Source organism: Schistocerca piceifrons, chromosome 4 (genome assembly GCF_021461385.2).
Source record: "Schistocerca piceifrons isolate TAMUIC-IGC-003096 chromosome 4, iqSchPice1.1, whole genome shotgun sequence".
Taxonomy (NCBI): domain Eukaryota; kingdom Metazoa; phylum Arthropoda; class Insecta; order Orthoptera; family Acrididae; genus Schistocerca; species Schistocerca piceifrons.
Genome location: NC_060141.1, coordinates 316,259,358 through 316,331,446, shown reverse-complemented (window position 1 = coordinate 316,331,446; position 72,089 = coordinate 316,259,358). Strand labels below are relative to the sequence as shown.

Below are 72,089 nucleotides of genomic sequence, written 5' to 3'. Positions count from 1 at the left end.
TTTTTCAGGAAATTTCAAGACTTCTCTCTAGTGAGACGCCGAAAAACTATTTTAAGAATCTACCTCATTGAAGAAAAAGTGTTAAATGTGTGAACATGTTTCATTGTTTTACATTCTTAGAAACTCAAATTTGAGTACTCTAATACTTCCTTAAGATAGAAACCGCATTAAAATAAAATAATTAGCTCAATGAATACGAACTCTGTCAACAAAAAATAAAATCCATCGTTTTTTACGCTTCTAAATGTTCATCAGTTTAAAAAAGTTGTCGTTGTTGTTATTATTACATTGTACTTGTTACAAAAGAGTCAATACTGTATTTAATGTGCATACTTTATGTTAACCACAACTGAATCAGAATTAATAATTAAATGCTCACAAAAGATGGTTTCAGAGATTAAAAATTGTTTTTCTCCTTAATGATAAAAAGTGACATTCATCGTCGCCCCCCCATGTCTTCAAGTATAAATTTTAAAAATCGGGTATTGAAACTTTTGTACATCGTTGTAACTTTTGGAGTGCAGCTCGACTTTGTACACGACAAGAGTAATATGCACTGGTTTACTGGTAGAGCAATCAAATTGGAATACATGGAAATACAGATCAAATGTCCATGTATATGGACTGGAGCACTTGACGCTTCTGAAGATAGGTTAGTTAAACCTGTAGAACATGTGGAAGATACTACTGTTCAAGTAAACAAGACATATAAGAATGCACTAAATAATTATCTTAAGACTGACAGCAATGCTTTAATTGTATCGACTACCAACATGACAGAGGAAACATTACAGGAAATAATCCATCTTAACGCATCTCGAGAAGTATGGGCAGAATTGCATAAATTATTTGTTAAGCTTTCGAAATGTGGTGCTACAGAAGAATGCTGAAGATTAAATGGGTAGGTCACATAACTAATGAGAAGGTATTGTATAGGATTGGGGAGAAGAGACGTTTGTGGCACAACTTGACTAGAAGAAGGGATCGGTTGGTAGGACATGTTCTGAGGCATCGAGGGGTCACCAGTTTAGTATTGGAGGGCAGTGTGGAGGGTAAAAATCGTAGAGGGAGACCAAGAGATGAATACACGAAGCAGATTCAGAAGGATGTAGGTTGCAGTAGCTACTGGGAGATGAAGAAGCTTGCACAGGATAGAGTAACATGGAGAGCTGCATCAAACCAGTCTCAGGACTGAAGACCACAACAACAACAACAACATTTTAAGGTGTTTCTGAAAATAAAGTTTATGACCTTTGTTAACGATTTTCTGATTATGTGAAAAATTAAAGTGATAATGTACCAACTGATACATCAAGCTGAAAAATCTGTGGAATGATCTGAAGCAAGAATAGGCCAAAGATGTAGAAAATTCTCCAATATTACGCAATTTATTTTCAGTATGTAAAATTTTAAGCACGTTACCAGATGAATTTCCATTTAAATCAAGTTGGGTGCTTATATCAAACAGTGATAGGACTGCTGAACACCTGACAACTCAGAGTTATGCATATGAGAAAGCTTTGTGGAGTAAGTTAGGAGATTCTACGTCTTAAGGGGCTCTTATAAGCAACTCAATGAAACATTCTTCTAAACAACCACAGTGGAAAAAGAAAGTTGTTACTGTAAGAAGCCAAATCATGTGTTCAAGAAATACCGACAGTGGATTGTGGATGGTCGACTACAAAAGTCTCAGAAAAGTGATGTGTCAGAAGCTGCTGAAACTTCAAATACGAACATGGTTCTCTTCACTGAAACGTCAGTTGTTATGTCATCTGAGTGTGATAATGGTTGCTAGTTCTTAGATAATGGTGCAATAAGTAATATCACAAATATTGACAATTTGTTCAAGACTTTTGAACCATTTTCTACGACACATACAATTACATTAGCAAATGGTGATACAGTTGAGGCTGTTACAATAGAAATGAAAGCGGCAGTGAATGGAAAGTGGCACAAAATCACTTAGTGCAATGTATGGTACTTACCAAAACTTAGCAGCACAAGACAAAAATTCAAAAAGTACATTTTTATCCACAACAGGAAGGTGTTGTTTTAAAATCGGTGAGGTCACAAAACTAGTGGGCAATCGTGATCGTTATGGAGGACTGTTTAAATTAGTGGTGAGAAGCATTCCTGCTGAAGTAAATAAAAATTAGTCGAAAAAAATTACTACGACTGTACCACGAAAGATATGGACATCAAAATAAGCGACGTGTTAATCTCCAAGATCTTACATATAAACGCATGACTGGACTCTGATCTCTATGAAGACTGTATTTAGCATATCTCCTTCCATTTAGCACCTATGAGAGAGCATCTGGACTGGGAGAGCTGCTTCACACAAATGTCTATTGTCCTTCTGAAAAGTCTAGTTCTAGGTACCACTATGTGTTCAAAGATGATTACAGTAAATTACGAGCTGTTTACTTTATCAAGGAAAAATCATAAGTTCCTAATAAACTGAGACAGTTTATAACTGAGGAAAAGACTGTAATAATGGAGAAGAGTTCAACAACAGATAGACAAGGGGGGATTTTACAAAAGGAGGGCATATTCGAACGTTTTACAATACCATTCACTCCACAGCAAAACGACTGCAGTGAAATAGGAAATCATACTCTTACTGAAACAGCGAGGGCTATGACACGTGCTCATAGAAACATTCCTCAGTCGTTTTGGGCTGAAATGATAAATTCTGCAGCATATGTTCTGAAGCGAATGGGATCTTCCAGCATTTTAGGGACTTCTCTAGATGAAATATGATATTGAAAGAAGCCTGGCATGACGCATCTACATGTAATAAGGTCTAAATATTATGTTCACGTTCCAAAACAGTTACTGGTGAAAATTGATCAAAAAGCAGCATAAGGGATTCTGATTGGCTATGACCAAGACAATGGTTATCCGATTCGTGTCAGTTGGTGAGATTACAGGATATTTTTGGAGGGAAAATTATGCAAAAGAAAAGTCCAGTAGTTCCTGTGGATCTTGATCGCCCTCATCAGAACTCTCAAGAGACATCAGACGAAATTAAGAGCAATGTGAAATTTAGTTTTCCAAGAGAAAATAAGTTTGATAATTATGATGATTTATGGGATGGAACAGAAGAGAAATTAGAACAAACTGAGTTCGATGATTATGATGATTTATGGGCTGAAGAGAGATTAGGTCAATCTGATTATGGAAGATTTAGGCAACAACTGCATGAACGTTTAACGCTAAAACGCGTCCAAGAATACTTCAAGACTACATAACCTAGTTAATGACCGTTAAGGAACCAGAATCTTATTGTGACGCTATAAATTCAAGTCAACTAGATGACTGGAAAGCAGCAATGGATTAAGAAATACCTCCTGGAAAAAGGGCAACTCCACATATGTAGATGTATACCAAAGACTTATGCTAATGGACTGGGTGACAGGATCAAAGCAAGACTGATTATCAAACGAATTTATTAATAGACAGGGATTGATTATGAACAAACCTTCAGCCCTGTGGTATGATGTCAACTATTCGAAAATTACTCAGCATTGCAGCCAAAGAGAAGATGAACAATGGACAAACAGATGTGACTACTGCCTTCTTTTATGGTGACCTGAAGGAAACGATACTTATGACACAACCTGAAGGTTATAATGATGGTTCTAAAAACTTATGTCGATTAATGAAAAGCTTATATGGCCTGATACAGGCACCCCACTGCTGGGATGAGATGGAATTATGATTAAAGAGAAACAATGTTTCTTAGAAGGTTTTCTTCATACTTTATGTTGATGAAAGAATGACTGTGGCAAATAATGACAGCGAACCTAAAGAATTTATTGAAGATCTTGAAAGTGAATTCAAAATAAAATCAAAGCCAGCATCATGTTTCTTAGGCTTGGAAACTGACAGAAAGGGAGACGAGTCAATTCAAGTCCATCAGACTCACTACATCAGAAGGTTATGGATCGCTTTGGCATGGAAGAGAACCTATCAACACTAAATGTCCTTATGCACAAGCTGTTTGATTCTTGATGTACCTAATGTGTGAGACAAGACCAGACATAAATTATGCTGTTGGAGTAGTATCTAGATTTCCTGAAAATCCAACAGAGTATGATGTAATATGAGTAAAACAAATTTTTCGATATTTGAGAGGCATATGTGACTATGAACATATTTACAAAAGCAGTGAAGACAAAGGCATTCTTGAATGTTATATTGATACCGATCAAGGAGGTGATTTAGGGAGTAGACAATCTATCTCAGGTGTTCCCTGCCTGTACTTCAGTGCACCTGTCACGTGGATGAGTCAGTGACAAACTTCTGTTGCAATCTCTACTTCAAAAGCTGAAATTGTAGCCGCTAGTGAAGCAGCACGAGGAATGGTCTGGATGGGGAGACTTTTAACTGAACTTTTCCAGCTAAAGTATTCGAAACGTTGCCCACAAGTGGACAATGAAGCTGCTGTTCGGCTCGCACAGAATACTGAATTTCACCAACGGATAAAAACGTATTCGTCTCAGGCCCTTCTTTGTTCGAGAATTACAGTTGGTGAAATTACCATTTCAAGAGCGATACAGAAATTCAACTTGAGGGTTTATTAACAAAACCATTATTTCCTGTGTGACTAAGACAGTTGTGAAAAATATCAGAGTGTGTAACTTATTTAATAAGGGAGAGTGTTAAAGCTTTGTCGTGAGAACAGTTTTATTCAATAACTTCATTGACATTTAAATATCTCTGTCTTACAAAACATGGAATGTTTTGTGTTCTTTGCCACAATGGAAATTTATTATCGTTGTGAAGTATTATTCTGTCTACTTCTAAAAGCCAATGTGTTTTTTTTATGCAAGGAAAACTTGTGTCATCCCTAAATAACCGAACAGAAAAAGCTATGGGGCCGTGAAATAATCACATGCGATAACCCTTGACTGGAAATGTTACAACCCTGATAGAGCCAGATTGATTACAACAAGTACTAAACATGTCCATGTTTTTAAGCAATGCAGTAAGGTATAAGCAGAATAATTAGCTCTTGAGAAAAATGTACTAACAGTCATGTATTAGATGTTAATACATGAAGCAAATTCATATCGAAATAAATATTTGCTATCATTTGAAAAAGGCTATGTTAAGAAATGTAGAAAAGACTTAAAGGGTTTCATACTTTTCTCCAGTTAACCTCAAATAATCCAAGTTAATTATACAAAGATGGAAAGACAAGCAATGAGACTTAACCATGACAAACAAAACAGTTATCAAGTAGAAATGACTGCACTGAGTAACATGCTTGCCCATCTGATATACTGTAAACCAAAGATTGTTCTCATGAAACATTAAGTTGAGTAAAAATAATCATTTGATGAAACTTATAGATTAGAAAAAATTGTAATTAGTTATGTAAGTTAAGTTTGACACCTTCTGTCTGAGTGGGGAAATCTGTAACATGTATTCTTCAAATTAACATGTTCCACTATTATCTCTTAGGCCGATAAAAGATGTATGTGAGTATTAAAAAGAAATTTTAAGTAGTTAGTCACTGTGGGATAGCCAAATATGAGCGCCCTTTGCCATGTGTGTGGTGATTTGTGGAAAGAAGAGTGAACTCCAATCATTGGCTAGGCATGGCAATGATAGTGCATCTCCATCTCCTATAGAGGCCTGCTTATGCTTTAATGTCACGTCTTGGCAGTGTCTTGGAGCTCAAGGATAAAAGAGGCGCTGGTGACAATGACAGAAGAAGAGATAGTCTGTAATCTTTTAACTGTTCTGTCATTACAAGTAGGAATGAGAGCTTCCGTTAGTAACCTAACTATTAGGTACTTACAAAGGCTCATGGCGTATTTTCATGGGTTAAGGTGACAGCAGGAAGAGCTGTTCAAATACTTTCGATTAACTATCTGTGAGGTATATTTCGATTTGTGTAAGTAATGACTGGTACATAGATTGTTTCTCCTAAGAGTCGTCAGTTTCGTGTTTGCATTGTGTAGCTGAAATCAGCTGGAACAAATAGTGGTCATCACATTTTCATGCGACATCCGGTGTCAATGGAAAGCATCAGCTTGTTTCCCATTAAAAACGCAATGATTTTACAAGTGGAATTTTACATGCCTATCCGATAGACTGGTCCCAAGTGCAATATTCGTTTTATCGATATGTTCTAACAGGGACAGTAGAAACTCGAAGAATAACCAGTACTCCAACAATGACAGCACCCCCTGGCCCACATCGATTGCTACTGCCAAGCATAAAGAGCTATTGAATCGCTGCTGGATTGCTGTCTGTTCTTCGTGTTTTGCTGATCGATCCTCTTAACAAATATCTGTAAAACAACTGTCGCTGTAGTCTAACCTGGGTCCCCCGATTGGATGGGCATGAAACTTTCGCTTTAAAAATCAATTTGTTTGTAATGGGAAACAAACTGATTCTTCATAATGGCACTGGACGTCACGTCAAAGACATGATGAACGCTATTTCTTTTGCCTGACTTAAGCTACACAAAGCGAATACGAAATTGCAAATACTTGCTAAAACATCAGAGGAAACGCTCCTGACGTCTCTTAGGAGAGAGACCCTCTAGAGCTAAGTAATAGCCTACAGTTACTGCATCAATACCAGCACAACTATGGTATGGTCAAGGACAAATGATAAGTTCTCCATTAAGGGTGAAACTCTGTCTTGTAATCATAAATTTGATCATATTGCCATTAAAGACTTTAATAAAAATCAAGCATTTATTTGTAAAGTTCAAATTTACTGCACAAATCTGCCGTATTAGAATCTAGAAGTTGATGAAGTTCTGAATACCTGTATTCTGAAAGAGGGCTGTTTTGTATCCATATTGCTGAGCTACTTCTGTTATCTCAGTTTTTAATTAGTCTTTGTCACATAATTACAATGGATGTAACAACTCTAAAAATCGACATTGTGGCCCAGTACTTGGTGATACATTTCATTATTTACATGCATCTGGGTAATCAGAGTATTGTCATGGCATGTCTGCAAAGCCTAGGAAGTGTTGAAGAAAGAAAGGTAATTTTCTCCAAAAATCGTAATAATGAATTGAATTTTTAATCATATGTTACTTACATTTGATCCTGTAAGTAAAGGGTATCGTTGGACAACGCTTCCTATAATTGCAAATACTGCATGTGTAGATACAAAATAATGCAAATGTCCAATGTCATTTAAGATTACAGAGGAAAATATCAAGAGATGAATTTGCTAATACTAATTCTGTTGCCCTCATACTGTGGATAAAAAATAAAACCAAGAGCTCAAAATAATGTAGAGTTAAACTTGAATTTCATTCCCTATGATGTTGGTAATCATTTAAATACCTTCACTCCTTTTGGTACAGGAATAATTATTGTTGCTGGTGTGAAGTATGCTTGTGTATCTATATCTAGAAGTAATATGAATATGTGACATGTACATGCAATTAATCCTATTACTCCAGTTGATAGTATACTATAGATTATACCTAATGCTCTGAATTACATGACACTTGTACTTTCTTTATATACAACATGTGAAATAATACCAAATCCAATTAGAATTTAAATGCAGACTTTTGACTGACCATTGAATCAGAATAATTATTGGTGTAGGATGGGATTGCCTCCTTCTGCATGGTCAAAGAATGGAGTACTTAGGTTTTGGTCAGTTAGTAGTATAGTAATAGCGCCTGCTAAAACTGGAAGTCATAACACAAGAAGAAGAAATGTAATGGCAGATGATGATACAAATTATGGTGTTTGATCTAACATTTTCTTTCTAAGCATACATCAGTTGCTGGTATATTGAGGTGTGTTGCTCCTAGAATAGAAGAGACTCCTGCTGTCTGTAATGAGAAAATAGCTACATCTAGAGTGATTCCACCATGAGGAGTAGCTGCTGCAAGTGGTGATAAACTGTTCAGTCTATGCAGCACCATTATCTACTGTAGAGAATGTACGAAGAAATTGAAATAGAAGTAATAAACTTATAAAATTTTTCCAAGGGAATTCTATATCTTGTGCTCTAATTATTAATGGTACAAATCAATTGTCAAATCCACCGAATATAATGGGTATTACTATAGAAATAATTATTACATCTGTTGGGGCTGTAATGATAACATTATTACTGGTTGTCTCCAGTTAGAGATCTGGGTCATCCTAAAGAATTGGATGCGTAGTCTTATTGATATACACACAATTCCAGCTCACGCTCCAAATATGAAGTGGAAAGTAGCAATGGCGTGTTGTTGAGAATAATCATTCTTTCAGTAAGATGGCTGAATTATACTTGATAGACTGTAAGTCTACTTATGAGAATTTTTCTCTCTTACCAGAAAGTTGGTCGTATATTCGACCAGAGATGTCGACAGTTCTTCACAATTGTTAAATATGTATGGAAACAGGATACACACGCTGATTTTTTTCGCCTCCCCCTCTATGTTCATTTCCTCCTCTCCCCTCTCTTTATCTCCTCCTCCTCTTCTCTATCTGTCCCTTACTTCCTCCCCCTTCTCTGTCTATACCACTCTTCCCTTATCTGTCTCCACAGGCTCTTCCCTCCTCTCTCTGCCCATCTCCATTTTCCCCTTCTCTAAGTCGATTTACCATCACCACCCACCACTCTATGACCATTTCCTCTTCTAACTCTCGCTGCCCTTGTGACTCGTTTATTGTCATAGCCAACAAAATCTTGATAAGGAATTGAAATTGCGTAAAATAAATGGTTAAATCGGTTGTGATCATTGGTACATAGGGAATGAAAAATCTCTCTAGCTGCTCCATCTGTGAGGGTAGTAGCTTCAATGATAGTATTGCACATAGTTTTAATCTGCAAGTGGGTAGAATTATAATGTTTGGAACGATTCTGATGTCATAGTAGCATTCTAATCTTACATCCACAGCCATAAATACAAATTTCCTGTTTCTTGTTAAAAATGCCTGTGGACATGAAAACAAAAGTGCATATGTTTTCACAAACAATTTTTATTCGAAGTTACATACAAAGAGAAGGAATATATATGTGAAAACCAATTTGTCTAACGCTTTAGATTCCCCACTGTCATAGTTAAAATTGACTGCAAGATAGAAAATGAGACTGTACATTTGTACAGCACAGACAGCGGAGTATTTTCTTTTTTTGCAGAAAACCTGTACATTGTTGTTTTAAAAAAATATTTAGCCTAGCCAGTCTGAATGTTTATTAGAGTATCCTGTAAAATTTGAAGTAAGTCAGTCAAGAACATTTTGAGATATTTGTTAATAATGTTGCCCATATATAGGATGTTCAAAAAAAGTGTCGAATACATTGAGAATAACTCCAATAAACATGCTGTGTTGTCAACCCTAGGGTCATCTCATCGTGTTTTATCTTCTTCCAAACACAGATTCACTTATATGTTTACTGTTATTACTCTCTTTGTACGTACAAATGCTTTATCACATTTACATTTTCTCTGTTCCACAGCTTCTTGCCACTGGAAGCCTACTACTTCACAAATGAAATGGCAGATATGATATTCTGCTGTGGTTTACCAAATGGATGTAGCCTGTGCCCTCTACACTGAAAAGTACCCACAGCTTAGAGTGCCCTCTGATAAGCTGTTCAGCTGACTTTTCCAGCATCTGAGGGACAGAGGATCCCTTGCTCCTCAGAAGACTGACAGTGGAAGGTCCCACTGAGTCGCACACCTGACATTTTGGTGTGGATGCTACATTCAGTAGAAGAAACGCCTCAGACTAGTGTCTGACGATCAACAGCAGCAGAAGGCATCTCACTCTCTTATCTGGCTGGGGTGGGGGGGTGGGGGGGTGGAGGGGGAGTTAAGTTCATGAAGATTTGCTGTACCCATATAATCTAGAACACATTCCGGTCCCAAGTCCACTGGACCATTATGGCAGACGGCTGTTCTGTCAATGGCTGTTGCAAAAGTGTGCCGCAGATTCACTATTCACAACTAAAATTTCATGTACCAATGAGGCAGGGTTCACAAGAGATGGTTTTGTGAATTTCCATATTTAGTGTATGTGGGCAGATGTACGTGTCTGAGCATTTCAGGAAAGATGCCATCAGCACCAATTCTCAATCAACCTATGGACATGCATACTGGGAATAGATTAATAGGGGCATATGTGATACCAGAAAGGTTAGTTGGTGCACATTGTCTGGACTTTCTTATTAAGATATTGCCTACATTTTTGGAGGCTCTGCCATTACAGCACGACTACAAATGCGGTTCATGCATGATGGTGCATCAGCACACATTCATCGCAATGTGCATGAACATCTATTGCAGACATTTCAGGACCTCTGGATTGGTTGGGGGGAGGGAGGGAGGGACACCTTGACCTGCTCATATCCCAGACCTCAGTCCCCTAGACATTTGGTTGAAGGAACTATCTAAGCGACGCCAATCAATGATGTTTTGGACACTACAATGTCGCATCTTCATTGTATGCCAACAGGTAAACCAACAACAACTGGGTGTAGTTCAAAGGGTGTGTCATTCCTTACACTGGAGGGCAGAGGGGTGCATTGCCATGAATGGACGCCATGTTGAACACCTCCTGCAAACATGTCTTTATCCCAGAAAGTGTGCATTTCTGGATCTGTGTTTACTGGACTCATCTCAGATAGTATGCATTTCCAGACTCATGTTTATTACAGTTATTTTTCTTGTTTCGGTGAGTACTATAACGTCTGAAAGTATTCGATATTTTTGAAATATATATATATATATAGTCTATGCTTTTCCAGAGGTAATTTTGGAAATATAACAAAACCATATGCTATCTATACAGGAACTACAGTTGGATGTTGGGATGAAGCATTTAGACTAAAAATCAAAGCTAGCAGCAATCATATACAAGGTTCTCCTACTAGCTTCCCAAAAACATTTTACTTGAAAGGACTGAAGAAAGGTTACATCCCACATTTGTTAAGAACATAAGAAAATGATAACTACATAGGACCAATTCCTGAAGCGCAATGTTATTGTGTTGAAACTATGATACCAAAAGACAGAGAAATAATTCTCACATAGCATAGTCAAAAAGATAAATAAAATTGTGTATTCAACATGAGGAAAGAAGGTAATGAATACTGTAATTCTGATGCCGATATATTGAGATGTTGTTTAGGACTAAGAAAGAGTTCCTAGACATAGCTAAAACAGATCGTTTCAATTATCTAACAATTGCTGGAGTTTATATTGCTATATCCAGATCTAAATATTGGCCTGGATAGAAAAACTGCTGTATTTGATACAGAATATAAATAAAATTTTAGCAAAGTGTCTATCACTTGGCAGAACAGTTTAAACAATAACAAAAATATTCAACACGTTCTTAATGGTGGTGAAGTAGCCATAGCTGGAGTGAAAGTAGATGGTTTTGATAAAGAAACCGATACTGCTTACCATCACTGTTTTTGGAATGTTTGCAAAATGTTTTAATGCTGAAAAACAAAAAAAGAGAATCAATGGACGACATGTATCAAAAGACATTAACAAGAAGTTCAATAATACAAAATGCTGGATACAATTTTGTAGAGATGTGGGAATGCGATTCGATTTACTCAACAAAATATAAAGAACTTAAGAAATTCAAACAGTTTTCTGAAATTGTTAAGCTTTTGTAACCAAAAGACGCTTTTTCTCATGCTAGAACTAGTACAATAAAATTAACAGTTAAAGCAGATAGTGTTAACATAAAAATAAAAAAAATATTCGTGTGTTGTCTTTACCCAACTGTACAATATTGTGATTATTATCCTGAACGATATCAAACAGAAATATGTGGACAAGATATTATACTAAAATTTTGTGGGTTTATAAAATGTAAAGTATTGGCACATAGAGGATTGGTAGCGATGCAAGGGTTACCAGATGTGTCATAAAAGGCTGTAAGTACCTCAACTGATAGTATTTTTCAGTACAAGTACTTCGTTCATTCCAGGCAAGTATCAACTCGTGACGTCATCGTTCAGACATGAGTTGACAGTAATCTGAATCCGTTTCAGCAGACTAATAGTTTCTTTCACAGGATAAAATTTTATTGATTATGAAATACAAGTTCTTGAAGCTTATTTAGAATAGGAAATGTTAATTAGTAATTGCATGCCGTAATTTATCTGTATAATATAAAGGTGTTTTGATTTTTGTATGCATGTAAAAATTGTGACTTTATGTGTGGCCTTTACTCTTAGACGAGTTACCACTTAGACTGCTAAAAGTGTGCATATACCATTTACTGACATGTGCGGTGAATTTCATTTTGTGATTTTGAGGCGAATAGAGACAAATCCTGTTTCATTTAGACTTTACGTGAGATAGACATATCACAATATTACATAAAGTAGTTTAGTCCATCAGGGAAAACTGAAACCTGTGCATTCAATTTGTAACATGTTGCACACTGGCACATGATTGCGCTTTCCATTGGATCGAGTGTAATAATTGCAAACATGCTTGGACTTAATGCCTGAAGTTTGAAATTACTTTTCAAGGCAAGTATTGATTTTTGGTAAAAACGAAAAGAAAATTAGTTCAAAATATCGAGGTTCTCTTTTAATTGGGACAGACATCACCTTGTTGATTGTGTTGCTTAGCAACACTGTAATGCAAATTAATTCATTCATTAAATCGATTTACGACATAAGTCCCATTGCACATAAAAACTGTTACATGGAATTTCCTGATTGAGTGAGAGTATAATAGAGTTCTTCTCCAGAAATTCCAATAAACCAACAGTTTCAAAAGTTAAATTACCAACTGTTGTGTAACTTCATTGATATTGCATTTCATGACAAACACTATTCCTGTTGCTAAATGACCAATAATTGCAAGTAGATTTTGAGCACTCACCAACACTGCCAAGCAGCAATTCACATCACAACCAGTAATAAATGCCAATATATATGAATAGGCGTTCCTTCATTAAAACAATCAGCTTCCAATACTAGGAAAAACTGTGCCACGTGGAAATATTAAAATCTTGTGGAAGAGTATTAAGGTTTCAAGAATGATATTATCACTCTGCAGCGGAGTGTGCACTGATATGAAACTTCCTGGCAGATTATAACTGTGTGCCAGACCGTGTATTAAGGTTTAGCTCAACACTTTTATCACACATTATTATTTCACATTAACTGGACAGATTATTGGTAGGAAACGAATTCACTCACAACAGATTGTCCCACGCCACTACTAAACTTTCATTGTGACTCTCCACAGGAGATTTCAAGAACCTGGGATCAAGAAACATGAAAAGAAGAGACTCAGTATATTTGGCCCAACGTGGGGTTCGAAAAGGATATACTAACAACTTCAGGCTCAAGGCAAGAACTTCGACCCATTGGAAAGTATAAGTACTCACAGCTACTGTGAGATAATTTGAGTGAGGAAAATTTTGGTAAAGGAGCGCCAAATGTAATAAATGTAGGACAGCAGTCATATAATTTAAGTGATAGTAATATCATTGATATGGAGGTGACAGTAGAAACAAACCTGAGTACAATTAGATATAGGAATATGCGAGAGTCTATAAATACCATAGTTGCACAGGAAAGTGTGAATCTTACATCAAATGGTACTGAGCTTAAAGATGATATTATTATTAAATTCATGTCGAGTATGCAACGTCAGTTAACTGAGAATATGTGACGTTTAGATGATAATTTTGATACTAAATTTAACTCCCAAACTCAGAAATTCAACACTCAAATGGGTTTACTTCAAGAAAATATGGATTCATTAAATGAAAAATTTGACAACAAGTTCAAGTCACTTGAAAACCAAATCGTTTCACTTAAAGATGATAAGAGACAATTAAACGAGAAATTCGATAACTTAAAAGTAGAGTAGGAAGAACGATTAAATACTAAAATTAGTCAAATAGAAATAAAATTTTCCATGGATGTGACTAACCTACACACCGAATTTATGAGTAAAATTAATGAGATGGGGAATAAATGTGAAACTATTTCAAAGGGGCATAGTGATTTTTCAGATAAAATCTGTAACTGTGAAAGTACGAGGGCATTTTAAAAGTAAAGATACAATGGCTCACAGTCGTTAAGTAGAACATTTATTTAGAAAATGTCAGTTACATCTTATTAACTGGATTATTTGTTATTTATCGACATAATCACCCCCGTTATCCAAACATTTGTTAAGTTGGTGCACAAGCTTTTGTATGCCACAGTCATATAAGGTTGCCGGCTGTTGTCGGAACCACATTTCAACTTCATCTTTGATCTCTTCTTCGTCATGGAGTGATTTTCCACCAAGATGTGACTTCAGGTAACGGAAGACATGGAAGTCGGTGGGCGCAAGGGCCGGGCTGTATGGCGGGTGGTCCGTCCCATTTGAATTGTTTGAGAAGTGTTTTGGTTATGAGACCAGTGTGAGGTCGAGCGTTGTCATGAAGCAAGTGGACTACACTTGTCAGCATTCCCCTGCGTTTGTTTTGAATTGCCCTTCAAAGACGTTTCAAAGTCTGGCAATATGCAGCAGCATTAATTATTGTTCCAGGAGGCATTAATTCCAAAAGAAGAATGCCTTGTCTGTCCCAAAAAACGGATGCCATGATTTTCTTCGCTGAAATAGACGTTTTGCATTTCTTGGCTTTCGGTGAATTCGAATGGCGGCATTGCATTGATTGTTGCTTGGATTCAGGTGTGTGGTGATTAACCCACGTCTCATCACCTGTCACAACGTGATCAAGGAACTCATCACGTGCTTCAGCATAGCGTGTGAGGAAGTCGAGTGCAAAGCCCATCCTTTTCTTTTTGTGTTCTTCTGATAAAAGTTTTGGAACCCAGCGCGCACATAATTTCCTGTACCCTAACTTGACAGTCACAATGTCATGAAGAGTTGTCATTGACATGTCCGGTATGATCTGAAGCAATTCTTTCAATATGAGTCGTCTATCTGCACGAATTGCTTCCTCCATTGTCCGAAGAAGGGCATCAGAGATCACAGATGGCGACCTGTTCTTTGTTGGTCATGAACATCGGTCCTACCTTCAGAGAAATGACGACACCATTTCGTTACAGTTTGTCGATTCATAATGATCTCATAAACAGAAACACTTTCTTTGTGAATATCCGCTGGTCGCTGACCTTTTGCATGAAGAAAACGTATGACGCAGCGCACTTCGCATTTGGTGGGATTTCGAATCGGCGCAGCCATTTTAAACACGACCTACTCCAACCGGAAGCAACGTTCAACTGCCGAACGACCGCAAGGAGAAAGCTAACGGTTCAAGGTTTTCACCAGTGTTGCCAACTTGATCGCCAAAACTCTTCTGTTCCTCTGGCATACGGTGTATCTTTACTTTTCGAAATACCCTCGTAGTTACTTGAAGACTAATCTGCAAATTGAGGATCTGTGTAAAAAGATGAGTTAATTCAGAAATTCTGTGTCCCCACTTCCTGACATCCCTTGATATGAGGAGTTCGATTGAATATCGAAAATATACTGCTTTTATTTTTCTGGGGAGAAGTTACCCATTCACTGTTATGCAATTTGGACTGAATATTAGTGGAGGTATATTAATATCGGTGTTAGACACTGTCCTTGGACGAGATTTGCTCAATAGAGTTACCTTTTATGTGGAAGACACATTGATCGCTACCGAACATGGGAGGATCATCTCGATCTGCTTGAAAAAGTATTTACGAAATTCTTAGAATATGGAGTAACATTAAATTTAATGAAATCGAAATTCGCCAAAAGTCAGCTGAAATTCATAGGACACATAATTACGCCGCATGGTATTGTACCAAGTCCTAAGAAAATGAGTGCTATCAAAGATTGTTCCTATCCTAATGTAAAAAAGAATTAAAATTTTTCATGGGATTAGTCTAATTTTCCCGCCGATTTCTGCCTAATCAATTAATCATCCAAGAATGTTTATTAAAGTAATTACGAAAGAACATCATGTAAAAATTGTGAATGTATGTGCGGCTTTTATTCTTGAACGAGTTATCACTTAGACTGATAAAAGTGCACGTGTACCATTTGCTACCTGTGTGGTGAATTTCATTTTCTGATTTTGAGCCAAATACAGACAAATCCTGTTTCATTTAGACTTTACGTGAGACAGACACATCATGTTATTGCAAAAAGTAGTTTAGCCCATCAGGGAAAATTGAAACCTTCACGCTCGATTTAAACCATGTTGCACACTGGCAAATGTGCTTGGACTTAATGGACAAATTTTGAAATTACTTTTCAAGACAAGTATTGATCTTTGGTAAAAACGAACCGAAAATTGGTTCAGAATATCGAGTTTTTGTTTTAATTGGGACACATATCATCTTGTTGATTGTGGTGCTTAGCAACACTGTAATACAAATCAATTCATTCAATAGAACGATTTGCAATGTAATAAGTCCCTTTATACATACCAATTGTTACACGGAATTTGCTGATCGAAAGAGAGTATAAGAGTGTTCTTTTCCAGAATGCCAGTAAACCAGCGGTTTCAAATGTTAACTTACCAACTGTTGTGTAACTTAATTGACATTGCATTTCACTGACGAACACTATTCTTATTGGTAAATGAACATTAATTGCAAGTAGGTTTTGAATACTCACCAGCACTGCCAAGCAGCAGTTCACATCACAACGAGTAATAAATGCCAATATAACTGAATGGGCATTACTGCATTAAAACAAAGCAATCAGCTTCCAATTCTAGGATAAACTGTACCAGGTGGAATTATTAAAATCTTGTGTAAGTGTAATAACGTATATCTGAACACTTCAATCATACATTATTATTTCACATTAACTGGGCAGATTATTAGTTGGAAATGAATTCACCCACAATAGACTTTCTCACACTACTACTAAACTTGTATTGTGACTCTCCACAGGAGATTTCAAGAACCTGGGATCAAGAAACAAGAAAAGAAGATACATTGGTATAATTGTATCATCCAGTTTTATCAATACAAGTAAATGTTAATAAAAGTGACAAACTGTCGTTTCCTCTGTGTGTTAATTGTGCACAAGAGGAAATAAATAAATGAGATCAATGAGGATGAAAGAAGTTCTATTGGATATTTGGCTATTTATGAAGTAAATAAAGTTACAGGACAAGGATAGAAGTTTTTAGATGTTATGAGGCCTGGGATTTTAGAAGTAAAAGCAATAATTACATTTCAAGCGAAAAAAATAAATTGAAAGCTATCTGGGGTGTTATTAGAGAATAAACCGGCACAGAACCGTTTTCATCTAAGAATATCTCTCTGGAAATTGGAAAGATACTGCCTTTCAGATCCCAAAGAGGTAGCTGATAAGTTTAATATGTATTTTACTAATACAGCAAATCAGTTAATCCAAAATCAGTATGTAGATGTGCTTACCAAATTAATTAAATGCTAGTCTTAGATACATGTTCCTTCAAGCACTCACGAGACAGAGATGAAACAAATAATAAGGTTGCTCAGAAACAAATATTCATGTGGGCTAGATTGTGTGTCAGATTATGTATTTAAAAAGTCTTCTGATTATTTAATAAAACCACTGACATATTTATAAATCACATCGTTATCAATGGAACCTTCCCAGCAACTTAAAAACAGCTAAAGTAAGCCTGCTTTTCAGAAAAGGTACGCTGAAAGTGTAAATAACTGTCATGCAAGATCCCAGCTGTGTGTTTCCTGCAAAATATGTGAAAGAATTTACCACAACAGGCTTCAAAGATACATTACAAAAGAATCATTACAGTCAGCAAATCAGCACAGAGTCAGCAAATTGAAACCTACATTAATGGATATATATGAATGTTTAGAAGCTCTTTGTAAATCACTGTATAACAGAACGTGCTACTGGTATTTTTCTAGATCTCTCAATAGCATTTGACATAACTGACCATGAATTTCCTATTCACAGATTAGCTCAAAAAGATATCAGAAGGATCTAGAATCAGTGGATAAGATATTACCTAGAAGATAGCCAACAAATATCTAGTGCTTCTGAAGCATGGTAACATTAAAGGAAATGTCCTTACAACAACACCACATTTATCCTAGGACCTCCTTTTATTGATGATTTTAATGACTTTATTAAAGTGAAGAAATAAATCTTATTTGTTGACAACATCAAATTTTAATAACAGCTGCTGAGAAAATTTCTATGAAAGTAGCAATAGATCCTTCAGTCTCCATAGCTATTAGCTGATTTTTTTAAAAAAGAAAAATCACAATAACACAAAAGGAAAAAACTGTCTTTATGAGTTTCCACACGTCTTCACTGATACAAGAATTTGATAGAATAATGTATCTTGACAACCAATGACTGAAATCAGTTACTGAACCTAAGGTTCCAGGGATAGACAACTTTAAATCGAAATTGTCATGGGAAAGAACATGAAGAAAAGCTTTCAAAGGCTTGTTATGGTCTTCGCATCTTACGCCACAATGCAAGCAAGTCAACAGTGAATCTTGTATGATATGGATACTTTCATTTATTACTCCAGTATCGGCTAATTTTTTCGGAGAATTCAGCCACCAGCCACCAGCTGTCTGAAACCTAAAGAAACTGGAAACATGCAGACCACATTTCAGAAAGTAGGAAACAATGAGCCTGCCAAGCCCTTATATATATTAATGTATTCTGTTTGCGAATGAGTCTCTTTTAACCAGAACTGAACATCTGTGACAAAATACGCATAATCCACAGTCACAGCACAAGAAACATAAGTAATATCCACATGTTTCAGTATAGAACAGTAATCACTGAAGTGTTTCACTGATAAGAGTTAAATAGATTAGATTAGATTAGACTAGCACTTGTTCCATAGGTCACGAATACGACACTTCATAATGATGTGGAATGTGTCAGGTTAACAAAAGATGTCAATACAAGATATTACATTACACAAAATATTACATGACACTTAATTTTTTTTGGGGGGGGGGTTGGGGAAATTACCCACTTACTATATCCAAAAATTCATCTAATGAGTAGAAGCAGTTGCCATTCAGAAATTCTTTTAATTTCCTTTTAAATGCTATATGGCCATCTGTCAGACGTTTGATGCTATCAGGTAAGTGACCAAAGACTTTAGTGGCAGCATAATTTACCCCCTTCTGAGCCAAATTAGATTCAATCTTGAGTAGTGAAGACAATCCTTTCTCCTAGTGTTGTAGCCATGTAACAACTATTACTTTTGAATTCGTTTGGACTGTTAATAACAAATTTCATAATTGAACATATATATATTGTGAGGCTACAGTGGAGATCCCAAGCTCTTTAAATAATTGTCTGCAGGCTGATCTTGGATGAGCTCCAGCAATTATTCTGATTACACACTTTGGTGCAATGAACACTCTTTTATTCAATGATGAGTTACCCCAGAATATGATGCCATACAAAAGCAGAGAATGAAAATAGGCATGGTAAGCTAATTTACTGAGATGTATATCGCCAAAATTTGCAATGACCCTAATAGCTTAATAGCTGAACTCAAACGTTTCAGCAAATCTTCAGTGTATTTGTCCAGTTCAAGCCCTCATCAATGCAGAAACTTAGAAATTTTGAATATTCTCCTTAGCTAGGCCCACCGATTTCTGATCGAAGTCTATATTTATCAATCCTGTCATTCCATTTACTGTGTGGAACTGTATATGTTGTGTTTTGTCAAAGTTTAATGAGATCCCATTTGGAGAGAACCACTTAATGATTTTCTGAAAAACATCATGTACAATTTCACCAGTTAATTCTTGTCTGTTGGGTGTGATAGCTATACTTGTATCATCGGCAAAAAGTACCAGCTTTCCATCTTTGTGAATATAGAATGGCTTGTTGTTTGTCAAGTTTCCATTCTCTTTGATGGTAATGCCATCATCCTGTACTCTTGGTTGCCCTGTCTCCCTTGTAATAATATTCCAAATTGTTATGATTTTGTTATCAGAGGTTTTAATCTCGGACATTACGCACATGCTCCTGGACTTTTTAATAACCTTTCTTAATGTAGAAGTTTTTATAATATTTGGCTGTTTCCGGGTCATTACACTTTCTTGTTGTTAGATACAGTTCCCTTTTGTGGTTACAAGATATACTATTCCTTTAGTAAGCCAAGGTTTTCTACATGGTTTCTTATAATTAGATTTAACTGTTTTCTTGGGGAAACAGTTTTGAAATTCTCTTACAAGTGTATTATGAAAAAAGTTATATTTTAAATTAGCATCAGGTTCCTTGTACACCTCATCCCAGTGTAATTGCTGATGATTATCTCTGAAATTTCCTATTGTTGAGTCATTAATCGTTAAGCAGCCTACCTAGTTAGTTAAAGGTTTAAGTAATATTTGATGGAATAGTGTTATCACTCAGAAAAAATTGTTAAATTATGAAAAGCCTCCTTGTAAACTGAACATGTAATTATGGCTAAATTCAAATTGTGTTGGTTTTGTTTCTTGTAATTTATGATTGTTATTTGTAGGCTGAATTTTTTGTTGTTCTCTCTCTCTGTCTGCTTCTTAATTTGACTTGTCCTACATTCAGTATACTATTTAATTGTGTAATGAACCAATGGGCCAAATAAATGAAGTGAAATAAAGATTTAAGTGTTCATTTTTTTGTTGTTGTTGTTAAATTGTACGCTGTATTATTAGTAGGAGCATATTGTGCCATATATTTTTCTTCCCTTGATTTCTCTACCCAGTTATTAAAATAGTTTGTTACGTTATATATACTTGTCGTGTATGTATATATCTAAATGTATTTACTTATTATCTAACAGTATAAGTAGTACATATCATAGTATATTCTGCCGTACTGTCGTATTTTATTCTGTTGGTTTCTCTGTCCCATATTAATGTTGTTACCATTTTATGAATAGCTGTGACTTTATTATGCATTTAATTCTATTTACTTTTTAATGTATAGTGACGACACCTATATCACGTGTATGGTCAGTGGTTGGTAACTAAATACGAATGGGTATACACGAAGTCGTTAATGGGTATGTTGGCAATACTGGTCGAGGGCATTTGTTACAAGCGGAAAGAGCATGTTTCGAATTTTGTAGCAGAAAAAGAGGGATTGTTAAGTTTAGGTAGGTACTAGGTAGAGAACGTCTTGGAAATGGAGACAGACGTAGGACTGTACGAAGTAGAGCCTAATCGGAATGCTGAAGCTTATCGCAACTTGCAGCAAGAACCTGTTACAGGCATTGCAAAATATTTAGATATCATCGAAATTGCTGAAGGTATGTTTATTTCAGTGATGTGTGTGTGTGTGTGTGTGTGTGTGTGTGTGTGTGTGTGTGTGTGTTTTTTTTTTTTTTAGTTACTGATTTGTTTGTTCTGCAGATGGATCTACGTTACTTGGATGTTCAGAATTAACGGGGCGGTTTTGGTGTGGCTCGCTGTGGTATTTTGAGGATGCAGAACTTACGCCAGATGTGTATAAATGTCTAGCAGGCGTGGATCGTGAGACGGGTGTATGCGATGGGAAGTTCCTGCAAGATAAGTATAAAGTAAGTATTCAGCAGAAGTATTTAATTTTTCGGGAAACGAGTGACATTCACCCATGTTAGGCCGAAGTTTGCACAGTTCTGCGCTTTGAAGGAGCTTTTGTTAGGTTTATTGATATATGATGTGGCCTGATTTGTAATACTAAACAATATTGTCAGTGGTTTTTGCATGTACTCAGTAAGTATATATGCTTCTACATTTCAACAAATGTTGATTTAACATTTCTTGTCTTAGATTGTTGTTGGCGAAGACTCCGGTGTTATTCAAGTACTCGCCTTGATTGAGTCCGAGGATAAAGATTCATTTCATTTTACATGCCTCGGGTCTGCTTGCGAGCATGATGATAGTGTTAGCTCCCTTTCAACATTTAACGATAAGAAGAAGGTTGTTTCAGGAAGTTTTGATTGCAGGTAATATATCTCACATGTTTTGCCACAGTTAATTATAAGAATGCATTATTACTGTGGGTAAATTTTAATTTTAAAATGTTTATCATATTTAGTGTAAAGGTATGGGATATTGAGGCACTAGCTCCAGAACATACGTACAGACCTGCTCACGCACATCATGTGACGTCAGTGACAACTAGTCCTATGGACAGATGCCTTCTGGCATCAACTTCTCTTGATGGTACAGCACTATTGTGGGACACGAGGAAATCCCAACCATCTTCAGGTAGAAATATACTGTTAAATGAGATGTAAATTATTCTTGCTTCAGTTTAGACTAACGTATGTTTAATGTTGCAGTTTTATTGAGAGATATAGGGTTCACTTCAGTAGACTGGAGGCCACAAAAATCTGAGTTTGTTGTTGTTGGTTCCATAACTGGTGATATTTTTACTGTCGATGTCCGGCACCCGAAGCAACCTCTGGATACATTGACTGTATTTAGCAGACCTGTCTATAAACTTAGGTTTTCCAATTGGTAAGTAAACACTTCAGTTACAATTTTTATTTTTGGCGTATTCTACATATTTCATCAGTGACTTAAGTAGCAATAATTAAAGTGCGGTATACTCATCTTGTAGTGTGCAATGAGTAATAGTTTAGTTGCGCTGTGTTGGTGATCAAATTATTCGGGATGAAAAAGTTTTATTAACAGGTACACAAAGCAATCGGAAGAAGTAAAGATATAGAAATATCAGATGCCCTAATAAGATACTATCCACCGACACACGGACATAACAAGATAATTGGCACAAGAAGCCATACCACTTAACACTCCCTATCTTGTTTGCTGAAAACATGTCTGCCAAGTGACCCGACTTGGTACAGGATACAAGAATAAACGATCATTGATCTTTTCACCAATTTCTCTGTGGTTAGTTAGTTCTTTTGTGGCGATCATTATTTTTTAACAATGGCATTGTGCCCTGGTATTCAATAAAGAGTTGAGGTGGCTGTTCCACATTGATACAGAGCTCCTGCCAGAATGTGCAAAGCCACATTATTTCAGCAGCTGCATTAGATACAGCAACATACTCTTCTGTTGTAGAAATGACAACACTTTTTTTTTTTGTCTGCAATATATCTGGGTAATAGGTCCTCTGTTTAATGTGGTGACGTAACTCGGCCAAATATCAATATCTCCTGTAAACTGAGAATCTGAGTACGCACAGTGCTAGAGATTGCTCTCTGTGTTTAATTGTTTAATACTGTAGTATCTTGTACCTTGACAATATTTTTGGATGAGTTTAATCCTCTAAATACTGCGTGTATCACATTCTCATAAGGTACTGTGCATGGACTTGGTGCTGCATATCCAAAATGGTACATTTGTACATTTTTGTAAGTATAAATACGCGTATAATGTCACTACAATCTAAGGACATTAAAAGTCACAGAAAAATAGTACTTATTTTAACTTTGGTGCCAATTTAAAGGATAAAGATAAATTAATATGTAGCTATGCACTTTATTGAAAGCAAAAGTATTGCTTAATTATAATGCATAATATTGAATAATTACAGTATAAAATGTATACATGTATTTCTCATATTAACTGAAATTAATTACAAGGTACAACATACATAAAAATGAAAACGCTGAATATCAAATGCTGTCCACTTCAATTTCCCCAGCTCCACTTTGATGACAACAGTCGAAAACTACTTGACATGTTGATTCTTGCATACAAAATGTTTTCATGTTGAACATGTACAGTAGTCTTTATTCTTGTGTGGGCCCCCATTACTGGCACGGACCTATCCCTCTTTTTTTTTTTTTTTTTTTTTTTTTTTTTTTTTTTTTTTTTTTTTTTTTTTTTTTTTTCAATAAACTGTTTTGTCGATTTAGTATTAGTTGGTTCTCGGTAGTGAGGTGGAAGCATGCGCACGCACGCACATATATGTAGTGTTCAAGGAGTCTGAAAGCCATCTTTTTCAGGAAGTCCTGTTTGCTACATGTTTGATGTACATTACTGCACATCCACAATGTGTGTGCAATTATTTCTACCGTGTTCAATTATCTGAAGAATGTTGCGTTTTTCTTGAAGTCTAGTAAAATGAACGCTTTGTGTCAACTTTATCCACGCCCTCCCTCGGTATGGTTATAATCCGTTATTGGGGTAGGTTTTCCCGTTTCTGTGTCTGTTTCCTCACTATCGTGCATTGTAGATAACAGGCGGACACATTTTTCTTCTTCTTTGGGATATTCATTGTACTGAGAAACTGTGCCAATGGATAGCTAGTATAGTAGTTGGCGATAGTTACATTTCTAAGACACTCAAGATAAGCTGAACCAGTTGCTTAACTATGTCGAATTGTTTGTTTGATGTAAAGCAAGAACATTCCCTTTGTTTGTTACAGTATATCTCAAAGCTGTGCGCATAAAATCTTCTACTATCGCACATGGCATACAATTTCAGGCTATACTTTGCGTGCTTGGCAGACATCTATTGGCTGACACTACACTGACCTTGAAAGGGAAGCAGAATTTCATCAGTCGTCACAAATTCTGATAGCGAGTAATTGATTTTGCAGTTACTTCTTTAAAAGTCCCTGTACACCTCCCTAATGGCTGCTAGTTTATCTTCTTCTTCTTTTTTTTTTGTTTGCCCTCTCATCAGACCGGAGTCTTCCCATTAGAAACATACATCTGTTGTAGGAAACACAACTCGGCAAACCATCATCCCTGCACCATTATGTTTCCAAGCTCTTCAGGAATTGGTGCAGTTACTTTGGTTTAGAGCGATAAAGAATAGAAGTCCAAAAAGAGCTTTCATTTCTGAAGAGGAAATAAACAAAGAATCTCTCCCCCTTGTATATTGAATTGTACATCTCCGTTCTGAAACACACACGTTTTGTGTAACCAACAGTTTTGTCAATCATATTCATAGGTATCCGACAATGGAAACTCCAGGTAGAAGTATCAACCATATAGGAAAAGAAAGATCGCTACTTACTGTAAAAGACACACAAAGTTGGACAAGCGCAATTAAGACACTTAACATAAAGCTTTCGGCCCCAGCCGTAATTAGTAAAGAGACACAAAGTTCACACACAAGAAGACTCATGTAATGCACACATGACCGCCAACTCCATCTCGGGCCAGAATGCAACGTGGGATTCAAGCACAATCTGGAGGGGCAGGAAAGGGTAGTAGTGTATGGGTGCGGAGAGAGATGAACACTGTCTGGTGGAGTGTGCAGGGACTAGACTGCCAACATGCGTATCAGGAGGTTGTGGGGCATGGAGATGGGAAGAGGAGGAGAGGAATGGGGAAAGATGGGCAGATGTGTTGGCAGATGGCTGCAAATATAGTCTGAGGTGAGTGGGGAGGAGACAATAGGACAAATGTGGTGGAAATTGTTGGAGGGTGTGGTAACAGTATGTTACTGTAGGTAAAGGCCGGCATAATTACAGGAGTAGAGAATGTATTTTAAGGATAAATCCCATTGCAAAGTTCAGAGAAGCCGGTGGCGGAGAGAAGGATCCAGATGGCTCGGGTAGTGAAATAGTAGTTGAAATGAAGTGTATGATGATCAGCTGCTTGCTGTGCCACAGGGTGGTCTACTTCGCTCTTGGCCATAGTTTGGCAGTGGCTGTTCATCCTGGTAGACAGCTGGTTGGTAATCATATGAATAAAAAAAGCTGTGCAGTGATTGTAGCGAGGCTGGTGAATGACAGGGTCACTATTGCAGGTGCTCAGGCCCCTGATGGGATAGGATAAACTTGTGATAGGACTGGAATAGGAAGTGCAGGGTGGGTGGATTGAGCTGCATCTGGGTGTTCCACAGGGATGTGATAAATGTGGCAGGGGGTTGGGATTTGGAGTGGTATAGGGATGTACCTTTCTGTTAAATTATTCTGCCTGCCTTTTGTCACAGGAGTTCAAACCAGTAACAAACGAACCATATTTTGCCCGATGTCCAACTAAAACTTCGGCAGTCATGTAAGAATGCAAGAGTCTTGGTTTGGTAACATGGAATAAAATATTCTCAGCCTTCCAGCCACATAGTCATTAAAATTCTACAAGCTTTTGACAGGTGCTCTGTGGCTATTGTCAAGTGATAAGACTGCCAGTTTGATACTACTCTGCCCTTTTATACATTAGCTATCAGCTGTGATGTGCTCGTGGGATTGCGATATGTGGACACACAATGACTTGGTGTTCGATGTGTCTGCTTCAACTTCACAATCACTGGATAGCACACCATGCTGAGTTACAGACCACTCTCTATTAAGGGTGTTATCAGTGAGTTTTATTTTGACAGCTTCTATAATTAGTGTATCGGCAGTTGTTAGTGTGAGCCTGTACAGATGTTTCATCAGATTTGATCCAATGACTGTTTTCTGAAGCACGCTCAGCTAAATCTCGCATAGCAGATCCCATTTCATTTTTTTGTAGTTTATATGTGATAGGTGTTCATAATATTGGAGGTGTGCACTTGATACATTGACTGGCATGAAAAATGCAGCACTTCACTTTTTTACAAAAACAAATTTATTTTAAATTTGACACTTTTATGGAAATTGTGGAAGGTGTAGTTCTCAACACTTCTGCAGTGTAACACTTAGATCTTCCACCAAAACATCTTTTGCAGCTTGTACGGGGCTATTAATGGCACGTTTACTCCAGAAAGCTGATTATGACAATCGCAGAAAGATCCTACAAAAATGTGTGACTGAAAGGGGAACAGTTCAGTGTACAATAAGAGTGGGAATGCACTATTCGCCTACTTTCAGTAATGTCTTCCAGGTTGCGCGGGAAACAATTAAGGCTAGTGCAATAAACAATCAACACTTCATCATTTGCTTGCAAAGCAATGCCAGTAATATACTCTGTCTCAAAAAATTTGTTGAAGTAATTTGCTTTGATTAAACAGATCATTACGTGAAGATTAGGTGTCGTTTATTGGGTGGTGTTTTTTTTGTGCTGGTCAGTATATAATGTATATTTTCTGAATTTACTGTGCAGTTTGTTTTTATAATGGAAAAATGCATTTTATTTCCTGTGAACACTAACTTCAGATTTTTAAAAGTCAGTGTGTAACGTCTGTTTTGCATTCACATTTAATGGCTTTGCAAACTCTCAACCAAATTATCACTTTCTACCCTAGTATAGATTCCAGGCCATGCTACTGAACGGTGTCACTACAACCAAGATTTTGTGAAAGGGACGGGAACACTGTCACTCTCTAGCCCAGTTAAAAATATACTAACAGAACTTCTACTGCAAAATTAAAAAGTGAATAAGCATTTTTGACAATGAAGCAACACAAGTAGGGCTTGTAGGTCTATCTCACATTTAACAGAGGCAGCACTTTCACTTTGAGCTTTAACCTGGGTTATAGAAGTATATAGTAGTCTGTAGTTTGCAGAATGGCTGCTGAAAATTTTTGTCAAGTCAGTACTCGTTATATAGAGGGAAGTAGATTACGCGTGTTAGTGGGAATAGCCTTATGAAGACAGACATGGTTGAAATAACATAAGACGTCAGAAAATATTTAGCATGAAATATTTTCAGAGTTGTAGACGGTGATGTGGTAAGAGAGATGTCTTGTTTCACATTCTCACACCATTCAGCACAACAGTGTCAGATATGTAAACACCACTCGAGGATTAGGCCTTGTGTCTGTTCTGTCTGGCTGACTGCTGCCTACAGGGTGGTAAAAGGAGTGAAAAAGTTGGAAACATACTTTGTTTGTCATGTGGTGGCTATTGTCATTGTAATTTCATTACAGTAATGCTTGATATTTCTTCTCCTGTCGTCATGTTACTGTAATGAAGATATACCATATTTTCATTTAAGGCTGCATCTTTTATTTGCAAGGGTGAATTGATAAGATAGTAAGCCATATAGCAAATAATTTCAAAATAAAAATTTGAGCTCAGTGTTTCTAATTCTTATTTGTTCAAATAAGAAATTAATTACAGCTTTGCAAAAAAATTATTTACAGCAAAAATAATCTTCAGATGACAAAAATTTCACTGTTATTTTAAGATTAGCATGAAGAAAAGCTGACTTGTGGCCACACCTGGAAAAAAGGAGGGGGGGAGGTAGGGAGGGAATTGGCAAAGAATCTGATCACTTGCACTTCACCCATTGCAACAGCCAAATGGATGAACAGATGCATTGGACTGTTGTAAATGCCGTTGTTTGATGTGGTCTTACACATTTCCATTTCAAGTACCTTTGAAAATTTTGCAGTGGCATTATGAGGACTTCTTGCAGGTTCACCCTTTTCCAAATTGAGCTCTAAAAAATTCACTATTTTCCCCCCCGTGACTAATTTTCACATTGTTGTTATTCGACCTTTACCCTAAATGTACCAAAATGATATTGCATGAGTATTTTTTACTTGCAGTAAGCACTTACCATGCACTCTTCATGTGCAGAATTTTGCTCACAGTATTTGACAGGCTGTATTTGCTGTATGCCAGCTGTCCCCACCCTTGTGTTGCTGTGGCTCAGTCTGGTTAAACGGAAAAGAGAAAGTATATATGCAAAAGGGGAAGCATAATATGTATAGGAAGTGTATTATGGAAAGGATAGATTGCTACTAACAGTATAGTGGAGAATGCTGAGTTGCAGATAGGCACAACGAAGAGACTCCTAAATAAGTAAGCTTTCTGCCAAAAAAGGCCTTCTGAATTAGACCCCACACACACTTATGCAAATGCAAGTCAAACACATGACCACTGCAAACAACTGTGCATGGTGGGAGAAGTAATCTGGAAGGTAGGGGTAAGGGGGGAGGGATAGGAGGGTAGGGGTGAGGACAGTAAAGTCCTGTTTGTGGGAGCATACAGGGATAAGGTGGAGAGATACGCAGCCAGGTTCCGTCAGAAGGTTAGACGGTGGGGAGGAGTGGGGACGGGGGTGATTGAAAAAGGAAAGAAGTAGACTGTGGATGTGGGTGCATTGGTGGAAAAGAAGGGTGTTTAATGGGAACACAATGGGGATTGGTGGGTGGAGGACAATGACCAACAAAGGTTGAGGCCACAGTTTCAGAGGCCATTCACGCAGACAGCTTGTTGGTTGTCACGCCCACGTAGAATGCAGCTTGGCCTTAAGATTGCATGAATGGTTTCACAGTCAACTCTGCCTATTACGGGACAGGTGTGGTGGTGGTGGTGGTGGTGGTGGTGGTGGAAGGATGTATGGGACAGGTCTTGCTTCCAAGTCTATTACAGGGACATGAGCCATGAGGCAAGGGTTTGGGAACAGGGGTTCTGTAGGGATGTGAGAGTATATTGTGTAGGTTTGGTAGGTGGCAGAATACCACTCTGGGGGGAAGGGTGGGAAGGATAGAGGGTAGAACATTTTCATCTTTGGGCATAATGAGACAATTGATTCAGTTGCTGCTGAGTTTAGACTACATCTCACACCCACAGCCTTTTAACTTCTCTCCTTTCCCACGCTCACCTACCCCAACCTGCCCTCCATCTAACCTCCTGACTGCACCTAGCTGCCCTACCCTCTCTGCACCTTGTTCTTGTATGCTCCTCTTCTGTCCCTCCCACCTCCCCACCCCATCACCCCTCCCCACCCATCACCCCTCCCCACCCATCACCCCTCCCCACCCATCACCCCTCCCCACCCATCACCCCTCCCCACCCATCACCCCTCCCCACCCATCACCCCTCCCCACCCATCACCCCTCCCCACCCATCACCCCTCCCCACCCATCACCCCTCCCCACCCATCACCCCTCCCCACCCATCACCCCTCCCCACCCCCAAGATTTTTCCTCCCATTGGACAGTTTTTTGCATTGAGGTGTGTGTGTGTGTGTGTGTGTGTGTGTGTGTGTGTGTGTGTGTGTGTGTGAGCTTACTTATTTGGCACTCTTTCTGTTGTGCTTGTATGTGACTCAGCATGCTCCACTATATGATGAGTAGCAGTCTATCCTTCTCATAATATTGTCATTATTCCATCCTGGATTTTCATTGTTTGATGTATGGGAATTGGATATATGTCCTGATCTCCTCCTGCCCCTCTTTGTCCATTTCCTCCTTACCGCTTTCTGTGCCTATTTTGTCCCACCCCCTCTGTCCATCACATATTGCCCTCCTCTCTGACCTTGAACGTTCTTTATTGTTTTGCAAATTCAGCTTCTGTAGTAATATTCTCATAAATTCTCATCATAAACCTATAAAGCCATACATAAAGTTTCCCCTTTTGCAAGCAATGTTATACACACGTCCGTACATTTATTACAGTAATTTGTAGAAATTTGAAATAAATCGAGGGAGTACTTTTGAGGTTTTGCTAACACTGTTTCTACTTTATGAACTACATATTTATTTACACTCTCTCTCTCTCTCTCTCTCTCTCTCTCTCTCTCTCTGCAAAGATGCTGTAACTTACCAAACGAGAAAGCGCTGGTAGATACACAATTAAAAAAAAAAAACCACACACGCGCGCACAAATTTCAAGCTTTCGCAACCCAATGTTGCTTCATCAGGAAAGAGAGAAGGAGAGGCAAAGACGAAAGGATGTGGGTTTTAAGGGAAAGGGTAAGGAGTCATTCCAATCCTGGGAGCGGAAGGACCTTAGGGGGGAAAGAAGGACAGGTATATACTCGCTCTCCTCCCCCCCCTCCCCCCCCTCCACACACACAAATGCACACGCGCGTGCGTGCACAGGCAGACTTTTGGAGAGTTAAGATTTTAAACAGATGAACAATAGCATTTTTATTTATGTAGATGTAAATATTTTTATTTACTCAGTCTTCAATCTCCAAAAGTTCTTCAGCTTCCTGTGAAATTTTGACATAATGTTGCATTTGAATATGCGAGTGTTTTTTATATACCTACAGGAGCGCCATATGCAGGATGATTCATGAAGATACGCAAATGTTTTAATATGTTATTCTACAAGGAAAACTAAAGAAAAACGTTCATACAAACATAGGTCCACAAATGTTTAGTTAGGGCTAGTAAAAGATTTTGCCTGAAATTTAGCAACTTCGCTAATATGAAGCCCTCGCAAAACTGTAAGAGGTTAAAGTAAAGCACAATTTCGATTTATTTTGTTGTTATTGGTCTGGTGAATCAAATGAAACATGTCCCAGATATGTATCTGCAGTAGTTTTCCAGAACATCCAGAGAAGCAAAGATTATTGTACAAGTAAATTAGTTTATTTTCCATTAAGAATGTGGAAACATTTGTCATTGTTGGCAACCGTTAGTGAGTTGTTAGTCATTACCTAACCTTGAAACAAGGTAGTTTTCTGTATTGTTCAGGGAAGGAACATAACACAACAGTGTATTTAAGTGAAACCACATAGTATCTGTTGTAGTTCAACATAAATTAATAAAAGCAATTATCTATCATACAGTTTCAGTCAACGTTATTACCATCATTTTTCCAAAATTCTCTAACTTCTGTTGAAAACTTTGTGTAATTGTCTGGAATTAAAAACAAATTGGGCCAAGTAGTTAATAAATTAAAAATTTTACGAAATTACTTCTTTGCTTTTCTGGATATTCTGGAAAACTACTGCAAATACATGTCTGGGGCATGTTTTATTAGTCACCAGACCAATAACAACTAAATAAATTGAAATTGGTTTTCTTTAACCTCTTACACTTTTGCGATGGTTTCATATTAATGAAGTTGATAATTTTCAGGCAAAATCTTTTGTTAGCCATTACTCTGTAACTAAAATTTGGCGACCTATGTTTATATGAGCTTTTTTCTTTAGTTTTATTTGCAGAGTAACGTATTAAAAATTTGCATATCTTCATGAATCACTCTGTTGTTGTGGTCTTCAGTCCAGAGACTGGTTTGATGCAGCTCTCCATGCTACTCTATCCTGTGCAAGCTTCATCTCCCAGTACCTGCTGCAACCTACATCCTTCTGAATCTGCTTAGTGTATTCATCTCTTGGTCTCCCTCTACGATTTTTACCCTCCATGGTGCCCTCCAATGGTAAATTTGTGATCCCTTGATGCCTCAGAACGTGTCCTACCAACGGGTTCCTTCTTCTTGTCAAGTTGTGCCACAAACTCCTCTTCTCCCCAATTCTATTCAATACCTCCTCATTAGTTATGTGATCTACCCATCTAATCTTCAGCATTCTTCTGTAGCACCACATTTCGAAAGCTTCTATTCTCTTCTTGTCCAAACTAGTTATCGTCCATGTTTCACTTCCATACATGGCTACACTCCATATAAATACTTTCAGAAACGACTTCCTGACACTTAAATCTATACTCGATGTTAACAAATTTCTCTTCTTCAGAAACGATTTCCTTGCCATTGCCAGTCTACATTTTACATCCTCTCTACTTCGACCATCATCAGTTATTTTACTCCCTAAATAGCAAAACTCCTTTACTACTTTAAGTGTCTCATTTCCTAATCTAATTCCCTCAGAATCACCTGATTTAATTTGACTACATTCCATTATCCTCGTTTTGCTTTTGTTGATGTTCATCTTATACCCTCCTATCAAGACACTGTTCATTCCGTTCAACTGCTCTTCCAAGTCCTTTGCTGTCTGACAGAATTACAATGTCATCGGCGAACCTGAAAGTTTTTATTTCTCCTCCATGGATTTTAATACCTACTCCGAATTTTTCTTTTGTTTCCTTTATTGCTTGCGCAATATACAGATTGAATAACATTGGGGATAGGCTACAACCCTGTCTCACTCCCTTCCCAACCACTGCTTCCCTTTCATACCCCTAGACTCTTATAACTGCCATCTGGTTTCTGTACAAATTGTAAATAGCCTTTCGCTCCCTGTATTTTACCCCTGCCACCTTCAGAATTTGAAAGAGAGTATTCCAGTTAACATTGTCAAAAGCTTTCTCTAAGTCTACAAATGCTAGAAACGTAGGTTTGCCTTTTCTTAATCTTTCTTCTAAGATAAGTCGTAAGGTCAGTATTACCTCACGTGTTTCAACATTTCTACGGAATCCAAACTGATCTTCCTCGAGGTCGGCTTCTACCAGTTTTTCCATTCGTCTGTAAAGAATTCGCGTTAGTATTTTGCAGCTGTGATTTATTAAACTAATACACTCTGTATGTATAACAATTTTATTCTTGTATTTTATTTATATGATATGGTGCTCCAGTAGGTGTCAGAGACCTCGTGAATATTAGAATGCAACTTGTTAAAATTTCAAAGGAATTGATGAAGAACTTTCGGAGCTACAGTTTTGAGCAAATGAACATTAACATTTTTATGTAATAGATTTAATATTTAAAAGATCTCTAGAATCTTTATTTGCTAGTTTTATATATTTGCCCCTTTCACAATAAATATATTTCACTATGTTCAAATCTACGTGTGAACAGTAATGTATTCTACACTGTACTGTTGTCTGAAGTTATGGCATATTGCTATACATAACAGCTAATGTAATAGCATTGTCAAATGAATCTTTGTATTTCTTTTGTCATGAGGTATCTATATAGGGAATGCAGTAAATCTGCAAGGCTTTTTTGACTGTGTGAAGTCTCAACTATGTTATCTCAATCTTAGCTAAGCCCTCTGCGTGTTGATGCCCCCCCCCGCCCCCTACTCCCATTCTAAAATTTGTTTACAATGTGTGATGTTTCAGAATTTCTGTGAAATGTGCTTCTGATATCTTAAACTAGCTGACACTGAAGTTGCGTTGCTTGAAAGTTTGAACAAAGAAATCTCATCAACAGTTGATAGTCCAGGATGGAATAACAATGTGAAAAGGATAGATGGCTACTTACCACATAGAGGAACCATCAAGTTACAGACAAGCACAATGAAGAGACTGCTAAACATGGAAGCTTTTCAAAAGCTTAAAAGTTCAGCTGCCGCAGACAGGCACAATGTCTGTGACTCAATGCCTCTATGTTGTGAGTAGCAATCTATTCTTTTCATGTTGTTCTCACTAAGAGTTGATGCTTAAACTTTCATGCTTTCATGGTAATCTGCGGAAAATGTTGAAGAGTTGGTAAAAATACAGTTCTTTAATTTGGAAGCCAGAATAAGGTGTGTGTGTGTGTGTGTGTGTGTGTGTGTGTGTGTGTGTGTGTAAAATATTCTTGGTCTGTGTTTTATGAAGACGGCAATATAACAACTTACTTAGTTTAGTCAGTGTCTTATAATATATAAAGTGAAATGAGCAAAATAAGTATCACGAGTCGCACGCTCGGTGCAGTAGAGAACAGATGTACTAATGCTGTCGCTCCACTGTGACGACTCACGGATGCGACCTGGCACACATCTTCCGAAGGGTGGGGTGGTGGGTCACTGCTTGGTTGAGCCTGCTTCCGAACAGGCTTTATCTGGCCATTCGCATATGATGACAGAAGAGTTGGATGTGGCAGACCGTTGTCAGGTGGAGCCTTCTCTCTTGCCTGCTACACTGACACTGCCTGCATTGGACTTAACAGATGGAAGACTTGTCCAGTGATGAAGACCCACTGGTGCACAACCCAGCACTAAGCACGCTTCCAACTGCAGAGTGCAAGCATCGCAAAACTGCCAGCGTGCTGTTCCGCCTCGATGGCGAGCGGCGCAAGAGGTCAGATGTGGTGCAGACAGGCATCCAAAAGAAGGCATCCAAGAAGAAGAGATAGACCACTGTCTCAACTACAGGCAGCAAAAAGGGCACCATAGCTGACAACAGCATGGCGGGGCTTTCCTTTTCTAGTCAAAGCGAGCAGCAAGGCCAGCTACTCCCCCTCCCCATGGTCTACATAAACTGCCAACCGTTTCAACATGTTGATGGAAGAAGATATGACAGAGCAGCAGGGGAGTGATACCGATGCCTAAGGCGGCCACCCTACACAGAAGATTCTGCCAACTCCCACCCAGCAACAACAGTCAGCCGGACAGGTGGTTGCTTCTCATTGTACTACAAGTGGAGGAGGACTACTGAGGATTCCTGCAGCTCCTGAATAAGTGGACTGTGTTGACGACATAGTAAGGGCTGCGCGAGAAAACCTGGTGAGACTTCAGGTTGTAAAGTCAGCAGACTACCGGATGTGCTGGCAGAGGCATCAGTGTGAGTGATCCACTGGTACTTGTGTGCCTCGCTTCCAGAAAAACTTTTGAAGGTCATATGCAAGGGCTTCCCCAATTCAACAGGCCCTGAATTCCTGAAGAAGGAGCTGACTGACATGAAATTTGATGTGTGTAAAGTAACATGCATCAAATCCTGTGTCACATACGAGGGGATGTTATTGCTGTCGGTCATCACAGCCGACACACTTGAGAACAGACATTTCTTAAAGCTCAAGTGGGCGGCCAACCCAAAGGTCAGTGGATCATTGAAGCAGAAGGGGATGGTGAAGTGTTTCTGCTGCCAATAGGTGGGGCATGAGACTTGCCACTGCTCCTTTCCAGGGGCATGTGCAAAATGTGCCAAGAACCATGCCAGCGGGCACTGCTCATATCCAGACGCGCACACCCAAGAGTGCAAACTGCAGCGGTCCGCACACGGTGAGTTACAGAGGCTGTGAAGTTAAAATAGCCGCAGTAACACGCCAATGCAGCAAGCTGCCGCCCAAGCAGACAGCCGGATAGTCTTTCCACTGTTCGTGTCCAGGCATGCAGGCAATGACAAGGCAGGCCCATGTAAAGATGACACTGACCAGCGAGAACAACGCCTGTGGCCCATAAGCAAATGGCAATCTGAGAAGGCGCATCTGTGTCGTGAAGTGTGTCTGGGAGGGCACACCAGATCAGCGAGCCGACCCACCAAGGAGGACGGCATGCAGAGCAGAAGCAGGCAACATGGTGGAAAGCAGGAGGAGTGGCAACACTATGACCACACCTCAGCTGCACCCAGCCGCCATGCAGCACCCAGTGCGAACAAGTGACCTAGCTGCAGTTGTCGTCTCACACTCTGCAGTGCTCAAAAAAAGGTGACACGTCTAGCTGAGACACTGCAGAGAGTATTTGAGGCCCTGCTGCCAACCGTGGCCACGCTGACTGCAATGCAAACACAGCCTAAGCTGCTCACAGCGTTGTCCGTGCCTGAAGTATTTAAGCCTGGGCCTCTCGAGTGCCCATGACAGCTGACTGCCTCAGTCAGTATAGAAGCCAAAATTTTGAAGAGGGCTAACCTCAGCTGGTGACAACGAAAACAGAAGAAACGTACCAGTGACCAAAAGAAATAGTAGGGGAGGCATAGCAGCCATGACTGCTGGTATCCCACTGCAACCAGGCGGTGACAGTGATCCCTGAAGAAGTTGCCAGTGTGCAGAAATGTGGAAATACAACAGGTTATGTCATGTGGGTGTTGAAATTAGAAAATTTGAGATCTCTCTGATATTGTGGATGGAACTGAATTGCTTGAAGAATGCGAAACAGCATAAAAAGACAAAGGCATAGCATTATATGTGGAGGGCAATTGACAAAAACATCAGGCCACATGTCTTGTGAAACTTCCAAGGTTATGTCCAATAAACTTTAAGCAATACACAAAAGCGATTTTTCTCAAAGATCTTGGCTGTTACTTAAATAATTTTATAGTTCTAAACATGATAAAACTAGACTAGTAATATAATGGCATTGCAGAATAGGACATTTGAACTGAATTGTCTGAAAGGCAGAAAAGATGTTGGAAACTATAATCCTACTCGGAGTACTGTTGTGACAAATTCGGCAGTGTCTGCTATAACCTCGGCCAGCAGTTCCCCGGTATGTGTTGGCAGTGTTACGTTGTGTGTTGTGCATAGCAAGTGCAGTGCAGAAATTGGTATGGTGCTCAAATGCTAGGAACACAGTGTTGGGTCTCACAAGGGAAGGGTCCAATAACACATGTTGAAACCTACCCTGAAATCTTCTACAAAATTTTAGTTGCTAAGAGGCACTGCAAGTATTAAAAAAATATCTGAAAATTTCCAAATTTGTAGTATGCCAGGCGGTGGTAGAAATGTACACCCCTGCTGGTGCTGCAGCTCTCTCTCTCTCTCTCTCTCTCTCTCTCTCTCTCTTTCTCGAGGTCGGCAGTACATTTGTATAACATCTATTACGAATTATCAGTTGCTTTTTGCAGCATTGGTAAGTATTGACCATACAGATAAAGTTGAATTAAAATTTATTGTGCTTTCATAAGGCATGCCTGCTAATAGTACCTCTTTATTTTCCCTTCCAATTTCACCGTAGTATGGAATCAAATTAATGTTCTCAATTTAGGAGTGGTGAAATATGAAAAACATGGTTTACAACTGAAATCGCCTACTTCTTTTGAGGATGTACATATGATATGTGTCATTTGTTAGTTGATTTCCTTGACATTCATTCGAATGATATCGACATTTTGTTTGAAATTGTGTATACGGTAGAAATGGCAAATAACTGTGAAGATTCCAATAATTGTGGCTCAGATGTCGGCTGTGCCAGTAACATTTCTGAATAAAAATACCTTCCAAGCCTTAAAAAAAATACAGTAACAGCTTTCAGTGACAAAGAAAAGGCAGTGAAATACTGGTTAAACGAAGGAGGGGAAAAAACGCTTGATGTTACGCAGTGTGCAAAGGCGTTTTTGTTTTGTAAAATCGGCGCATGGACTGTAAAAATGGAAGAATGAATTACATGAAATAAGAAATATGTGCCAAACGGAAACCCGAAACAATATGGATGAAAAACTGTTTGAAAGATTTAGAACTGTTCGTGAGAGGCTATGGACTGTTGCCAATGGAGATATAAGACTGGGCCCTCAGAATTGCTTGTGGCATGAACATTGCTAATTCTCGGGCTTCATTGACCTGGCTTCACAGGTTCAAGAAATTGTACAGAATAGGAAGTAACAAAATTACCAAGTTTGTCATGTAAACATGTAGAACAGCTGTCAGTGACAAACAATCCTATAGATAAATTCATAGCCGATATTAAGACAAAACTTACTGTTACCCCCCCAACTGCTGTTTACAATGCTGATCAGTCAACTTTCATGAAAGAACTGTGTGCACACCATACTTCTATCATTTCAGGGTGAAAAGACAGTCGGTTGTCCAATCAATGAATGCAATGATACATTCATGTAGGATAATGCCAGTGATAAGTATGAGTGGTTTTCAGTTTCCGCAAATGTCTGTCTGCAAGAACTGCAGGGTAAATTACGACCAAAAATTTTAAAAAAATGGACTGTTCAGTTGCAAATATATTGTAATCAACTTATCAAAATCTGGAAAAGTGGGAAGGAATAATTTCCAACATTTACGTTGGAACGTATTCCGACCAGCTGCAGACTCTAATTCATTTCTTTTGTTGGAATCGTGGTCTGGACATGACACGTCTGTTTTTGTGGAGGATCTAATTCATTTCTTTTGTTGGAATCGTGGTCTGGACATGACACGTCTGTTTTTGTGGAGGACAATGAAAAATCTGTAGGTGTAATGTGGATTCTGCCTGGAACTACTAGTGCGATAAAGCACTTTTTCGACAGTGGAAAGCATTTTTCAGGAAATTCGGGCAACATATTTTCTGACATGTCTCTCTCATTTCGGGTTTATCAGTGGAACAGTATTCTTAATCTCCAGTCATTTGCACATTACCAGTTTTCTTCACCACGCCTAACGAATTTATTTGATCAAGTATGCCTGGTATGCAGCGCAATATGCAGAACAATGGTTGGGATCATTTCTGACTACATCCCAGTTCTGTATAAGTAAAACTAGTGGTTACTGCGAAGTGTCTGACTGCATCAATTTTTCCTTTGTCCAATGTGCCTGGTGGAAGAAAACTGTTTTTGTCATTTAATAGACACTTCCCATTTTTGTGATGACTTCAGGATAGTCAAATGTACAACATTCAAACATCATTATAAGAAATGTCGTACAGGAATTGTTATAAAATGTAGTACTGCAAGACGAATTTAATTTCAACAAATTAAGTCCTCATGGATGGAAGTCATCTGTGACATTAAACATAGCCATGATTTTATTTTCTCTGCTAGCCACCTTCATCAGAATTACATGCACAAGAATTGTGCTGTCGATATGAAGTTATTAAATGTTTGTATGGTTGAAGCCAGATTTTCACAGGAGCAAATGAGCATAAGCAAAAGAGAATTCCACCAAACAGCGTTCATAGGCAATGTTCGCTACCTCGTGTTATCTTCCGTTCCTGCTAGTATAACGATTCTACCCATATATAAACGCATGATAGTGAATTTTCTGCAAATGCTCATGCAGGTGTTCACTTCCATTCGCTCCATTGTAAACCGGCTTTAGATTATTGAAAATAGTGTCCGTGAACTCCGGTGCTGCGTGAATGATTTGCCAATTTGCACCCTAAGTGGGCAGGGCTGTACAAACTGCTGTTCTTCGCATGGTAAAAATGTGTAACTTCAACATTTTTTACAAAATACATGCTGTGCCTCTTAGCAGCTAAAATTTTGGCAGTGCATTTCTTTCATTGTCTTCTTCCTGTGTAAAAAAATTCAGGGTAGGTTTCGGCATGTCTTATTTGACCATTCCCGTGTCAGTGCAACTGTGCTGTTTTTTGTTTTTGTATTATATAGGTTCCTTATGAGAAATTTGCACTTACCCACACACTTACTTTGTCAAATTTTTCGAGTTTTTGTTCGGGATTGCTGTGGTAATCAAATTGGTTGTATTGTGATTTTCAAGGCAGCGAATAATTTCAGCATCCAACTAAATTGTTCCCTCCAGAACATTACCTGTTTTATGGTAATAGAGCATGTAAAGGCAAATGTCAGCCATCCAGATGGAGCCTAAAATTGACAAGTGATGACCCAGGTGCATTCTTGAGTGGAAAACTATGAAAAGAGTACAAGATCAGTTTATTCATTTAACATATAGTGAAATGTGTGAAGAACTGAATGTTTCCTGTCTGGCTGTCGGCCAACCTCCATTCTGGCCTTGTAACCTAGTCCTATGGTTTGTGCAGGAGTTACTGCAGGCACAACAATTTACATTTGCAGTGAGCCAATTGGATAATCACTATGCAGCTGAAGTGTAGGACATTATCACTGTGCTACCACAGGAAAAATCATATGCTAAGCTAAAATCGGAGCTGATACAGCAAGTTGCAGCTTGACAAGAGCACCAGACATTTCAGGTCCTCATAAAAAGAGGACCTAGATCATCTAAAACCCTCATGGTATTTACAGCACCTTCACAGTAAGGTGGATACTAATCATGGTTGCAGATTTTTCTGTGCACTCTGTGAAGCTGCAGGCTACTGCTGCAAGTTAAGGCAATAATAGCAACTTGGAATGATATCTCATTGGATGTAGTATAGGAACTGGCTGATAGCATGCAAGAAGTAATTGTTCCAGCACAGGTTAGTGCAGCGCTATAGTACCACGGCACCACAGATGCCTGTAGCGCATGCCGATTATGATTCCCTTGTGACCAAAGTCAAGCTACTGTGTGCCCAGCTCAGCAAGTTATTGTCACCAAACAGTTCAGAAGACTACTGCTGCAGGCACTGTAGCCGACTTCTAGGAGTCGGCCTACCAGCAGTACCGAATCATCTTGTTGAGAACAGCTGGTGTGTTGGTACCATTAGTGGTTCAGAGAGCAAGCATGGAAATGTACCACACCATGTAGCTATTTTAAATGCCCACAGAAGGCAGTCCTAGAGGTAGGTGGTGGCCCATCATCATCAAAGTGCCTGTTTATTACTGATTGCAGCTCTGGTTTGAAGTTTCTCATTGATACTGAATCTGACTTGAGCATTCTCCCACGATTTCAGAGACATTGCTGCGGACCATCCACAGCACTCTTAACGGCAGCAAACAGCTCAGCCATAGCTACGAATGGGATGGAGTTTGGAAATGAATCTAGGACTACGAGCGCATGGAACTCCATTGGCTCTTATCTTTTGGCTCACTACAACCTTCTGCCTGATGTGGTAAATGCTCGGCTGGTTGACAGTATCACCAGACTTGCTGCTACCAGATTCCACCGCAGTACCACTTGACAAGGTGTGAAGGTAGTCTGTGCACAAGGGTGAGTACATCATCCTGCTTACCCTTTACCCAAACATAACCAGGCCGCCAAGCACTTCCGAAACAGATATTGCACATACAACACCTGGACTGCCCGTCTCGTGCAGGATGAGACTTCTGGTGCCCGATAGGCTTGGCCATAGCAGAAGTAGAATTTAGCACCTTGGCGCATGAAGGCATTATCAGACCATCAGCAGTTCATGGTCCTCAGCTTTGCACCTTGTGCCTGAAAAGAATGGGGTTTGGTGCCCTTGCGGAGAGTACCATGCACTAAATGCAAGAATGGTACCTGATCAGATATCTCGTGCCACTGCTACAAGATTACAACCACACTCTGCATGGCACAACCCTCTGTAGTTTTCTTTTTACACGTCAAGTTCCATGGGATCAAATTGAGGAGCAAACCTCAAAGGTCATGGAACATGTCGGTACATAAAATTACGACATAAAAGTAATAACAGATAAAAATTAATGTTTATGAACCCGAAAAAAGTCAGTCCATAGGATTAAGTAAACGCAGTCAACAATAAAATAAGAATCAGCTTAATTTTTCAAGGAACCCCTTCACAGAGTAGGAGTTACCCATGAGGAAACTCTTAGTTTAGATTTGAAAGTGCATGGATTACTGCTAAGATATTTGAATTAAAGTGGTAGCCCATTGAAAATGGATGCAGCAATATATTGCATGCGTTTCTGCACAAGAGTTAAGGAAGTCGATCCAAATGCAGGTTTTTCTGCAGAGTGTTAACTGAGTGTAAGCTGCTTATTCTTGGGAATAAGCCAATATTGTTAACAAGAAATGACAATAAGGAATATATATATATATATATTGAGAGGCCAATGTCAAAATCCCCTGACTCATGAACAGGGATCGTCCAGAGGTTCGCGAACTTGCACCACTTATTGCCTGAACAGCCTGTTTGAGCCAAAAGTATCCTTTTAGAATGGGAAGAGTAACCCCAAAATAAAATACGGTATGACATAAACGAATGCAAATAACCAAAGTAGACTAATTTTTGTGTCAAACAATCACTCACTTCAGATACAGTTAGAGTAGTAAAAATGGTAGTATTAAGTCTTTAAACAAGATCCTGAACGTGGGCTTTCCATGACAGCTTACTGTCTATCTGAACACCTAAAAATTTGAACTCTTGTTTCACTAATCAATTGCCCGTTCTGTGAAATTAAAATGTCAGGTTTTGTTGAATTGTATTAGAAACTGTAAAAACTGAGTCTTACTGTGATTTAGCATTAGTTTATTTTCTGCTAGCCATTAACTTAAGTCATAAACTGCACTATTTGAAACTGAGCCAATGTTGCACACAACATCTTTTACTATAGAAATATTTTAGAGTTACCCATAATATTAGAGGGTATATCATTTATATGAATAAGGAATAGAAGTGGCCTAAACACTGATCCCTGGAGCAGCCCCCACTTGGCAGTACCCAACTCAGACCCAACATCACAGCTGTTCGCACCATTGTGAATAATGACCTTCTGCTGACTGTTGCTAAAGTAAGAGGTGAACCAATTGTGAGCTACTCCCTGTATCCTGTAATGGTCCAACTTCTGGAGCAATATTTTGTGATCAACAAAACCAAATGCCTTAGTTAAATCAAAAAATATACCAAGTGATCGAAACTTTTTGTTTAACCCAGCCAGTACCTCACAAAGAAGAGAATATAGCATTTTCAGGTGTTTGACAACTTCTAAAGCCACACTGTACATTTGATAGCAAATCGCGTGATATAAAATGATCAATTATCCTTACATACACAGCCTTTTGAATAACTTTTGCAAACACTGATTGCATAGAAATAGGTCTAAAATTGTCCACATTGTCCCTTTCTCCCTTTTTATAAAGTGGATTTACTACTGAGTACTTTAATTGTTCAGGAAACTGACCATTCCTAAAGGGAAAAAATTACAAATATTGCTAAATACAGGGCTAACGTGTTCAGCACAGTACTTTAATATTCTGCTAGACACTCCGTTATAACCATGAGAGTCCTTAGTCTTAGTGATTTAATTATTGACTCAATCTCCCTCTTTTATGTATCACAGGAGTATTTCAGACATCTCGGAAAGGCATTTGCCAAGAAAGTTATATCATTCCCTGTAGAAACTAAATTTTTATTTAATTCACCAGCAATGCTCAGAAAATGCTTGTTAAATACTGTACATATATCTGATTTATCAGTAAGAGAAATATTTTTATTGCGAACTGACTTTATATCGTTGACCTTGTGCTACTGATCACACTTCCTTCAGGCCTTTTGGACTTTTTAAGGGCATTTTAGTGACATTTTGGCTGAGTACTGTGGCACAGACTTGAGTTTTGTAGATTTGATCCTCCAAGACCTTCCATTATGCTTCACGTATCTATATGATGTGCTAGTGTTCTGAGCTGACAAGGAGCAACACTACAAACACTGGCAAGAGGGTATTAGTCACCTGGAAAATTACAGTGTTGTCTTTAACACTGCCAAGGGCAGTTTTCAGACTGCCGGAAATCACCTTTCTTGGGGCACTAGATCACGTCAGCCGGTTCCCTGCCTCAAATAGCAATAGTAGGTGCCATAATGCACATGTCAGTCCTCTTCCATAAAAGAATTATGCAGATTCTTAGGTATGTTAAACATCTATGGCTGTCACTTGCTGCTCACTGTCGAATTGCAGGAACTGCTGACACCAGCGCTCGCAGGAGCAAAGAGGAAAGACAGTTGTCTGATACAGTGGACAGAGGAGATGAACACCATCTTTGACAAAATCAAACAGAATATTGCTAATGAAACACTGCTTGCACATCTGAATCTGCATAGCTCTTAGCTTTGGTTGTTGATGCGAGTCAAACTTACTGCCACAGAGTGTCAACAGTACATGAAGTGCCTGGCAGGTGTTAGCTTTCTTTTCAAGGAAGCTATCACTATCGAAATGGAGCACTTCATCCATGAGAGTTGTTGGCAGTATATGAAGCTGTTAAATAAACACTTCCGCCCACAGATTAAGGCTTGGGTGTTTACTATATTTACTCATTCAGATGGAACAGCACAACTTGACCCCTCACTCTTGTTCAACTGGCTGGAGTTTGTCACCCAGTTTTGCAGAGATATTAACCACGTATCTGCCTTAGACAATATTGTAGCAGACTGCTTATTGCGCGTCAGCTGTGTGACAAGCCATATAGATTTTACAGTACTGATGCAGGCACAGCAAGCTGGCGATGAACTTCATGCACTCGTAGAAGATGCCAGTTCATCACTCCAGCTGCAGTTGTTTGACATTCCTGGGACAGAGGTGAAACTATACTACGGCGTCTCCAAAGGAAGACCTCGTCCGTTCCCTTTACTAGCATTCCCCAAGCAAGCGTTTGATCACAATCACGATTTATGTCATCCAGGAGTATGACCGACCTTCAGTCTCTCGTCTTTGTTGTGGGGCCACTGCTGCCCTTAAACGGCAACAGATATCTATTCACAATGATTGGTTGGTATACATACTGGCCAGAAGCAGTTCCCCTAGATAATATTACAGCTGAAGTAGCCTCTGCTTCTGCATCTACCTTGTTAGCTAGGTTCAGTTGTCCTCAGTATATCACTATTGATTGGAGATGACAATTTGAATCAGAACTGTCCAGTTATCTTGCCAAGTTTTGCGGGTATGAGCATCACAAGGCTATGAGCTGCCACCTGGCCAGTAATGGGATGCTGGAGCCTTGGCACCGTTTTTTGAAGCAGCAATTATGTATTGACACGTCTTAGACAACTGCCTTGTCATTCATTCTCTTGGGCACAAGGATAGCGTACAAAACAGACGTAGAGTAAATTCGTTGATACAAACTCTCTGTATCCAACAGGACCAAATGGAACTCTTGTGCCAGCTTCATGAACATAGAGCATGAGCTCATCCATTGCAAGCTTCTCAACATGACACACCTTATTTTTACATACTCCATGACTTGGAAATGTGCACACATGTCATGCTATGCATGGCAGGAGTGAAGGCACCATTAGACACCTTACAGGTATTTTGTAGAATGGACAGTCTATGGTCTCAGTTGGTAGGGTGTGTGGCAGTGCCACCTGCTTTTATTTCTTAAATTGTTGTCCTCAGTGTCAATGTACTGACTGAAAAATGGGTTGTGTGGATTCAGACACTGACTACTTTAAATGATGTAGCCGACATATGCACAGTTAAGTTTTACAGTACTTTAATTTCACCGTTCACAACCCCCTAATAATACAGTTATATGGCCAGTGCACTATTGTTTAACTTTTGATAAGCATCATTAATAGTTAGCAGGTGAAACTCCATATACTGCTACAATAGTTTCTTGTTGAACATCTACGAGCAGCAACACCTAACCACAAAGTTCAGTTCTTGAAGAATAATTATGTACATATGGAGCAGTCACTGTCATTGGTTTTTACACATGGCCTAATTAACACTTATTTCACAGTTAAATTGAAGCATTGTTGTTGTTGTTCAAACCAGCACAGGTTACTTGTCTGAGACTCTGCCTTGGACTGACTGCCTCGTGACCAAAAATTGGGCTATATACATATACAAAGATGATGTGACTTACCAAACGAAAGCGCTGGCATGTTGATACACACACAAACATGCACGCAAAATTCAAGCTTTCGCAACAAACGGTTGCTTCATCAGGAAAGAGGGAAGGAGAGGAAAAGACGAAATGATGTGGGTTTTAAGGGAGAGGGTAAGGAGTCATACCAATCCCGGGAGCGGAAAGACTTACCTTAGGGGGGAAAAAAGGACAGGTATACACTAGCACGCGTGCAGACATTTGTAAAGGCAATATATATAAACAAAGATGAAACTGTGGGTTGCGAAAGCTTGAACTGTGTGTGTGTGTGTGTGTGTGTGTGTGTGTGTGTGTGTGTGTGTGTGTGTGTGTGTGTCAACATACCAACACTTTTGTTTGGTAAGTTACATCATCTTTCCAGAATGAGATTTTCACTCTGCAGCGGAGTGTGCGCTGATATGAAACTTCCTGGCAGATTAAAACTGTGTGCCCGACCGAGACTCGAACTCGGGACCTTTGCCTTTCGCGGGCAAGTGCTCTACCAACTGAGCTACCGAAGCACGACTCACGCCCGGTACTCACAGCAGAAGTGAAGCTGTGAGTACCGGGCGTGAGTCGTGTTTCGGTAGCTCAGTTGGTAGAGCACTTGCCCGCGAAAGGCAAAGGTCCAGAGTTCGAGTCTCGGTCGGGCACACAGTTTTAATCTGCCAGGAAGTTTACATGATCTTTGTTTTTAGATATATTTTTCCCGCGTGGAATGTTTCCCTCTATTATATAATCACAATAATAGGTGCTGAAACTACACAATGTTCAGAGTTTAATTTACAGGAGTTACAACTAAAATTTAACTCATTAAATCAACTGAATACGTCGAAAAATTACGTCTTAACAGTTTCTTCTACTGCAAGAGTTGGGCCAAATTATTTGTTTAAATCGTGAAATTACCAAATATCATTACACAAACAATACTTTTGACAAAACTGTTAATTACTTTGGAATTAATTCAAGGCTGGTTTTGTTAACATATTTTCGAATAGAGCCAAATAGGTACTTTAACAATACTAGCATTTCATCTTATAAATGTTTAGAATTATTACAGAATTTATATTTGTTTATATGTCAACAAGAGAATTTGTTGCAAAAAAATTACTGATTTCACCCTATAACAAAAGTTACTGACTAGGAATAGTCAAAATAAATTAGAAAATCAATTACATAAAACTAAGCAAAAAATTAGATCTGTTTTTATAATCTTTAAAACTGAGGGTCAACCTTTCTCTATTATGAAAATGCAGATTATATTCACATATGTTAGTGGTGATTAGTTAAAATTGAAGAAGAAGAAGAAGAAGAAGAAGAAGAAGAAGAAGAAGGGGAAGAAGAATTTAGAGGCAGATGGCAAAACAAGATAGGAATTAAAATTATTCCAGCTTGCTTCATCACAGGTGAAGCCAGCATTCCTGCTCCACAGTGCAGGACCACCTTCCACAGCCAATCTGGGGCAGCTGTTGCCTCCAGTACAGACAACCAGTTTGTTGCTGCAAGCACAACCTCAACTACCAGCACAGATGACTCACTCTGGACACAGAGTATGCTTCCCCACACATCCTGGACACCGACGCTCCACTTCCGCTGAGGGGCTGACATAATGACTACTTCAGCAGTATCTGCTATCCCAGTGGCCAGCCGTTTTGCGGCACATATGGGCAAGCTTATGTTCTGGGTTGTGCACAGAGCAAGTGTAGCACGGAAGTTAATTAGTGTGATGTTAGACTGCTAAGAGTGCTGTGTTGTCTTGGTGCAGCTGTGCTGTTCTTTGGTTTTTGTTTTATTATAGACACTCCATGTTTTATCCAGACACTTGATTCCTTATGAGACATTCACACGTACCCACATGCTTATTTTCTGCCACAGACTTTTCAAGTTTAGGTTCATAATTGCTGTGATGATCAAATCTGTTGTCGCGAGTTTCAAGGCAGTAAATAATTCATGTACAATATACTCCCCCCCCCCCCCCCCCCCCCCCACACCCCCCGAACAGTACCTGTTTATGTTAACATATAAAGGCAAAAGCAGGCCAGCCAAGTTGAGCCAAAAACACATGGTCTGTTTTAACAGATGAATTCAAATATTTTTCTCCTGCATAGAATTAGTCACCCAGTAGTGAGAAGACTATTGAAAATTTAATTGCAGGGCTCGTTGGAGAAGAGGAACAATTAAAAAGTAATAATCAGGAAGAGAATATTGCCTTTGATGTCCATTCTAATAAAAATAAAAGAAAGGACCTAATTGTGAATGGATGTCGAAATTTTGCAAGAAGCATGAGAAGGAAGAATTTGCTATGTGTACAATAAAAATGACCACAGAAGATGTGGTACTTTAAAAATAAAATTCAGGTATCAAAACAAAGGCCTTTCAAACCCTGTCCTCTGTTCAAAAGGACAAACCATGAATAAATTTGTTATTTTAATGACAGAGACAGCCGGCCGCGGTGGTCTAGCGGTTCTAGGCGCTCAGTCCGGAACCGCGCGACTGCTACGGTCGCAGGTTCGAATCCTGCCTCGGGCATGGATGTGTGTGATGTCTTTAGGTTAGTTAGGTTTAAGTAGTTCTAAGTTCTAGGGGACTGATGACATCAGAAGTTAAGTCCCATAGTGCTCAGAGCCATTTGACAGAGACAACCCAAAATTAGCACTCTTAGTGAAGCATTAGAAAGTGCCAAACAAAATCCTGTCACTGAATAGGACAAGAGGGGAGTCATTTCATTTATTGGATATGAATGAAATAGAATTCAGAAAAGAAGTGGGCAAGTTAAGAAATATGAAGGACTATGATAGTGCCATGAAAGTTGCCGAGCAAGGAAAATCAGTGAAAATAGTGACAACAGGAAATTTCGCAAGTGAAAACTGTGTTCTCAAGGGTGTAATGTTTGTTGCTTAACTAAGTAAAAATCTGATGTCTTACAAAGACATTATTGAAAAATATTGCATAATTGTTTTTAGTAAATATTCCTTTCACGTCTATAAATATACGACATTTTAAAAGCACAAAATGTGAAAATTAAACCAGGAGTGCAATCACTACTGACAAGTGAAGGATGAGAATGGCACAAACTGTGCTCCACCAAGAGAATGTGTGATGGAGATCCAAATAGTTTAAGTTCAACAGAAACACTGTGTGAAGCTTGTGTGAGAGCTAAGCTATCAAGGGAGCCATTTCCTGCTGTGACAGAAAGAGCAACAAGACCACTTGAAATAATAGATGTTGATATCTGTGGGGAGATCCCCCTAACATTTAGTGGATGCAGATTCTACACGACAGTATTAAATGATTTCATTCATTTTTGTGTAGCAAATCTTGTAAGATGTATGTCAGGGGCTATAGTGTTCATAAGAAAAAGTGTTAGAAAGTGGAAAAATCACTCTGTGTCAAAAAGAAAAGACATGATGATATAGGTGGTGAATACACAAGTCATGAGTTTAAGAATTGTTGTGAAGGAAAAGGAATGTACTATAGTTCTTAAACTAAAAAAGAAAGTAGAGACTAAATCTGACAATGAACAAGGCCAGAGCTATGATTGTGGTCAGCAAACTGACCAGAGAGCTACGGGGAGAAGTAGTGCACACAGCTACACGTTTATTCGATAGCTCAGCTATCAAAGTAAACCTACAGAACAGTGGGAGGCCAGGTCTGTCAAGAATTAAAACTGTTGTATCTTGAGTTTTTGCCAAAAATTTAGACCACTTCTAGAAACTAGTTGAAAGAACACTTCCAGAAACTACACAAGTGCCAAAGGAACTGGAATAGGCATTCATATTCAAATACAGAGATTTGTGAACAGGCAGGATACAGCATTGCGGCCGGCAACGCTTATGTAAGAAAAGTTCCTGGTTCAGTTGTTAGATTGGTTCTGCTGCTACAATGGCAGGTTATCAAGATTTGAGTGAGTTTGAACGTGGTGTTATAGTTGGTGCACGAGTGTTGGGACATAGCATCTCCGAGGTAGTGATAAAGTGGTCATTTTCCCATTTGACCATTTACGAGTGTACCGTGATTATCACGAATCCGGTAAAAAGTCACATCTCTGACATCGATGTGGCCGGAAAAAGATTATACAGGAATGGGACAAACAACTGAAGAATCGTTCAACATGACAGAAGTGCAACCCTTCCACAAATTGCTGCAGATTTCAATTCTGGGCCATTAACAAATGTCAACGTGTGAACCATTCAACGAAACATCATCGATGGGGTGGTTTCGGAGCCGAAGGCCCACCGATGTACCTTTGATCACTGCAAGACACAATGTTTGATGCCTCGTGTGGGCTCGTCAACACCAACATTGAAGTTTTGTTGACTGGAAACACGTTGCCTGGTCGGACAAGTTTCATTTTAAATTATTTCAAGCGAATTGACGGGTATGGGTACGGAGACAACCTAATGAATCAGTGTACCTGAATGTCAGTAGGGGACTATTCAAGCTGGTGGAGGCTCTTTAATCTACATGGATACTCTGCAAATCACATTTAAGTGCCTGGCAGAGGGTTCATCGAACCACCTTAATAATTCTCTATTATTCCAATCTCATATAGCACGTGGAAAGAATGAATACCTGTATCTTCTCGTACGTGCTCTGATTTCCCTTATTTTATTGTGGTGATCATTCCTTCCTGTGTAGGTCAGTGTCAACAAAATATTTTCACATTCAGAGGAGAAAGCTGATGATTGGAAATTCGTGAGAAGATTCCGTCGCAACAAAAAACGCCTTTATAATTGTCCCAATAAGACGCAGTCTTTGGTTAGCCTTCCCCACAACACTTTCTGTGTGTTCCTTCCAATTTAAGTTGTCTGTAATTGTAATACCTAGGTATTTAGTTGAATTTACGGCTTTTAGATTAGACTGATTTATCATGTAACTGAAGTTCAACAAGTTCCTTTTTACACCATTCAGATGTCTTTTCTAAATAGTTTTTCAGTTTTTGATCTTCTGATGACTTTATTAGTCGATAAATGACAGCGTAATCTGCAAACAACCGAAGACGGCTGCTCAGATTGTCTCCCAAATATAAGGAACAGCAAAGGGCCTATAACACTACCTTGGGGAACACCAGAAATCACTTCTGTTTTACTCGATGACTTTCTGTCAGTTACTACGAACTGTGACCTCTCTGACAGAAATCCAGTCACATAACTGAGATGATATTCCATAAGCACACAATTTCACTATGAGCCGCTTGTATGGCACAGTGTCAAAAGCCTTCCGGAAATCCAGAAATACGGAATCGATCTGAAATCCCTTGTCAATGGCACTCAACACTTCATGTGAATAAAAAGCTAGTTGTGTTTCACAGGAATGATGTTTTCTAAACCCATGTTGACTGTGTGTCAGTAGACCGTTTTCTTCGAGGTAATTCATAATGTTTGAACATAGTATATGTTCAAAATCCTACTGGATATTGATGTTTACCATATGGGTCTGTAATTTAGTGGATTACTCCTACTACCTTTCCTGGATATTGGTGTGACCTGTGCAACTTTCCAGTCTTTGGGTACGGATCTTTCGTCGAGCGAACGGTTGCATATGATAAGTGTGGAGCTAATGCATCAGCATACTACGAAAGGAACCTAATTGGTTTTTAGTCTGGACCAGAAGACTTGCTTTTATTAAGTGACTTGAGTTGCTTCACTACTGCGAGGATATTTACTTCTACGTTACTCATGTTGGCAGCTGTTCGTGATTTGGATTCTGAAATTTTGTGAAGGCATTTCGGAAGGCAGTGTTTAGTAACTCTGCTTTGGCAGCAGTCTTCGATAGTATCTCCATTGCTATCGCCCAGAGAAGACATTGATTGTTTCTTGCCGCTAACATACTTCACATACGATCAGAATCTCTTTGGATTTTCTGCCAGGTTTCGAGACAGTTTCATTGTGGAAACTGTGATAAGCATCTCGCATTGAAGTCCGCCCTAAATTTCGAACTTCTGTAAAAGATTGCCAATCTTGGGGATTTTACGTCTGTTTAAATTTGGCGTGTTTGTTTCGTTGTTTCTGCAACAGTGTTCTAACTTGTTTTGTGTACAAAGGAGGATCAGCTCCATCATTTGTTAATTTATTTGGTATAAATCTCTCAATTGCTGCCGATACTATTTCATTGAATTTAAGCCACTTATTAATTTGGAATGAGTGGAGACTGTCACTCAGGAAGGCGTCAAGTGAATTTTTATCTGCTTTTTTGAATAGTATATTTTTGCTTATTTTTCAAGGATTTAGGGATTACAGTAGTCAGTCTCGCTACGACAACCCTGCGTTCACTAATCCCTGAATCAGTTTTGATGCTCGTTATTAACTCGGGATTATTTGTTGTGAAGTGTGTTTCCACAACCCTTTACTATTCGCGTGGGCTCATGAACTAACTGCTCTGAAATAATTTTCATAGAACGTGTTTAGCACAGTTTCAGATGATATTTTATCCATTAACTCTGGAATTAAACATGTATTTTCGCCGGCATATTGATGGTAAATTAGTCACCACCAACTATTATTGTATGAGTCGGGTACGTGTTTGAAATCAAACTCAAGTTTTTTTTAACCTTTCAGCAACTGTATCATCTTTATTGGGAGGTTGGTAAAAGGATCCAATTATTATTTTATTCCGGTTACCAACAATGACCTCTGCCCATACTAACTCACAGGAAGTATCTACTTCAATTTCGCGACAAGTTAAATTACTTCTGACAGCAACAAACGCGCCACCGCCAATCGTGTTTTAGCATATCCTTTCAGAACTCCATAAGGTTCTTCGCAAAAATTGCGGCTGAGCTTATATCCCCTAATGGTTAGGGGCGTGTGCAGTTGGAGAGATACGGAACACCTGGTAAGTCTAGATAAGACTCTGACGGGTGACACGTACGCAAACATCCTGTATGATCAACTGCATCCATTCATGTCCATTTTGGATTCTGACAGGCTTGGACAATTCCAGCAGGAGAATGTGACTCCCCACGTGTCCAGAGTTGCAACAGAGTGGCTTCAGGAACACTAAGTTTAAACCTTTCCACTGGCAATCAAACTCCTCAGGCATGAACATTATTGAACATATCTGGGATGCCTTGCAATGTGCTGTTTAGAAGAGATGTCCACTCTCTCATACTCTTATGGATTTATGGACAACCCTGCAGGATTCATGGTGTAAAGTCCCCTCAGCACTACTTCAGACAGTAGAATCCATGCCACGTCGTGTTGCAACACTTCAGCATGCTTGTGGAGATCTTACACGATATTAGGCAGGTGTACTAGTTTCTTTATCATCTTCCATGTAGATGAAAGAAGTAAATCGTACATTGTTGTTAATTATGTTCTAAATGGTTGCAGACTGTTTGATGCGGAAAGAAGAAAGCAGGTGGAGATGTTGAATTTGAAGAGTGTGACAAAAGAAACTGTACAGAAAAATCTTGTTATTGGTGAAGTATCAAACGATACTACAATCAAGTAAATGAAAATGAAAATAAAGAAACGGGAGAAGTAAGTTAATAAGGCAGAGGATGCAATAAAGAAAGAAAATACAATTTTAGGGATAGATCAAATTTGAAGAAACCTTTAAAATATGATTATGGAACATCATTACTTCAATATGAGAATGTGGTAATGGTCCATATAAAGAAAACGGGATAAAAGTGTGGAAGCTGGCAAATCCAAAGGAGGCAATAGGAAAGAGAGAATGACAAGCAAATGGCCTTTAAAATCAGAGATGGTGGTTGATATAAGGCCAGGCTGGTTGTCAGGTTGTCAATAAGAAGAGATGTGGATTTCAAGGAATTATTCAGGCCAGTAATAGATATCTGTTGATGAAGACTGTTTTTTTTTTTTTTTTTTTTTCTCTGCAGTGGAGAAAAATTTCCGTAGGAGTGTTTGATGTAGTGTTTTTCATGAAGATACCTGAAGAAGACAAAGAAGTTGGAAAAATTGTTTTGAATAAACCTCTGTACATGAACTCCATTTAGATGGAATAAAACTGGAAGATTTCCTAGGTGCTGGACAGATTCAATCAATCAGATCAGCACATATTTAACAAAAGAAATTTGTGTAGCTAAGCATGTTGAGGATCATAATAGCAAAAGAATTGAAGAAAACTGAAAACATACTGAAGAAAAATTTAAGTGTCTGTGATAGAAAATCTAGATGCATACATAGAGATACAAATAGTGAAGACAGAGGATGGAATATTTCTGTATCAAGAACAGCGTGTGGAGGAAATTGGTATAACTGACTGCAAGGTCACAAGACTCCTTTAGTTCCAAAGCGGAATAAAAGCAAAGAAAATCGAGAGGAGGAAATTATTTAATTTCCTTACCTGTTGTATTTGGAAAGTAAAACCAGACATCTGCATAGACTCCAAGCCACCATACAGTGCGTGACAGGGGGCACCCTGTACCTCTGTTAGTAATTTCCTTTCCTGTTCCACTCGCAAATAGAGCGGTATGAGAAACAGTGTCTGTATGCCTCTGCACTGGCCCTAATTTCTCTTATCTTTGTGGTCCTTATGCACAGTGTATGTAGGCGGCAGTAGAATCGTTTGGCAGTCAACTTCAAATGCTGATTCTCTAAACTTTCTCAATAGTGATTCTCAAAAAGGACATTGCTTTCCCTCTAGGGATTACCATTTGGGTTCCTGAAGCATCTCCATAACACTTACATATTTTTTGAACCCACCGCTAAGAAATCTAGCAGCCCGCCTCTGAATTGGACTGCTTCAATCTCTTCCTTCAGTCCCACCTGGTACGGATCCCAAACGCTGGAGCAGCACTTAAGAATAGGTTAGACCAGTGTCTCACACACTCACTCACACTGTCTCCCTTAGAGGTGAATCACTGTTTTCTAAAATCCTTCCAGTAGATCGAAGTCGATCATTCGCCTTCCGTACCCAGTTCTCACGTGCTTGTTCCATTTCATATCACTTTGTAACATTATGCCCAGATATTTAAATGACTTGACTGTGTCAAGCAGAACACCAGTAATACTGTATCCCTACTCATCCACATTAACTTAAGTTTTCCACATTTAGAGCTAGCTGCCATTCACCACACCAACTAAAAATTTTGTCTGTCTTGTATCTTCCTACAGTCACTAAACTTCAACATACAGTACACGACAGCATCGTCAGCAAACATCTGCAGATTGCTGCCCACCCTGCCTGCCAAATCATTTATGTATGTAGAGAACAGCAGCAGTCTTATCACACTTCCCTGGGGCACTCCTGATTATACCCTTGTCTCTGATGAACACAACGGGATTGTTGGAGTGCCTGGGGGGAAATGTGATAGGACCGCTGTTGTCTCTATATACATAAATGATTTGGTAGACAGAGTGGGCAGCAATCTGTGGGAGTTGTTTCATGGAAGACCATCCCCTACCGCTACCCCAAAAAATGCCAAATTCTCAAAAGAACTCTGAGATATCTAAAAGATTCCATGAGTTATGCCCTTTTCTACTATAAGAAAGAAGGTGAAGATGGCACTATTCATCTATATATCTACTGTTGTTTCTGATAATGCCCAAGACTGAAGAGATGGAAAGAGGCGAAATGTATGCATTGTCTAGCATGGTGCTCCCGTTAGTTGGTGTTTCAAGAAGCAGTGTAAAATGGTTAATTCATCAACTGAAGAAAAATACATTTCAGCAACAGAATGCACCAAAGAAATGAAACACACACAGACCCTAGCTCTTATAAGAGCTACCCGGTTTGAGGTTAACTAAAATCTAAAACTTAAGACTAGATTTACTGAAACAAACCAGGTGTGTGGTAATGGATTTGTCGAAGAGCTGGGGGAAATAGTGTGTGCTGCATTTATTTTTTTAATTTAGTAATCAGAATAAGAAGCTGAATGTGAGTTACCTGGTGTGTGTGTGTGTGTGTGTGTGTGTGTGTGTGTGTGTGTGTGTGTGTGTGTGTGTGTGTGTGTGTGTTATACAAAGACAGCAATGCAGCAGCTTATATAGTTTAATCTGTGTTTGTTGTATCTTATAATATTCAAAATAGTGAATACATAGAAGTAAAAACATATCATAATTCACCAATCTTTTCAGTTTTATTCACAATGCCACATTAGTGAAGATTTCTTTTTATGTAATCATAAGTTGCCTCTGATCAAAAATTCAGATTTTCTTTTTTTTCATAACAGCAATGATCTGTTGGCAGCCTGTGCTGAAAGTACAGAAGTAAAAGTATTCGACTTTAAGAGCGACACAGCAACAGAAATGTAAGTATATTCACGGAATTTTGGTGTTCCGTTTTATTAAATTTATGACTACTTTGATCAGTTGAGATTTCTTATTCAGTGCAAACTACAAATTAGGGAGGAGTATTTTAGCTTTAAATGAAGTTAATGATAGATTTTCTAACTGATTAGTTTCTTACAAGAATTCTTCCACAAAGTAATTGTATCTCTTTGGCATAGTTATTTGTAGCTTTTTTTCGGTGAACATAGCTTTATATGCAGCATTTCTTACCATTTAGTTCTCCTGTTTGTATTGGGAAGTATGAACATGTGATTATAATTCAGGGGTAAGAATTGTGAAATCTGTATTTCGTCTACAAATGATGGAAATGATTCTGTATCTAATTTTGAGTTATTTAAAAATGATTTTTGGCTGTGAAAGGAAGAGATTATAAAAATTAAGATGTTTTTAAAATATTCAGAACCATTGTCCCTTGGAGGTGCAATATACATATATAATGGTTCTGTGAGGAGCCGTGTAGTTTATTTAGACTTCCATAAGAACCACACATAAGAACTGGAAATAAGTATGGTATGCTATGTAATATCTTACCTACCCCATCATATTTGTTGACAGATAAGTCAATTATTGTAATGCTGATTCTTGGTACCCATTGGGAATGCTTAAGTATTGTGCCCTGTGTTCAATAAGAACTTGCGATTACCCTGTGGACTGTTCTGTGACATTTGTGTGTTTTCGTATGGATAATTGAACTGATTCCCCCCTCCCCCAGGGTGCTCAAAACTCATTTGTGAGACATATTTTTCTAAGACATGTTGGCATTTCTTCTTTTCTCATGCCGCAATCCCCTCTCCACCCTTTCTTTCCCCCTGTCTATCCCTCCCTCCTCCCTCACCCCCACCCAGTTCGTTCAGAAATCATATTTTGAGCATAGATGTGATAGACATGAAACCCAGAACACTTAACAGTTCAACTGCTATTTCCATACTGCAAGTTTAATCTCTTACTATCCTGCACATGCTTCCCCCAAGAGACTACGGTTAGAACAAGCTCGTGTTACCACCTGCTTGACATAAGAGAGAATGATACAGAGGCTCATCTTAGGCTGGCTCCCATATTGACAATACAACTAGTATCAGGACGTCATTTTCGTTAAATTTTGTCATTGCAACTTCTTTTTTTCCCACTCTAGGGTTTGACCCATTATTTATCTAAATTTTACAGCAGTAGGTCATCTGGAAGGACACTTTCAGTCCAGCACATCTCGTTCGTGTGGGCACGCTTGCATGCACACATGCAGAGAGAGAGAGAGAGAGAGAGAGAGAGAGAGAGAGAGAGAGAAGCAACTCTGTAGCCAGTCTGATGTGGAGAGGTCTTAGTGTACCCCATGATGATGCAGGTATCTACTTACAATGATTGAGCTGTGTGGAGTTGATGCCTGTAATTCCTGGGACTCTAGGGAATGACTACTTGGCTGGATGACTGTAGCTGTGGCTGGGTGCTCGTTTGGGGAAAGCCTTTGATCATAGTGACACCAGAGAAGACGATCACTAATGAAACAGATAAATTTTACAAACAAATGGCTGTACTGACCTGACCTCAGCAGACATAGCTAGTAATTGTGATTCAGAGATTTATAGCCCTTTGACATTGTCGTCTCTGACCACTACATGGAATAATAAGGTAAAAGTGTGAGGAATTTGACCTAAACTGTTTTCTCAATGTCTACTATGACATAGAAAAGATGGCGATAGCCTTACAGTAACAAAACTATTACTCTTTACCGAACAAATTGAGGCCAGTTTTCAAGAAGTAGTAACATTAGAAAATACTAGATAACATCTGTACTTTGCAAACCACCTTATCCTGTGTGAAGGAGAGTATTGTGTGTATCACTACACGCGTACACCCAACCCCCCTTTGCCCTGCCCCCTTTCCTGTTCCAGTCACATACAGTCTAAAGGAAGAAAGATTGTTGGTAATCTTCCATTTGAGCCTGAACCTCACTAATTTAATCCAGAAATAGGTTAAAATGGGAGACATACCAGTCACTATCCCCCATGCATTGTCAGGGGTGAGGGTGGGTGGTGGCTAGAATAGACCCATGGCCGTCTTGCCTGTCTTAAGAGGCAACTAATAGATGTCTTCTTATTTGGTCACATTTTTACCTTGAGAAGTGGACTAAATCGTGCATCTGCTAAACCAGTTGTGGAAAAAGGCGTTCAGTACAGGTGGATGGCTATAGTTGAAATAGGTGCTGCACCTAGCACCATGCCTTATGCCCTTTCCACCATAACACCAGCACCCACTCGTTTTGACTGTGGATGCCTCCCCATATGGCATTGGTGCAGTGTTGCTTTACTGAGCAACCAGTTGCCTGTGCGTCAAAGGCGCTGACACCCCACTGGAAAGATCTCCTTGCAGATAGAAAAGGAAGCGTTAGTGGTTGTCTTTACCATTAGGAAGTTCGATATTGACCTATTCGGGGCTAAGTTTATATTAATTACAGACCACACACCACTGGTTGGCTATTTGGATAGCACGCCATTGTTCCAGAATTGACAGTCAACGATCTGTGCTGAGTGCTTTTCCACAGCTCTTACAATTAAATCATAAAATACAAACCCACTTCACAACATACTGACACTCCAACTCACTAAGCTGCGGGACCCAACCTGGCCTTTGACCCACAGGAAATCTCATGTTTCCACATAGTAGGGTGTTTGTCCCTGGACAACTGGGAAATCCGGGAATTGTTTCATCTGGGAGAAAATAGAGAAACCTGGAAAGTTTCTAGAATTTCAGGGATTTTTCTTTTTTTTCTTTCTTTTCTTTTCTTTTTTTATTTATTTGATTGGTAAGAACTGATACCCTAACAAAGAATTTTATTATACTCTGCTACTGCAGAATATGACTGCAGCAGTAAAACATAAATGAGGGGGGGAACTTCAGTTGCAAAGGAAATGTCATTTAAGACAGCAAAACACAGTGCACACACATGTGTCTGCTAACAAGAAAATGTCAAAGGCTTCAGGACGAAGACTGTACAATACTTCATATCAGTAAACTGCTTCCGATGAGCTGATGTTGCAACTGTGTACATTATGTTCGTTTGAGCAGTTGCCAGTGGGCGCATGCGCTGTTGAGTCACGTATGAGCAGTACCTTCTCCTACTTATGGCTGCTTGAAGTGTGGCTGTTAGTTGTACCAGCAGTAGCAACAAGCAGTCAGATGGTACCTGAGAAATTTTTCTGGTGAGCCCATGTTGCCAGATTTGTGCAGGTGCAGAACAATCTGAGTTGTAATGAGAAGGGGAGTTGTCTCCACGTGGCCTGTGTTTGCATTTAGTGTTTTTGCTGTTACCGCTTCGTTTACAGCTTTCATGACAAATGAAAACAAGAGATTTCTGTGGCTGTGAGCTATTAAGTGAATAAAATAGTCACCTAATTACAGAAGGTTAAAACATGTTTTTAGTTTCAGTTTTTGGGTTTTATTTTGTTTCTGTGTTTTTGGGAGTCGAGCATTAATCTCTTCTGCAGAGACAGTTAATCTATTTGAAACAAAGTATTTCATTCCACACTATTGGCTGGTTTCAATTGTCTGCTGAATTTCAAGTGCATGTTTTCATCTTCTGGCACGCATGGCATTATGCCATAGTAAAGAACTAAACCTGAGATAATATAGCAGTGGTACTCCAAGAAAATTTGCATCCAAAAAACCACACTGAAAAGCTTAGTATCAGGTTGGGGCCTACTTCATTGTGAATCTGGACATGCGTAATTCAGCTTAAAGTGCAATTCGTATTTTAATATGGTTTATAAAATTCCAATGATCTTGGAGTATGCTCTAGTGTTCCATTTCTGTTACGCCATAATGTAAGAGCTCTTCATGCAACATACATGCATACATACATACATATGTACAAACACATGGGCTTCCTACATCATTGTAGCTACACGTGCTGTAGTGCCCGTTTTCTGGCACACTCTGGCAACTGCTGAAACAAAATATTGTGAATGGTGGTTCAAAGCGCATTACTTTAAAAATAAATTTCCTTTTACGCAAGATGAATTAGGTTACCTGTGAGAATGTACAATGAATTTCCTAAATTGCACAGTTTTGACTCTCATTTAAAACTTAACACTTTGAGGACCAGCCACTTAGAATAATTTAGAAACCAGATCAGATCATACATATATGTTATTATTTAAAATTTTACTGGCACATTTGTGTGATGTATCGTAAAGTGTAAAACCTTCAAAAAGACCAATATTATATACGAAAGCTTAGCTTTTCTTGTAGCTACACTATGTGTATTAATTTAAACCATTAACTTTTCCTATCTCTGTGTGTTTGCACGACTTAACAATGATGTTGCTATTGGCTGACTACATCATGTGCTCTGAATATGTGCTATCGTCGGTTGGTGAAATCACAGCATCACCCAACTTAATTAGACTACATTCCATTAACCTCGTTTTGCTTTTGTTGATGTTCATCTTATATCCTCCTTTCAAGACACTGTCCATTCCGTTCAACTGCTCTTCCAAGTCCTTTGCTGTCTCTGACAGAATTACAGTGTCATCGGCGAACCTCAAAGTTTTTATTTCTTCTCCGTGGATTTTAATACCTACTCCGAACTTTTCTTTTGTTTCCTTTACTGCTTGCTCAATATACAGATTGAACAACATTGGGGAGAGGCTACAACCCTGTCTCACTCCCTTCCCAACCACTGCTTCCCTTTCATGCCCCTCGACTCTTATAACTGCTATCTGGTATCTGTACAAATTGTAAATAGCCTTTCGCTCCCTGTATTTTACCCCTGCCACCTTCAGAATTTGAAAGAGAATATTCCAGTCAACATTGTCAAAAGCTTTCTCTAAGTCTACAAATGCTATAAACGTAGGTTTGCCTTTCCTTAATCTACTTTCTAAGATAAATCGTAGGGTTAGTATTGCCTCACATGTTCCAATATTTCTACGGAATCCAAACTGATCTTCCCCGAGGTCGGCTTCTACCAGTTTTTCCATTTGTCTGTAAAGAATTCGCATTTTTATTTTGCAGCTGTGACTTATTAAACTGATAGTGTGGTAATTTTCACATCTGTCAACACCTGATTTCTTTGGGATTGGTATTATTATATTCTTCTTGAAGTTTGAGGGAATTTCACCTGTCTCATACATCTTGCTCACCAGATGGTATAGTTTTGTCAGGACTGGCTCTCCCAAGGCTGTCAGTAGTAATTCGAATTTATATTCTCATAATATGAAAATATCCAGTGTACCTCTTGCTGTACATCAAAAATTTTTCCAATACATTCTTTTCAGCACCGGAAAGTTCTACACTAGTGTATAAAACCTTAACCATTCGAAGCATTTATATGTTTTACGGTTCTGAGGGAAAGTATACTGTCACTTAACATAGAAAAAGTGCATTTTGAACTGGGAAATCTGGGGAAAATGTGGAATTTTTTCCTCGTCCACGTATACACCCTTGACATTCACACACAGAATAAACTGACTTTGTACTGGTTTCTAATTTTCGGCTCCATGTATATCGCTCTCTCTCTCTCTCTCTCTCTCTCTCTGTGTGTGTGTGTGTGTGTGTGTGTGTGTGTGTGTGTGTGTGTGTGTGTGTGTGACAGTCTCTTGTGTTGTGGCAAGTCGTGCACTGCGCATTCCGCAGTTGGGCTGTGTGCTTTTCGAAGAACACCAGTCCACAGATCTGGACCTGGGCATGCCTCTCCCACGGTCTGATGTTCTTACAGGCGTCAAGGCAGATGCTCAGTTATTCGAGCACCCTGGTTCTGTCCATTGAAGGGCTTCCCCGAACCATTCATGGTGACAGCTTTCAAACAATTCTATGCCTCTAACAACATGAAATACCTTTTTGGTTTGCCATTTCACCCATTCCTCTAATTACAAAGCAAAGCATATTATGCGGATGTTCAAGCAGCAAACGTCTCTATCATGGGAGACAACTGCAAACTTCTCAGTCTCCTGGTCCCACAGTCCCAGGAACCACAGCTCCCAGTTCGTCATACCAGTCAGTGGGCCAATGTGATGGAATACCAACCATGCCACCAGTTCACTCTCCCATGCATCATCGAGGACACTTTTGACCCTACATGCCCCTTACAGGTGTGGTATCAAAGCATGATGATACTGAAAGCCTGCTGGAGGGTATGGAACTTGATCCATCCACTAGACAGCACTGCTGCACCTATAAACGCTAGTGTTGCTCTGTGCCACAGTACCATGCCAATCTTGCTGGACAGCAAGTGCTCTTGGTCATGCTATAAAGCTAGTTGTGCTGTGACAAAGCTGTGCCATCTCCATTGTTAGTTTTCCTCTTGTTGTTTGTTTTCTTCATATTTGGCACTTCACTATTTGACCTCATGCTGTTCAATCCAGTCTTTATGGGTTTTCTTAAGTTGTAATTGACTTCTTACAAATCTTTGTCACAGTAAAAAGTAAAGAGAAAAGTTCATCAAAAATCTGACCAAGACCTAAGAATCAAAATACAACCCAGATAGCTCAGCATGTTCTTTGTCTGGTTGTGAAGGAAACATTGTTTGTCCAATCACTTGCTGCATCTCGCAGACTGAGAGAAAGAGGAAAAGAAAGTGTATTTCAGTGGGACATGAACAGGTTCAGAACTCACAAGTAGGAACTTTAAATCTGAGTACACTAAAAGCACTTTGCCTGAGTTTACAGGAGACATGGAAAACCACCAACACAACTGGGCTAAGAGACGGTGCACTCAACAGGAAAGATCACCTTGGTGGTGACAGGTTATGGTACCTAAGTGTTGTATGATGTTACTCATAAGTAACATGTGCCTCTTGCCTATTCCATTCCATTCCATTCACTGTCAACTAGGATAAAGTTACATTCACTGTCAACTAGGATAAAGTTACATTCACTGTCAACTAGGATAAAGTTACATTCACTGTCAACTAGGATAAAGTTACATTCACTGTCAACTAGGATAAAGTTACATTCACTGTCAACTAGGATAAAGTTACATTCACTGTCGACTAGGATAAAGTTACATTCACTGTCGACTAGGATAAAGTTACATTCACTGTCGACTAGGATAAAGTTACATTCACTGTCGACTAGGATAAAGTTACATTCACTGTCGACTAGGATAAAGTTACATTCACTGTCGACTAGGATAAAGTTACATTCACTGTCGACTAGGATAAAGTTACATTCACTGTCGACTAGGATAAAGTTACATTCACTGTCGACTAGGATAAAGTTACATTCACTGTCGACTAGGATAAAGTTACATTCACTGTCGACTAGGATAAAGTTACATTCACTGTCGACTAGGATAAAGTTACATTCACTGTCGACTAGGATAAAGTTACATTCACTGTCGACTAGGATAAAGTTACATTCACTGTCGACTAGGATAAAGTTTCATTCACTGTCGACTAGGATAAAGTTTCATTCACTGTCGACTAGGATAAAGTTTCATTCACTGTCGACTAGGATAAAGTTTCATTCACTGTCGACTAGGATAAAGTTTCATTCACTGTCGACTAGGATAAAGTTTCATTCACTGTCGACTAGGATAAAGTTTCATTCACTGTCGACTAGGATAAAGTTTCATTCACTGTCGACTAGGATAAAGTTTCATTCACTGTCAACTAGGATAAAGTTTCATTCACTGTCAACTAGGATAAAGTTTCATTCACTGTCAACTAGGATAAAGTTTCATTCACTGTCAACTAGGATAAAGTTTCATTCACTGTCAACTAGGATAAAGTTTCATTCACTGTCAACTAGGATAAAGTTTCATTCACTGTCAACTAGGATAAAGTTTCATTCACTGTCAACTAGGATAAAGTTTCATTCACTGTCAACTAGGATAAAGTTTCATTCACTGTCAACTAGGATAAAGTTTCATTCACTGTCAACTAGGATAAAGTTACATTCACTGTCAACTAGGATAAAGTTACATTCACTGTCAACTAGGATAAAGTTACCAGTACGGATGTCACCTATAGCTCACTGAATATCACTGTATGATTGGTTTTTTCCCATATCATCATCTATTTAATGAAGAGGATTTTGTAAGACCTCATTAAGCAACTCTCTGCCATTTGTACTTTATTGGAATTTTAATACGCACATTGTGCTTTGAGGTTGTAGCACGAAATGCCACAGAGGTCATAGGATCTGAAGAAATCTGCCTTCCAGAGGTCAATCAATACATTTTGAAGAAGTTACAGAGCCATTCATGGCCATTGATATCACCTGCTGCCCCTGCTGATAGTACTGTGTTGATAAATTTTTCACTAGGTAGATAACCTGAAAGAGAGCATTCGGAATAGGTACTTCAGAGTGAACTGGACACATTACTACCAATTAGCTAGATTTGATCACAAACACAATCTGACATGATTAATCATTGTTGTTGTTGTGGTCTTCATCTCCCAGCACCTACTGCAACCTAAATCCTTCTGAATATACTAAGTGTATTCATCTCTTGGTCTCCCTCTACGATTTTGACCTTCCATGCTGCCCTCCAGTACTAAATTGGTGATCCCTTGATGCCTCAGAACATGTCCTACCAACCGTTCCCTTCTTCTACTCAAGTTGTGCCACGAATTTCTCTTCTCCCCAATTCTATTCAGTACCTCGTCATTAGTTATGTGATACACCCATCTAATCTTCAGCACTCTTCTGTATCACCACATTTCGAAAGCTTCTATTCTCTTCTTGTCTAAGCTATTTATCGTCCATGTTTCACTTCCATAGATGGCTACACTCCATACAAATACTTTCAGAAACGACTTCGTGACACTTAACTCTATACTCTATATTAACGAACTTCTCTTCTTCAGAAACTCTTTCCTTGCCATTGCTAGTCTACATTTTATATCCTCCCTACTTCGACCATCATCAGTTATTTTGCTCCCCAAATAGCAAAACTCATTTACTACTTTAAGTGTCTCATTTCCTAATCTAATTCCCTCAGCATTACCAGACTTAATTCGACTACATTCCATTAACCTCGTTTTGCTTTTGTTGATGTTCATCTTATATCCTCCTTTCAAGACACTGTCCATTCTGTTCAGCTGCTCTTCCAGGTCCTTTGCTGTCTGACAGAATTACAATGTCATTGGCGAACCTCAAAATTTTTATTTATTCTCCATGGATTTTAATTCCTACTCCAAATTTTTCTTTTCTCTCCTTTACTGCTTGCTCAATATACAGATTGAATAACATCGGGGATAGGCTACAACCCTCCCTTACTCCCTTCTCAACCACTGCTTCCCTTTCATCCCCCTCAACTCTTATAACTGCCATCTGGTTTCTGTACAAATGGTAAATAGCCTTTCGCTCTCTATATTTTACCCCTGCCACCTTAAGAATTTGAAAAAGAGTATTCCAGTCAACATTGTCAAAAGCTTTCTCTAAGTCTACAAATACTATAAACGTAGGTTTGCCTTTCCTTAATCCATCTCCTAAAATACGTTGTAGGGTCAGTATTGCCTCACGTGTTCCAATATTTCTATGTAATCCAAACTGATCTTCCTCGAGGTCAGCTTCTACCAGTTTTTCCAATTGTCTGTAAAGAATTCGTGTTAGTATTTTGCAGCTGTGACTTACTAAACTGATAGTTCGGTAATTTTCACATCTTTCAACACCTTGCTTTCTTTGGAATTGGAATTATTATATTCTTCTTAAAGTCTGAGGGTATTTCATCTGTCTCATACATCTTGCCCTGTAGATGGTAGTTTTGTGAGGGCTGACGCTCCCAAGGCTATCAGTAGTTTTAATGGAATGTTGTCTACTGCTGGGGCCTTCTTTTGACTTAGGTCTTTCAGTGCTCTGTCACACTCTTCACTCGGTATTATATCTCCCATTTCATCTTCATCTATATCCTCTTCCATTTCCATAATATTGTCCTCAAGTACATCGCCCTTGTATAGACCCTCTATATACTCCTTCCACCTTTCTGCGTTCCCTTCTTTGGTTACAACTGGGTTTCCATCTGAGCTCTTTATATCCGTACAAGTGGTTCTCTTTTCTCCAAAGGTCTCTTTAATTTTCCTGTAGGCGGTATCTATCTTACCCCTAGTGATACATGCCTCTACATCCTTACATTTGTCCTCGAGCCATCCCTGCTTAGCCATTTTGCGCTTCCTGTTGATCTCATTTTTGAGACATTAGTATTCCTTTCTTCCTGCTTCATTTACTGCATTTTTATATTTTCTCCTTTCATCAATTAAATTAAATATGTCTCTCTACCTACTTCATCCTCTGCTGCCTTCACTATTTCATCTCTCAAAGCTACCCATTTTTCTTCTACTGTGTTTCTTTCCCCCATTCTTGTTAATTGTTCCCTAATGCTCTGCTTGAAACTCTGTACAACCTCTGGTTTAGTCAGTTTATCCAGGTCCCATCTCCTTAAATTCCCACCTTTTTGCAGTTTCTCCAGTTTTAATCCAAAGTTCATATTAGATTGTGGTCAGAGTCCACATCTGTCCCTGGAAATGTCTTACAATTTAAAACCTGGTTCCTGAATCTCTGTCTTGCCATTATATAACTGTCTGAGACCTATCTCAGGCTTCTTCCATAAATACAAGCTTCTTGCATGGTTCTTGAACCAAGTGTTAGCTTTGATAGTTGACATATAAACTTGTACTACTGTGGTAGGCATGGGCTTCGTATTTCTTGGCCACAATAATGCGTTCACTATGCTGTTTGTAGTAGCTTACCCGCATTCCTACTTTTTTATTAATTATTAAACCTACTCCTCCATTACCCCTATTTGATTTTGTATTTATAACTCTGTATTCACCTGACAAGAAGTCTTGTTCTTCCTGCCACCAAACTTCACTAATTCCCACTATATTTAACTTTAACCTATCCATTTCCCTTTTTAAATTTTCTAACCTACCTGCCCGATTAAGGGATCTGACATTCCTCGCTCCAATCCATAGAATGCCAGTTTTCTTTCTCCTGATAACGACGTCCTCCTGAGCAGTCCCCACCCGGAAATCCAAATCGGGGACTATTTTACCTCCGGAATTTTTTACCCAAGAGGACGCAATCATCATTTAACCATACAGTAAAGCTGCATGCCCTCGGGAAAAATTATGGCTGTAGTTTCCCATTGCTTTCGGCCATTCGCAGTACCAGCACAGCAAGACCATTTTGGTTAGTGTTAAAAGGCCAGGTCAGTCAATCATTCAGGTTGTTGCCCCTGCAACTACTGAAAAAGACTGCTGCCCCTCTTCAGGAAACACAGATTTGTCTGGCCTCTCAACAGATACCCCTCCATTGTGGTTGCACCTACAGTATGGCTATCTGTATCGCTGAGGCACGCAAGCCTCCCCACCAACGGTAAGGTCCATGGTTCATTGGGGGGTGTTATTCATGCCACTAATACAGTGTATCAAAAGACAACAGAAATCTGTAAGAGGCTACCTCATTCCCAGTGGAGTGACTTGTTACTGTGCAATCGGGGGTAATTGACAAATTGAAAGTTTGAAAGTTAGTCTGTATCACCAGAAGGGAACACTCCAGCCCTTAGGTCCATGACAGTTAGGGCTTGGAAGAGAATGGTTTAAATGTTCCTTTCTCCATAGTCAATATTAAGTCTAATTGACACAGTGAGGATAATGTTGAAGATTATTTTGAATGACTATATGATTTACTGATCGATCAACTCCCTAGCTTCAGCTCTGCCATTAAAGTGGATGCTTCAGAGACTACTGGAGTGAGTAGTGAAGAAAGGCTTTACTTTTCCCAGATGAAGCTGTGTGTCTATTTTAAACACGCGTGTTGTAATTTTAATGATCCACAACTAAGTTTTAATGACACAGTTCACAATTTTAATCACTGTAAATTACATTAGTCTTGTATTTGGTGGAAGTTCACATGGCTACTCCACACCTGTAGAATCTTAAATTAAAATTACAAGGAGACACAATGAATGTCTGGTAATTACCTTTAGGAGGAGAGAATCTGTAAATTCTGGTGTTATAGATGTGTTGGAGAATTTCTTTGCATTATAGTGACACTGTTTGGCTGCCATTTATAGTTAGGCAAAAACTGAAGCTTGAGGTTCTTTTTTCAGCTCACTCGGATAGCTGTGGTTGGACATGCAAATCAGTTACATATCACTGCTCCCATTTCAACTTTGTCTCCCCTCATCCTCTTGGCCTGGCGTCTGAGTGATGTGCCTTCTTTCTTACTGCCTGTTCCATATCCCTCTCGTTGCCAGCGTTTCCCCCCCCCCCCCCCCCCTCCCCCCCTCCTCCTCCATATCTAGGTTCAGTTGATAATCACACTTCTCATTTGGTCCACAAATTTTGTTTAATATATATTAAGACTTAATTTGTATTTCAGCTATTCTGATGACCGTCACAAGGACTTTGTTCGTGGTATTGCATGGCATCAAAGGGACACATCATTTTACACCTGTGGATGGGATAAGCAGGTATTTCACCATATTCCAAGTGAAGCTTCAGCAGAAATGGAAGTAAACGAAGTTGGTGGAGATCGTGCCCTTTCTTAGGAAAGCTTTTCCTCCTCGAAAATTAATGTTATTAATTTTGAAGAATTTTTTAAAAATAAAGGATTTCTCTCAACTGGTAAATATTTTGGTTTTAATTTCTTGTGTGTCTCTTGCAGTTGCTTAATGTATTGTCTTGGGGCCTGGTTAGTAAGGACTTAATAATTTGTCCTTTCCCACTAAACATCCTTCTGCAGTAGAAACATTAATTCATCGACACACAAACTGAAACCACCCATCACGAGAATCGAACTTAATTGCATCATGTGAAACAATCTGAAAGAGAAAAACATAGTTAATGATGCAAAGAGAATGAGTAAGAAGAGAATATGTTAGTGACCTTGGCAAACAGTATGTTTCGATGGCCAAGCAGTGGACAAAAAATAACAAGGAATGGACAAGGCTAAACTGATCTTCACTTATTGCTGTTACTTGAACCTATCTAGAGAAGACTAATGCTGAAAACAGTAGTAGCCAAAAGATGTCGATCATTTGTACATAACCATGAAAGTTTGCATTACTTTTTCTTTGTTTCTTGTAATAGACAGCCAGCTAGTGTAAATCATGTTACCTAAGCCTGTAATGGGAAATTGTTTATTTTACCAGCTGGACAGCTGACAATGCCCAGTGTCAGAATGTTTCTGTGGTTGAAGGAACATGATTTAAACCAATTTACCTCGAAATTAGACAAATGTCATTCTGTTCAGTCCACTTGGATTTCCAGTGAACATCACCATAGGAATTACAAATAGCCACTGACAAACTCCTTGTCCAGCTAGTGAAGGTGCAAGGAATACCAAACAGCCGCCATGTCATCCTCAGCCATTCGACATTACGCAGATGGTCAGCATACCACTCTCCTGCTGCTGCTACTACTTTTGTGGATGGACAAAGTTTTGCATGTATGTGTATCAGTGAGACAGTTGTGTTTCGCTGTAACCTATGACTGAACATATCCATGGTGTATCAGATGACGCAGCATAAACCTTAAGTTTAGTTCATCATATTGGCTGGCGACTTGTGGGTTAGGAACAATAGCAAAAAATGGTCAGTGAAACTGTGATGCTCATAACATTAACTGGACAGGAGAATGTAATATTGCCAAAACATGTTGATTCTTACTGATAAAACGTGTTTAGAACAACAGTTTATATGCCCATCTGTCTGAATTGGTGCTTTTCTGCCAGCAGACTGTGTTAGTTTATTTATTGCTACTTATTTAAAGAATGTGTGTTTATGTAGGTCACAGTAAATATGCAGATGTGAACAAAGAGAGCTGCCTATAACTAATCATCAGACTGAAGACCTAAACAATATTATTTATGTGATGTATATCAGGCACAAGTACATAACAGCGATCTCAGAAAGGTACCAGTTAGTTGAATGTAGTCAATTACAGTCATTGGAAAAGGAATGGACAAGGTACAGGGACACAGTACCAGAAGTGGCTAAAGAATGTCTTGGAACAGTAGTGTGTAAAAGTAGGATGAAGCAAACAGCTTGGTGGAATGACACAGTCAAGGCAGCCTGTAAAAGGAAAAAGAAGGCATATCAAAAATGGCTACATGCTAGAACTCAGGTGGACAGAGAAAGTTACGTTGAAGAAAGAAACAAAGCCAAACAGATAACTGCAGCGTCCAAGAAGAAATCTTGGGAAGACTTTGGAAACAGGTTGGAGACATGTGTCAAGCTGCTGGAAAACCATTCTGGAGTGTAATTAGCAGTCTTCGAAAGGGAGGTAAGAAGGAAATGACAAGTATTTTGGACAGGTTAGGAAAACTGCTGGTGAATCCTGTGGATGCCTTGGGCAGATGGAGGGAATATTTTGAAGAGTTGCTCAATGTAGGTGAAAATGCGATCGGTAATGTTTCAGATTTCGAGGTAGAATGGGATAGGAATGATGATGGAAATGGGATCACATTTGAGGAAGTGGAGAAAATGGTCAGTAGATTGCAGTGCAATAAAGCGGCTGGGGTGAATGAAATTAAGTCGGAACTCATCAAATACAGTGGAATGTCAGGTCTTAAATGGCTACACAGGATAATTGAAATGGCCTGGGAGTCGGGACAGGTTCCATCAGACTGGACAAAAGCAGTAATCACACCAATCTTTAAACATGGAAACAAAAAAGATTGTAACAACTACAGAGGTATCTCTTTAATCAGCGTTGTGGGTAAAATCTTCTCAGGTGTTGTTGAAAGGAAAGTGTAAGTATTAGTTGAGGACCAATTGGATGAAAATCAATGTGGGTTTAGGCCTCTTAGAGGTTGTCAGGACCAGATCTTTAGCTTACGGCAAATAATGGAGAAGTGTTATGAGTGGAACAGGGATTTGTATCTATGCTTTATAGATCTAGAAAAGGCATATGACCAGGTTCCTAGGAGGAAGTTATTGTCTGTTCTACAAGATTATGGAATAGGAGGCAAACTTTTGCAAGCAATTAAAGGTCTTTACATGGATAGTCAGGCAGCAGTTAGAGTTGACGATAAATTGAGTTCATGGTTCAGAGTAGTTTCAGGGGTAGGACAAGGCTGCAACCTGTCTCCACTGTTGTTCATATTATTTATGGATCATATGTTGAAAACAGTAGACTGGCTGGGCGAGATTAAGATATGTGAACACAAAATAAGCAGTCTTGCATATGCGGATGACTTAATTGTGATGGCAGATTCGATTGAAAGTTTGCAAAGTAATATTTCAGAGCTAGATGAGAAATGTAAGGACTATGGTATGAAGATTAGCATCTCCAAAACGAAAGTAATGTCAGTGGGAAAGAGATATAAACGGATTGAGTGCCAAATAGGAGGAACAAAGTTAGAACAGGTGGACGGTTTCAAGTACTTAGGATGCATATTCTCACAGGATGGCAACATAGTGAAAGAACTGGAAGCGAAGTGTAGCAAAGCTAATGCAGTGAGCGCTCAGCTACGATCCACTCTCTTTTGCAAGAAGGAAGTCAGTACCAAGACTGTTATCTGTGCACCGTTCAATCTTTCGACCAACTTTGTTGTATGGGGGCGAAAGCTGGGTGGATTCAGGTTACCTTATCAACAAGGTTGAGGTTACGAATATGAAAGTAGCTAGGATGGGAACAGTGGCAGGAGGGTGTCCACAATGAGGAAATCAAAGAAAAACTGGGAATGAACTCTATAGATGTAGCAGTCAGGGCGAACAGGCTTAGATGGTGGGGTCATGTTACACGCATGGGAGAAGCAAGGTTACCCAAGAGACTCATGGGTTCAGCAGTAGAGGGTAGGAGGAGTCGGGGTAGACAAAGGAGAAGGTACCTGGATTCGGTTAAGAATGATTTTGAAGTAAAAGGCTTAACATCAGAAGAGGCACCAATGTTAGCAGTGAATAGGGGATCACGGAGGAATTTTATAAGGGGGGCTATGCTCCAGACTGAATGCTGAAAGGCATAATCAGTCTTAAATGATGATAATGATGATACTTATCTTAAGCATTTAATACATGGGGAAATATCATTTATTGGAAATAACTTCAACTTTTTGATAAAGTAATTACAGATGTTAGCACACTATTTTGTCAAAAACTGGCATTTTGAGACCATGACTGTGTACAGCATATGGATCAATTCTTGCGAAGAAGGGAAAAAAGGCAACTAGTCACTATTGATATTAGTGTTTATTTATGCAAATTGTACTCTTACTGGTTTTGAACACACAGATTTTTTGTCAGATGGCTGTTTACATATAAATGTGTGTTTACTGTTTACATTAGTTTTTAATCTTTATTTCCCATTATGGTGAAAGATCCTTGTGATGGTCATACCCTACAGTAAAAAATGATGTAGGAAACTGTACTATCACTGAAGTTACATTTTATATTGCTGTGTAATTCAATTTGGGGGGGGGGGGGGGGGAGATTGATTTTTAACACAGAACTCTGAACTTATGCCA

At 38.9% G+C, this 72,089-nt stretch overlaps 1 protein-coding gene across 1 annotated transcript; it reads left to right on the top strand.

The window, feature by feature from the left end:
• Positions 1-20,965: 20,965 nt before the first annotated feature.
• On the top strand, positions 20,966-68,253 carry LOC124795465 (methylosome protein 50-like). The gene is made up of 7 exons (XM_047259493.1): positions 20,966-21,206; positions 21,310-21,476; positions 21,709-21,884; positions 21,977-22,149; positions 22,224-22,401; positions 55,569-55,646; positions 68,004-68,253. Exons 1-7 carry the CDS (start codon positions 21,083-21,085, stop codon positions 68,170-68,172), a joined length of 1,065 nt encoding a protein of 354 aa, XP_047115449.1. The 5' UTR covers positions 20,966-21,082; the 3' UTR covers positions 68,173-68,253.
• Positions 68,254-72,089: the final 3,836 nt, after the last annotated feature.

Excerpts from the sequence above, each read along its gene's own strand:
- LOC124795465 (XM_047259493.1), top strand. The coding sequence starts at position 21,083 with ATGGAGACAGACGTAGGACTGTACGAAGTAGAGCCTAATCGGAATGCT. Across the intron at positions 21,207-21,309 it reads TATCATCGAAATTGCTGAAG|ATGGATCTACGTTACTTGGA; the intron begins GTATGTTTATTT and ends TTTGTTCTGCAG. Across the intron at positions 22,402-55,568 it reads AAACTTAGGTTTTCCAATTG|CAATGATCTGTTGGCAGCCT; the intron begins GTAAGTAAACAC and ends TTTTCATAACAG.